Below are 72,089 nucleotides of genomic sequence, written 5' to 3' on the forward strand. Positions count from 1 at the left end.
TCGAATCCTACCAAGTACCTCGTGATGAGAATTCTGAAGTAGATCAGTTGGCTGCCACAACATCTTCTTCAGACGAAGATTTGGTCCGGATAGTACCAATTGACATCTTGGATGAACCTATCATAAGCCCTCAGCAGGAAATAATGGTGATCCTAGAGATTCCATAAGAACCATGCTAGATGGATCTGCCACAAGCTTACCTCAAGCATGGAACACTTCCGAACCAGAAAACCGAGGCGCGAAAACTCAGGCTCACCGCAACCAAGTACTCTATCATCAATAATCAAATGTATCGGAAGTCGTTCTCAGGTTCTTACCTGAAGTGTTTGAATCCCACTGAGGCCCTCGTGATTCTGAAGCAAATCTATGACGGGGATTGGGGCAACCATTCCGGTGGTAGACCCTTAACACAATAGTTGGTGGATCACACACTTGTTGTGATACCCCTCGGATCCGAGACACAGGTTGATCAGGCCCAAGCCCAAACCCGAGGGATATCAAACAATCAATATGTTATAACGAACACATATTACAAAAGAAATAAGAATTAAGTTTTAAAAGCTGGAAGAAACTAAAATATAAAATCCTTTAATAATTAAATACTTAAATCTGATAATCCAAAACTCCATAATTTAAACAACTCGGGAATCCACCTCCAGTGGACCCCTAATAAAATCCCAAACTAAAAGGAAAGTAAAACTGAAGATAAAACCCAAATCTATTATCTGGAAAGAAGTCCTACATCGCTGGTAGAGTGAAAAATCGTCTCTGCTTAGCACAAACAAGCTCAAGCCTAGAACTGATGTACACCTGAAAAATAGAAGTGGGTCAGGCCCACGAACAAGTTCTATCCTACTACAATCCAAGCAGAGACTTGATACGCATGTACATACTAAATAGTTCAACAATAACTAATACTCCATACATAAATATATCCACACTACTGGACTCTCGCTAGACTATGAAGAGGGTCTCAACCTGGATAGAAGGCATCACACAATACGCACCTGAGTGGGCATGAGTACCTAAACCTAAACAGGGTATACCTCAACCCTCACAGTCAGCTACACATCCAATTGCATATACGCACCCTAACCGTCAACACTGAGACTCAAGCTCATGACACGGTATCATAAAAATATATCTAAACTCCGTTCCAAACCATCCACAAGGAATCCAATAAATCATTCGGCGTATTCAACCGTACCGACTTATATATATAAGGAGGATTGTATTTAATAACCCGTGCCCTTATTCCAAAATAGGTTGGACTTAGCAATTTGAGCTAATCCAAACCTAGTATGACACCGTCCCATACCGGTGCATACAATTCCATCCATCCAACAGTTGATAAGGCATTGACAATTAAATAACAATATCAACAATTCCATACTAATCATTTTAGAATACATTATCAAATATGCTTTAATCAATCCAACAGTTGATGGAGCATTGACAAAATAAATATCAATTTCAGCCATTCCATGATAAGCATGAAAACATAATAAATATAATATTTACATGCTTATATAATACCGTTACACAGAAACCATCTCGTAGAACACATCACAGGAACTAATACTTGACCCCGTGAAGCTGTGCTTGTAAATACAAAATTTACTTCCCAGTATTCTTAATTAACAGAGCCTAAACAGATTTTGTCTCGTTCAATTCCATAACATGCAACAGAAATATCATTAAATTCTCATACGTATAAATTTCTGCTCAACAGATTAATGCACTGCATTCTAGGAATTTAACTACCACTTAAGCCTAAGATGACATAGATTCCTAGCATCTATTTCTATTCTTTGAATATGAAATTTGCAGTGAACCCCTCACAGAAAATCCTAAAATAATTACACTGTCCAAAACCAAACAAGTCTACAAGGCACACAAAAATTTTATACAGTTTTAATGATTAAACTAGGTGTTTAAATCTATATTATTCAATCCCTGAGAACTTTAACCCCACTCCAGAACATTGTTAAACCACCCATTACAGAATTTAGTTTCTATTAGAAAACTTAGAAATTCCATACACAAAAAGTTGTCTCACTGCAAACCAACAGAAAACGTAAAAACTGGAAAACAAAAGATGGAGCAGGCTCCAAAAAACACTTGGAGCCGCCTTCAAGTGACTTGGAGCCACCTCCAAGTCCAAAGGAGCCGGCTCCAATCCCAAAAGGAGCCGGCTTTCTCCCTCCTCTTCTCTGTGTTCTCTTTTCCGGCTTCATCTACACCTCCGGCACTTCACTGTGTAGGTTCCTAGAAACTGTACCTAGATTCCAGTATATTTCAATCCTTGTTTAGGTCCCTACAACACCTACTAACATGAATTTAAACCAAAAATAATGTATAGCAGTTCCAAGTTTTGATTATTAACCAATAATAAAAATTACGACACAAAGTATTAAAGCATGCAAACAGATTACGTTTTTTTTTTTTAAAACATACAATCATCCTGTAACTATTTAAGTATGCAAAGAACACGAAGCCTAAGGGAGAGAGTTAGGACAGAACTTGCCTTTGAGACTTTTGTTCAAAATCTCTACGCCGTCTTCGAAGGTTCCTGGCAATTCCTACTGACAACTTCCTCTGTTCCTCCTCTCTATTTCCACAGACGTGTTTTGGTTTTGTTTGTTTTTAAAACCCTAGGTACAACCTTATTACATCTATTTATAAGGTTACACAAAACCTAATACGAATTGAAACCCTAATGTGAAACCTAATCGGCCCATAATACCATCTAAGTGAAAAACATGTCAGCCGCTTACAACCAACCCTACTGTAACGTGAAGTTAGAAAACAATTAACTTCAACTAAATAATTTCATACATTAAATTACATAAAATAAACAACATGAAATAAATAAACAAATAAAAATAAGAAATTCATATAATACAAATAATTCAAGTAGGTCAAATAAGTCAAAGCAACAATTAAAACAAACAAGTTAACATTAACTCACAATTTAATAAATAAAACGCAACTTAAACAATTAAATAATTAAAAAACCAATTAAAAGAATAAATTAAATACCAGGACTATCCTTTTGAAATTAGGGGTATTACACTTGTGTCCCCAACCCATCCATATTCCCAATCCGGACTAATTAACAACAATGAAACGCGTAATCACAAAATGAATCACATAATAACAAAAAATGAAGCACGTAAATACACCCAATACAACAAACAATCAAAATATAATTTTACTTAAGACATCCTCCATTCCAGAGAAGAAAACCTCCTTTGAACTCAAGTTGTCAAATTTTCCCACATAAGTTCATTTTATAGTTTCGTTGGAAATCTTCCAACCTTGAAACCTATCCATTAAATATAGCTCAAAAGCAAATTTTATTTGCCTAAGCAAAAACCGAAAGGGCTTAACCCTCATCCTCCTTATATGCAGAATGCAGACTGCCTTTCGTGGCTTTACAAAGCAACTTAGAACATTGCAACCTAATCTCCATACGCTCCGGAATATGATATAAAATCACGTCTTCGTTCTGATAAGAACTTCACCACATTCCAACCCTCCAGAAGAATACCTCTCAAATAACTCCTGGAGAGATATTATGAAAAGTCATCCATATGTAGATTGGTTCATACCAACGCTACCAGTATCATTCACTATACTGCTAGTGAATGAGAGCACCCTCATTCGATCCTTCATCTTTAAGCTTCAATATCCCCTTTCTTAGAAACGCCGATATCTTCTCCCTTAGGATCCTTTTTAGAATCATACTCTTCGTTTGTCTCCTTTTTGAGAACATCTGAATTTGTGTTGGCCCCGTTATGTGGTGACGTAACACCTACACCTTAATCCGTTCTTGGCGTATACTTCCTAAGTGATGCCAACCTCGAAACTACCTTCGATCCCAAGTTCTGCTCCTAGCAAAGAACTCGACAACCTATTTCGTTACTCCTTTGGGTCTGTATTGCTTTTGCCTTGAGCCCTATCCTCCTCCTCGTGTCAACCACTCTGTACCTACAGAATTCAATTGACATCAACTCCTCATAACGAACCGTAACGAGAGTACAATGAATCCTAATATAGCTCTAAGTTTTTAAGAGACGCAACGAATAGTCTTCTAACGAAAACACTCCTAAGGACACTAGAACCTGGAGTGCTCTGATACCAATTGTGATACCCCCAGATTTCAGGATGCGGGTTGGCCAGGCCCACGCCCAATTACCCGAGGATATCAAACCAATTAGCAATAAATGAACATAGAATACAAATAAAGAAATAGGAATAAATAAAAAATTGCTGAAAAGAAGCTAGAATGATAATCCAAATACTGAAACCTCAGAATAAAAATTAAATTAATAAAGAATTATTCTGATACATCCAAATTCTCCATTTCTAATACAACTCGAGAATCCATCTGGTGGACCCCTAAAAACGCCAACACTGAAAACATCAACTGAAGAACTCCACTGCTAAATCATGAAAAAGCTCCTACATCGTCGGAAGAATGAGAAACCGTCTCTGCTCAGCATGAACAAGATCTAAGATCTAGAACCGTCCGTTACCTGAAAAATAATAGTGGGTCAGACTCACGAATAAGTTTTATCCTAACTACAATCCAAATAGAGACCCGATACGCAGATACATCCTAGATGGCTTAACCATATCTATATAGTCCATAGTAGATAAATATATATCCACACTACAGGACTCTCACTAAACTATGCTGAGGGTCTCAACCTGAATAGAAGGTAACATGCAATACGCACCTGAGTGGGCATGACTACCTAAGCCTAACAGGGTATACCTCAACCAACATAGCTAATTATGCATCTTACTGCATATACGCACTTTAACCATCGACTGTGAGACTCAAGCTCAGATCATAGTACCATAATTTATATATATAAATTCCAATCCAACTAATGTAGTACCGCTTAACTGTCGTTGCCATGACACGATATAAAATTAGGATTTAAATGTTTTAATTAAATCCCTATCCCAATTATATATATAAGTTCCCTCCAAGTACAATGTTGTGCCGGTCAACAGTTCATTGCTCAAGACACAACATGTAATCAGGATTTAAACGTTTTAGTTAAAACCTTATCCTTCTTAATACAGAAATATAAACAACCATCCAGTATGTTATTCAACTGTTTTAGTTGACAGGACATGAAACCATGTAGGATTTAACTATTTTAGTTAATCCATTCTGTATGTATGAATGGGTAGAGATTAGCGTTTTGATCTAATCCATCCCTCTGTATCCCACCGTCCCATACCGGTGTATACCATGCAAATGATCCGTAATGATGCAACATTTTGAGCAATTCATCAAATAAAATCCACATAATCCATATAGTTGATAATACAGAATTTAAGTAGTTCATCAACTAACAATCTAACATCCATCCATGTACTAACGAGACAAAGTTTAATAAATCATCAAGTTAAAATCCAGCATTCATCCAGTTAATTGGCAGAAAATATATACGTATAATTCTTCAATTAATTCCAGTCTGACATCCAGTTAGATTAACAGATCCCAAGTACTAGTTCCAAAATTTAAATCCACTAATCCAAATAATTGCAGTGTAATGCTTAATATTACAACAATTAAAACTCCAAGCTTAAGTCCGTGCATTGCAGTATAGAATTAATATTTTCAACAAATAACATCCAAAGTATGCATAGATCAAACATGATATATAGATGACTCTAGCATGCAACCAAAATAAGATTTATAAATACATATAATCCGTTAAATTGCTAAAATTAAATTAGGCAATTAAACCCCTTCCATCCGTTAACAGCTTGCACTGCTGTGAAACTTCCTATGATTAAATCCATGAGTACTAAGACACTAATATATTAAAAGTGGCTCTAATATAGCATGATATAATGTTTGGAATCCCTGTTCCAACTCTTTTTAATTTCTAGACACCGATTGCACTATTAAGTCATTCCGGTCCGCTAAGTCCGTAAACCGCCGCGACTTGCCCTAGATTTTTCCTACCGTTTAAAACCTTAGCTTGCAAATAAGTTTATACATCCTAGGGCTTTAATATTCCATGGTTTAGTGTTTAAAACTATCACAGTAGACCAAACAGTGCAGAAAAAACCATATTCGAACCAAACAACGCACAAAACTGCTTCTGTAAACAAATAGGATCATAGAGCCTTCTCCAAAATAAATGGAGAAGGCTCAATCTACCTAAAGCCGGCTCTCCAACAAGGGGGAGCCGGCTCTTCTTGCCTAGAGCCGGCTCTCTCTCCTTTGAGAGCCTCAGCTTTCTTCCTTCTTCGTTTTCGACAATCTGCTCCATCTCTAACCCTTTTCTACCCCTCTGTTGCTTCTTAAATCTGATCTTAAGAGTCCTAGAAACATCCAATAACATCCCAATGCCTTGTACATAATAGTTCAATTCAATTATAGTGTTTAAAACCTTAACCGATTAACCATCCTTTTAACGCAGACTAAAACACAGAAATACTAGAACTATAACAGAACAATTCCATGCATATAGATATCTGAATTGGCATATAACAAGCATGTAAACTTTAGTTAGTAATCCATTAAAACCTTAGAGACAGTCTAAGGATGCACAGAACACAGGCAACGGGAGAGAGAAAGGAAAGAACTTGCCTGTGATTTCAATTAAGAAACCTCGGCGTCGTGTCCACTGTTCCGGCAACACGAACCATTGTAAAGCTTTCTAGTGCTCTGGAATAATCCACCAAAATCCCACCTTGATCCCCTCTGTTCTTCTTTTTGCCACCCATACAGTGTTCTGTTCCTTCTATCCTCTGTTTTTACAGAATTATCTTCCCGTTTTTGTGCTATGAGTTATGAGCGTAAACCCTAGACTACAGCATAATGGTTATATATATAGACTTAAATTCTAAAATCCTAATCCTTCTAATAATAGATACAGAGCCCTAATGTTACCCCAAGTCGGCCCATAAAGCAACTAAAATTTATACATATCGGTTAAACAAACTGTTTTCCTAGAGACCATAGTTAACTAACGTAATAACCAAAAACTCATTTAACTTATTTATATCAAAATTAATAATTACTAAACTAAACCATTTAAACATATAAGCCAATTAAATAACAATTAATCAATTAAAAGTACAAGTAAAGAAAAACAATCTATGTATATCAACAAAATAAAACAAACAATTAATTAAAATAAAATCAACCACATAACCAATTTGACACATAAGCACCTAGCCACAAAATCAAATTAAAATTTCATACAAAAATAAATTTTAAATTCCAATATTTATTCTTTTGAAAACTAAGGGTATTACATTATTCCCCCCTACAAAAGGAATTCCATCCTCGGAATTCACGAAACTCTGAATTATATTTGTTAAAATTCATTTCCCATTTTATTATGGATGCTGCCTCCGTATAGGAGTTCCACTGCATTCCAAATCCTCCACAAACACTTATGAGTCCTATATCAAGAAAACATAAAAGTTATTCAACACATAAGTTGTATTGAGCAACTTCCTATCTTTACCCAAATTGTTTAAACAGGGTACAGATCCACATTCCTCCAAGTTACATAGCATAAATGTGTAAAACCTCTATGCATCGCATCCTAACGTTTTAAACACACTAATCGATAGGCGACCACCGAATTGGAAAACAACCTCTATGAAGGTCAATTTAAGACAAAATCTGACCTGCCTCAAAACGCCCCTTGTTTCCAATACAGAAAACATCCAAGCCACTGTTTTCGCCAAACCACACACTATCCATGACAAAGGAGAGTATTTTTCCCCGATGTATCCTTTAAGGAACTTCTGCCAGCCCCTTAAGCGCTAGGTGATTAAAGTAATACCTCCGTGAAGATCAACCCCAATATTTGTAGTTGACTTCCTTAATATCCATGATAACAGCCCGTGTCATTATTATGCAACTGAAACTTAAACTGCGATCTCAACATCGAAGCGAAAGATACGAATATCCGATCGGTTGTTGAGAGCGTTCACTTACCTATTCCCTTCCACCAGATAGAACTTAATGTAAAGTGTGAAACACCACTTTGATGCACTTAAGTCATCTTGTAATCCCCTCTATGCATATAAACTGATGTCCCACCAGTGTGAAATAACCCTGAATTGAGCTGATTTACTAAAGATATGAACCAACATCCCAACCAGAATCTTGACCCCTTTTTGGAAAGTCAGGAATCTCTTAACTACACCCGTGGGAATGCTTTATCATTTTCCTCTTTAGTATAGAAATTGCTTATAAGGATCTAGCAATCCCGAATGATCCAGCTCGACCATATCAGAAATGGCGTCAAAATCACTGCGTCCCTCTGCTTACCGATCCTCCAACCATCTGCTCATACCGTGAAGCATTTTGTTTTCACTAGGAGGAATAAAGAACTAAGAGTTGTGAACCTCAATTCCTACATCTGCCTTTCCATTTGTCTACAAGAGGTACCAACAGGTCTGGTACCACTAGCTTTTGTTTATACCCATTACTTACATCGGAGCATCCTCAAAAGCTAACCCTGCAACTGTAGTGATGCATCACCAGTTAGTGATAAACTCACTGATAATAAAATGAACCGGTAATTCCATTCATCGTAGGTCAACTCAGTATGACTTTTTCACCAACACCGTGCATCGCTTCCTTACATAGGCGGTCGATCTTCCCGTCCTGTCCTCGACACACCCTACTTCTTTAATATAGGGAAATGTCAATCCGACTCCTTGTCTCGCTTCAAATAAGTATGAAACTTTCCCATCCTCCATATGGTCATCAGCGTCAAAGCAACAGCTAATTGTTGGCAAAGATTACCCTAAAAAAAAAAAAAAAAATCCACATTTTGTACAGTGTAGAAACTTGAGTCCCTCCTCCGAGTGCAACACCAGCAAACCCTTCAAATGACACCCTTGTAAAATAATGTCTGGATTACGAATAGACTGATAAAGCTTAAATCAGTCCACTATCCCCACTCGGCGTCATTCCAATAAGTACCTACCAGCCCGAAATCCTCCATCCAAACCATAGTGGTATTACAGTGATCTTTACCTACCACAACCTCACGAATTCCCCAAGACATTCACAGCCACCATTCTTACAGCATTTTAAAAACAAATCCCTACCTAGCGTAGAGCACATCCAACTAATCATTTTAAATTATTGGACCCGTATTGATAGTTTAACTATCCCTTCCAAAGTAGCATACCATATTGATGCATATCCAGGTCTAATAGGTTAGCTAGAAGTTTGCATCTCTACCCAATCCTATGACCCAATATCCACAAATCCTAGCGTACATAACGCTATTACTCCATGTTATTAAAACAATAGTTGGTGGATCACATACTTGTGTCCCTAACCCATCCATATTCTCAATCCGGACTAATTAACAAAAATGAAACACGTAAGCACAAAATTAATCACACAATAACAAAAAATGAAGCACGTAAATACACCCAATACAACAAACAACCAAAATATAATTTTACTTAAGACATCCTCCATTCCAGAGAAGAAAACCTCTTTTGAACTCAAGTTGTCAAATTTTCTCACATAAGTTCATTTTATAGTTTCATTGGAAATTTTCCAACCTTTAAACCTATCCTTTTAACATAGCTCAAAAGCAAATTTTATTTGCCTAAGCAAAAACCAAAAGGGCTTAACCCTCATCCTCCTTATATGCAAAATGCAGACTGCCTTTCATGACTTTACAAAGCAACTTAGAACATTACAACCTAACCCTCATACGCTCCGGAATATGATATAAAATCATATCTTCGTTCTGATAAGAACTTCACCACATTCCGACCCTCCAGAAAAGTACCTCTCAAATAACTCCTAGAGAGATATTATAAAAAGTCATCCATATGTAGATTGGTTCACACCAACGCTACCAGTATCATTCACTATATTGCTAGTGAATAAGAGCACCCTCGTGCGATCCTTCATCTTCAAGCTTCAATATCCCCTTTTTTAGAAACGCTGATATCTCCTCTCTTAGGATCCTTTTTAGAATCATACTCTTCGCTTGTCTCCTTTTTGAGAACATCTGAAGTTCTGTTGGCCCCATTATGCGGTGACCTAACACCTACACCTTAATCCGTTCTTGGCGTATACTTTCTAAGTGATGCCAACCTCGAAACTACCTTTGATCCCAAGTTCTGCTCCTGGCAAAGAACTCGACAACCTATTCCGTTACTCCTTTGGGTCCGTATTGCTTTTGCTTTGAAGCCTATCCTCCTCCTTGTGTCAACCACTCTGTACCTACAGAATTCAATTGACATCAACTCCTCCTAACGAACCGTAGCGAGAGTACAACGAATCCTAATATAGCTCTAAGTTTTTAAGAGACGCAACGCGGAAGACTTCTAACGAAAACACTCCTAAGGACACTAGAACCTGGAATGCTCTGATACCAACTGTGATACCCTCAGATTTCCAGATACGGGTTGGCCAGGCCCACGCCCGATTACCCGAGGATATCAAATCAATTAGTAATAAACGAACACAGAATACAAATAAGGAAACAGGAATAAATAAAAATTTACCGAAAAGAAGCTAGAATGATAATCCAAATACTGAAACCTTAGAATAAAAATTAAATTAATAAAGAATTATTCCGATACATCCAAATTCTCCATTTCTAATACAACTCGGGAATCCATCTGTTGGACCCCTAAAAACTCCAACATTGAAAACATCAACTGAAGAACTCCACTGCTAAATCATGAAAAAGCTCCTACGTCCGAACGAGATCTAAGATCTGGAACCGTCCGTTACTTGAAAAATAATAGTAGGTCGGGCCAACGAACAAGTTCTATCCTAACTACAATCAAAACAGAGACCCAATACGTAGATACATCCTGGATGTCTTAACCATATCTATATAGTCCATAGTAGATAAATATATATCCACACTACATGACTCTCACTAAACAATACTGAGGGTCTCAACCTGAATAGAAGGCAACATGCAATATGCACCTGAGTGGGCATGACTACCTAAGCCTAACAGGGTATACCTCAACCAACATAGCTAGCTACGCGTCCTACTGCATATACGCACCCTAACCGTCGATTATGAGACTCAAGCTCAGATCACAGTACCATAATTTATATATTTAAATTCCTATCCAAACCAATGTAGTGTCACTCAACCATCGTTGCCATGACACGACATAAAATTAGGATTTAAATGTTTTAATTAAATCCCTATCCCAATTATATATATAAGTTCCCTCTAAGTACAATGTTGTGCCGGTTAACAGTTCATTGCTCAAGACACAACATGTAATCAGGATTTAAACGTTTTAGTTAAAACCCTATCCTTCCTAATACAGAAATATAAACAACCATCCATTATGTCGTTCAACTATTTTAGTTGACAGGACATGAAACCATGTAGGATTTAATTGTTTTAGTTAATCCATTTCGTATGTATGAATTAGGGATTAGCATTTTGATCTAATCCGTCCCTCCGTATCCCACCGTCCCATACCGGTGTATACCAAGCAAATGATACGTAATGATGCAACATTTTGAGCAGTTCATCAAATAAAATCCACATAATCCATATAATTGATAATACAGAATTTAAGCAGTTCATCAACTAACAATCCAGCATCCATCCATGTACTAATGAGACAAAGTTTAATAAATCATCAAGTTAAAATCCAGCATTCATCCAGTTAATTGACAGAAGATATATATGTATAATTCTTCAATTAATTCCAGTCCAACATCCAATTAGATTGACAGAACCCAAGTACTAGTTCCGCAATTTAAATCCACTAATCCAAATAATTGCAGTGTAATGCTTAATATTACAACAATTAAAACTCCAAGCTTAAGTCCATGCATTGCAGTATAGAATTAATATTTTCAAAAAATAACATCCTAAGTATGCATAGTTCAAACATGATATATAGATGACTCTAACATGCAATCAAAATAAGATTTACGAATACATATAATCCGTTAAATTGCTAAAATTAAATTAGGCAATTAAACCCCTGCCATCCGTTAACAGCCTGCACTACTGTGAAACTTCCTATGATTAAATCCATGAGTACTAAGACACTAATTTATTAAAAGTGGCTCTAATATAGCATGATATAATGTTTGGAATCCCTGTTCCAACTCTTTTTAATTTCTAGAGACCGATTGCACCATTAAGTCCTTCCGGTCCGCTAAGTCCGTAAACCGCCGTGACTTGCCCTAGATTTTTCCTACCATTTAAAACCTTAGCTTGCAAATAAGTTTATACATCCTAGGGCTTTAATATTCCATGGTTTAGTTTTTAAAACCATCACAGTAGACCAAACAGTGCAGAAAAAACCACATTCGAACCAAACAACGCACAAAACTGCTTCTGTAAACAAATAGGATCACAGAGCCTTCTCCAAAATAAGTGGAGAAGGCTCAATCTGCCTAGAGCTGGCTCTCTCCATGGGAAAGCCAGCTCTCTCCCCTTTGAGAGCCTCGGCTTTGTTCCTTCTTCATTTCCGACAATTTGCTCCATCTCCAACCCTTTTCTACCCCTCTATTGCTTCTTAAATCTGATCTTAAGAGTCCTAGAAACATCCAATAACATCCCAATGCCTTGTACATAATAACCATGCTTTTAACGCAGACTAAAACACAGAAATACTAGAACTATAACAAAACAATTCCATGCATATAGATATCTGAATTGGCATATAACAAGCATGTAAACTTTAGTTAGTAATCCATTAAAACCCTAAAGACAGTCTAAGGATGCACTAAACACAGGCAACGGGAGAGAGAAAGGAAAGAACTTGCCTGTGATTTCAATTATGAAACCTCGGCGTCGTGTCTGCTGTTCCGGCAACACGAACCACTGTAAATCCTTCTAGTGCTCTAGAATAATCCACCAAAATCCCACCATGGTCCCCTCTATTCTTCTCTTTGCCACCCATATAGTGTTCTATTCCTTCTACCCTCTGTTTTTACATAATTATCTTCCCGTTTTTATGCCATGAGTTATGAGCGTAGACCATAGACTACAGCATAATGGTTGTATTTATAGACTTAAATTCTAAAATCCTAATTCTTGTAATAATAGAGACAAAGCCCTAATGTTACCCCAAGTCGGCCCATAAAGCAACTAAGATTTATCCATGTCGGTTAAACAAACTGTCTTCCTAGAGACCCTAGTTAACTAACGTAATAACCAAAAACTCATTTAACTTATTTATATCAAAATTAATAATTACTAAATTAAACCATTTAAACATACAAGCTAATTAAATAACAATTTATCAATTAAATCAATTAAAAGTACAAGTAAAGAAAATAATCTATTTAAATCAACAAAATAAAACAAACAATTAATTAAAATAAAATCAAACACATAACCAATTTGACACATAAGCACCTAGCCACAAAATCAAATTAAAATTTCACACAAAAATAAATTTTAAATTTCAATTTTTATCCTTTTGAAAAGTAGGGGTATTACAGGGCGCGCTGGTAACAGTAACGGCCCAGCCCAAATTGTGTCCAAAGCCTTGGTACCAGAGGGCATTCTTTGCAATAATTCTTTTTCAAAAAACTATTTTTTTGGCCCATATTATAAATTCAATCCTTTATCCCAGATCGAATAGGAGTGCAAGAGGTGTATAGTTAATACAGAGTTGGCACACCACATCTGGTTGCCACGAAAAGAGTCTCTGTGGAAGATAGTCTCCCAAACAAATGTATGAGAGACTTCTCAGTCACAATTACTCTTTTTCTTGGCCTCATATCATTTCTGAATCTTCGGCCTGTCTTGTATACTTGGTAACTTTTCTAGCTAAGGCTTCGGACCTCAAGAGTCCGGCACAATATAGTTCCTCTCAGGCTCATAGCCGAGGAACACATCGCTTCGAACTTCAAGAGTTCGGCACAATACAATTCCTCTCAGGCTCATAGCCGAGGAACACATCGCTTCGGACCTCAAAAGTTCGACACAATACAATTCCTCTCTGGCTCATAACCAAGGAACACATCGCTTCGGACCTCAAGAGTCCGGCACAATACAGTTCATCTCAGGCTCATAACCGAGGAACACATCGCTTCGGACCTCAAGAGTCCGGCACAATGCAGTTCCTCTCAAGTTCATAGCCGAGGAACACATCACTTTGGACCTCAAGAGTCCGGCATAATATAGTTCCTCTCAGGCTCATAGCTGAGGAACACATCACTTCGGACCTCAAGAGTCCGGCACAATACAGTTCCTCTCAGGCTCATAGCCGAGGAACACATCACTTCGGACCTCAAGAGTTCGGCACAGTACAGTTCCTCTCAGGCTCATAGCCGAGGAACACATCGCTTCGGACCTCAAGAGTCCGGCACAATACAGTTCCTCTCAGGCTTATAGTCGAGGAACATATTGTTTTAGACCTCAAGAGTCTGGCACAATACAGTTCTTCTCAGGCTCATAGCCGAAAATTATACCACCTCGGACGATTTAAGTCCGAGGCTACATCAATAAGGTTTGAGCCCAACTAGGGGCAAGAATTCTCTATGGTAACACATCTACAAGCCCTTTTTATTTGGCCTAATGGTATATAACCCTTGAAAAGTTTTGTCTCACATTGAAAGCAGATAGAAGACATGAGTTTAATATATGGTGCAATCCTATACTCATTGATTGCCAATAAAGGTGCCCCTTGATAAATAGATCTTCAAGCAAAATTTAGAGATCAACATATCAAGGAACACTCTTTCTTGAGCCAATTCTTTTCAAAATCCTCGGATCACAATGGCATGAATGCTGCATTGAAAGGTTGATATTTTAAAGCCATTAACATATTCCTCCAAGACAAGGAACTCCGTGTCTCAGACATAAAGAATCTGAGTATAAGGAATTGGGAAAAAAAACCCAAATAAATTAGCAAAAGTCTAGTTGCTGTATTCTTTGACATTTTATCCCCAGACTCAATAAGTCTGACTAAGACAATTACTCAGTTAAGTAAATAACTTGTCCCATTTCGAAATAATACAAGGAAAACGAGTATTAATATATCTACTCCATACGAATCAATGGCAAGAAGGTTTCCCTTGACGATTAAATCGCTAGATAGGGAAACCATCCGCGGATACTAATCGAACTATCAAAGGGATTCCCTTTTTATCATCTGTCCTATTTTTGCTTCGGACCACAAGGAGTACGAAGCCCTCAGGCAACGAGTCTTCCTCAAAGATAGGAAAACAATACTACTTAGTGATAGTGTGAAACTCAAAAGCATTCACAGACATGCAAATCACCTCAAAGTAAATTTAATCATTACAGCCCCAGGAGCAAAAATATATTGTTTCAACATTCATCGGTTCAGATTAAGAAATTAAACAACCCTACTTCCTTTTTGGATTAAAAGGAGCTGAGTCGAAAGCATCAACCACATTCGGGTTGGAAGCAGTTTCTGAAAGGTGTAAAGACCTTGGAGCTGGTGGAATAGAAGAATTTGGAGTTAGATGGTCTTCTTGATGAGACTTCACCTTCTCGACAAATAACACATCGACTTTTTGGGCTGGTGGACCTTTAGCATAAGGAAAAGACAATTCCATGTCAGCATCAAAGGCGTCTGGATCCTTCGTTTTATCACCAAAGCCCTGGTTGAAGCCGAACCTGAAGGCCTTTGCACTGGATAAGCGCACCAAAGTGGTGTAACGTCCTTGCATCTGTTTTCCAACAATGACGCATGTGCTGATTGCGTCTGTCAAATGCTGAACCTCAACCTCCAATGCCTCCACCTTAGTTTCAGAGGCGGTCAAACAGTTCTTATAGACGTCCCTCGCCTCAAAAGCTATTTTTGAATTCAGAGCAGTATTTGAAGCCTTCTTTTCAGCGTTGGCAATGTCCATCTCCAGTTTCTTAAGTGAAAGAGACTGAGCCTTAGCAGTGGCGCACAGGGCCATGGTGTGGTACATACTCTACATAAATAACAGTGGTGAGATTAATGCTAAAGGAAAGTTAAATAAATATCAGAGATAAGGGAAAGTTCAAACCTTTACAGTATGAACTGGGGCAGATGGTAGTAGCTGGTCCAGCCCCATGTTCCTAATGATCTCTTCATCCTTGGGTAGCCACATCCCTCGGGCTATAGCCAAAGCAATAGAAGGGTCAGTGACTATTGAATCCCCAGAATGTAGAGCTGACTTGTCAGCCCTTGAGAAGACTGGTCTCCAAGGTTCTCCAGATTCGGCTTGGACATAAGCCCGAACTTTCTCCTCTGGGTTAGTTTCCCCAGCCTTCTTCCCCCTGCTATTAGGGACATTTTTGCCCTTGCTGGTGGAAGGAAGATTCTGTCTCGTCTTCTTTAGAGGAGGCTCATCAACCTCCTGTTCATGCTCAGTAGATCTGATGACTGCCAAAGGCTGCACTTCAGCAGTTTTCTTCTTCAGAGTTTCAACTCTCTATTTTTCTTCCTCAGTTAATGGGAAGCTGTCGAAAGATGGAAATGCCAAATCCATAAGGTCTACAGCCGTGGCACTGGAAGCGATTTCTTGGAGGTTAGATAAAGTGAGCAACTCCTTAACAGATGAGGGTTCGCTCTAGACTTATCCCTCTAGAAAGGAGAGCCTGTTCTTAGCTATAGAGGAAGGAAAGGTCACTGTAACAATGCCAAGAAATTCATAAGAATAACGAAAAGTTAAAACTTAACATGGAAGACAACCAGAGCACTTCTTGTGAAGAGAGGGAGAATACTCTATACCTAGCTTCCTGAATTTGCAAGGAATAAGGAGTTTACTCGACTGGGATACAAGCCTGTTCCCCTTAACAATTATCATTTTCTCCTTCTACTTCTTCTCGGAGGAAGGAAGGTCCGTACATATCCTCTGTTACAGAGAGGAGGTAAAGTAGAAATAACCAGGGTCGGTCCCATGCTTGAAGATGGTATAAGTGATCAGCAGGTCAACAAGAGTCAAATCAAGACTCTCTAGCCTCCGGCGAACCAAAAGTGCCAAGACTATTTGATAAAAGTTAGGGTTTACTTGAAGGGGGTAAGACCTAACTTTTAAAAACCAGATGGTAAAAGGGGTAAAGAGGAAACCGAAGAGCGTTAAGATGCCCAACAGAGAGAAGTAACTCATTCTCTCCGACGCCCTCTCCTAGACAGAAATCAGCCGTGTTCGAATACTCAACAATTTCTACCCCGTCAGGGATTTCAAATTCTTCCATTACCGAGTCAATGGAGAACTTAATGCGTCGAATAGACAAAATTACCTCTCTCTTCTTTAGTAAAGATAGTATTCGACCCAGAGGTGGAGGTATCAACCTGAATTAAGGAATCATCTAACTGATTGGCCGAGTCATTCATATGTTTAAGAGGATTAGAAACCCTAGGGGGAGGAACCCTAATGAGAGTAGGGGAAGACGAAAGCGTGGATTCAGAATCTACAATTTCTACTTGGCTGTGAGTAATTGAAGTGCTCATGATGCAAGATCAAAAAGAAGATGAAGAACTAACCTGGTGATACGACGAGGTGAAAAGCGTAGTGAACGAAATGAGCGCAGTGAAGGCAAAAACAAATCTTGAGGAAGCTCTTGAGTCAGAATAACAATAGACACTCCTTGAACCGTCTATTGCAAAAGTGGCAACTGTGCAAATTTAATTTCCTTTTAATTAGGAGCCGTAGTCCAATTAAAGTGGGAATTGGGGGCAAAGTGATAAGCGCTGAAAAGTGCGCATTTAAACCCCTTAAGCTTGAGTATCCTATGACCTTTATCTATCTTATTTTCTCATTTTAGATTAATTTCAATTTATTGCCTTTTTCAGTCGCTCATCCCTAAAATAAGTCAATTCAGCCAAATTAGAGCATAAAAGAAGCAATCTCAAGCTAAATGGAAGAATGGAGCAAAGTGGTGGAAAACAGCAAGCTTTGATCGATTAGACATATTTTCGATCGATCTCACAGTGATCGATCCAGCCTTACCAAGATGGATCAAACCCCTTGTCCTTATCCTCAAGAATTTCCATTTTCGATCGATCCAACTTTCTTCAGATCGATCAAACTTCCTTGATCTTATCCTCACCTACCACTTTTGTCTTTTTCCCAAAATATCCCAAAAATATCTCAGATTTGTCTCTTTCCAAAAAGGCGCAGCCAAGGTATGATCGATCTGGCCTTACTTCGATTGAACTGACCATAGTTCGATCGATCTCATTTGAATGCGATTGATTGAACCTCCTCAAGTCCAAAATAAAATAGAGTCTAGTTCATTAAAAGATGGCTCGTGGTGCAATCATTGAAGGAACCCTAATACACGAGACCTGACCATTGGGTGTGACACTTGAGCCACCTATATAAGGATTTTGAGCCATTTTTACATATATCATCATATACAATCTTGGAGAGGAGGCTAAAGATTAGAGAGACATACACTATTTGGGAGTTCTTCCATTCATCTAGAGTTTCCATCTAGGAGAAGATACTTCCTACCATGGAGATGGCCCTTGAGGGTTGGATGACTATATCAATGAGTGCTTAAGCATCTTTTTGGGGCTAGAGTCAGCCCTAAGCATGCCTTCTAGACCTTGATGATTTGTATTTTGAGGGGATTTGTGTTGTAATCTTGTCTTGACATTTGATTTATATATGAATCTTGTTTTTACAATGATTTGTGTTGTTTAATACTTCCAATTGATTATTTCATTCTATTATATGTCCATGTGTGCTAGAATAGATGTTCATGTGTTTATCTCTTAGTTTTGTGATATTGATGCATGTCTATGTGTGTTGATGCTATGAATCTAAAGATTGTCAAGGCATAGTGCTTAAATAAAATACTCTTGTGATTTGTTTGATGGTTCATACTCATTTTTTTGATGGATTGTGCCTTTACCTAGTTTAATTAGTTTAATTTTCATGTCCTTAGCTTAAATGTAGTGTAGTTACTTTACTTTTTTAGATGTGAGGACAATCCATGCTTGTTGTTTGATGTTCCATACTTATGAATGCAAGTAGTATAATTCTCTAGCTTGTTAATGTGTTTGATTGTGAGCTTAAAGGAAGGAATAATGGCTTAGTTTGATATATTGTGCTATTCATTAGGTTGTCTAGACAATGTATACTTAATTAGTCATCCATGCTTATTGATTCGATCAATCACACTTTTTAGTATTACAACACATATTTCCCCTCATTCATTACACATTGAGTGTCTAGAAAGGTGATGTTTAGTGGTGACCTCTAGATCCCAAGACCTCTCACTCTTGCTCTCTACCCTTTATTTATTTTAATTTCCTTGTATTGAATTTATTTACATTGTAGTTTAATTAACCAATTAAAACACCTTTTGATCACTCGACCTACTAATCCGACCTTGTTTCCATTCCAAACACGCATCCAATCCCTTGGGACGATCCCTACTTACCCTAGCTATATTAGTAGTTAGAGGTAGTAGTGGCACTTTATAAATTTAAACTTGGCCACACTTCATTGCAATTTGGTTGCTTCGGCAAGCGACACACCACAAAGTGTGGAGGGAAAAATCCCCCTCCAATGAAGGTCATCCACGTGGCTACAATTGAAGCTTTGTTTTTATTTCCTTAATGGGTTGCAATAATCCAGCCCTGTTCAAGCCCGGATAAAGACATCAACAGCCCAGTGTTGCTAATGTTGAACTTCCGGCCCATTGGCTGAGTTGTCTAAACTAAGCTACATTCAGCCCAACTTCATTTAAAGACAGACCAATCATGCAAAACGAAGGATTCAATAAAGAAGGCAAGTTCTGTGCGAAGAAAGTTTGGAGGAAAGAATTCTAATTGTAAAGAATATTGTATATGGAATGAATTGGAGGACAAGCAAGGCGAGTCCTACCATAATTCCACCACCTTGTTTCATATAAATAGAGCCCTAGACCTCCAATAAAAGGATCGAGCAATATACGCTTCTCTCTGAGTATTATAATTGCTTGCTTTGAGTGAGTTGTATTTTTTTTTTTTTAATTTCTCTTAATAGAGAGAAATTTTCTACTTACACTTTAGCGCCGTTTGTGGGAATCATATAGAAATATACTCCCACTATTGTTTTAAATCGTTTCTGTTACCATGATCTGGAATGTCGAACAGAGAATCTGCAACAGCGGCTGATCAACAGATGGAATTGATGCAAAAGATGCGAGAAGAATTGAGTTTTTCGATTTCACTTCGGTAAGATCTTGAGGATTTCCAATGCTCGGTTTTTTCTGGTCCAATAAATCGGACAGAGAACGAGACAGGCACTTCTTGTAAGATAGTGATCAGAAGTTATTTCGTTTCGATGATGAAAACGAGGAAGAACACGATGAAGAAGATGAAGATATAGATAAATTTCTTTTTTCCTATTTGATGTTGGCCTCCAACGATTTTGGGTTCTCTAAATCGCCAGTGTTTGATTGAAACGTGAGTCGATGAACTTTTTTATTACGAACACTCTTTTTCTGAGAAAAGTAAGGGTTATATTAGGATTTGCAAAAAAGGTCTTGAAGAAAAATGAAAAGCACAGAGTTTGAATGGTGAAGAACTAACCAGTGAGATCATAAACAGAACTACCTGAAGAAATCGGCGTGAATTGCTCATTCCTTCTGAATTTCTTGAGTTTTTATGGTACAGAGATGGTGATTTGAACTTTGATCTCTTCAAATCATTATGATTCGCGACAGAGATATATGTAGAAGAAACTCGACCATGGGAGCAATCATCACTATCCGATTCGATCTCCATTTCGGGGACGATGGGTCGAAAACAGAGCATGAACTTGGTCTTCATTGTTTTTGTCGATGTGGTTGGTCTTCTGGGAACTAGAATTTAAGGTTTAGAGAGAGAAATAAAGTACTTAGAGAAACGACGCGACGATACAAAAGAATACCTCTGTTTTGTCCGGTGGCGTTTCAACTGTAGAGAGCCGGCGGTGCCGGTGATTTGTCATTTTTTCAATAGAATGGGTCCCATGAGTCTAGTGCATGGAAAAAGTATTCGGATCCGAGTCGGACGCTACAGATGTGTTGTGTACGTACCGTTCGAATGAGCCAATATACCGCGCACTTTGCACCCGACACAGTGAATATTTATTTCTAATGCATCATAAGTAGACCTAACAATGGATTGGATTATGATTCGAACCCGATCGGATTAACCGAATATGAATTGAGAAAAAAAAATTCATAATCAGAATTCGACAATTCATTACTTTAACAAATGGGATATGAATTATAATTAATCTAATCCAATATATTATATTACAATATACTATATATTATTAGTTATTTACTGATATTAAATTTCAATACATTCATTTTATTAAATAATTATACTATGCACCATCTTATATATTAATAATTTTTCAATCCTAACTTTATACCTATACATGTCATTTTAATATTCGTAAAAATAAAATTAAAAAGTAAAAAATAAATAAAAATAATCCGAATCCAAATTAAATAAAATATGAATTTAAACATTCAATTCGATAAGAACGATACTTATGTCCTCACTAATGAGCGTCTACACCATCCTTACTAGTGATGTGGACCAATAATAAATAAACATGCCATCTTTAATTACTAAATTTAATATAGTGGATAAATACTCATTTATCAAATCATAGAGATGATAATTTATTATTAGTTCACATTACTAACAAGGATAGTTTAGATCCTCACTTACGTGGACCTAAATATTACACATTCTATAATCCACTAAGTATTCAAATTTGAACTTAACAAATTAAATATAAATTTGATTCGAATTCAATTTGTTGACGGCCATAATAATAGGGCTTTGGCTCCGTGTCTCGATTTTGTTGCTTCCGCAACCAACAAATTATTTTCTAGTTAGTGGTGCAATGTAATGTGATCCAAATTCCAATTAGCCGAATTACTTGGCTGAAGGTGTGCAGGCCCCATCATTTATCATGTACCATTTGGCACTGGGAAATGACAAACTTTGTCATTCCTTCTTGCTGGGGGATGTACAAATATATGAGTAATGATATTAAAGTTGCCTACTTTTCAACGTACAATTAAAGTTTAAAATAAAGTTTTAATTTAAATTATTAATCACCTTAATTGTTTTATTTTTTAAAAATAAGTATAATAAGAATTTATTTATTTAATTATTTTTTTTTAGCACCAGGAACTCCCCTAAACACTCCTAAACAGGGCCCCTTCAGGACCCACTCTAGACTACAAACCTGGGGTGCAGAGCCTCACCCCAAAAATATACTGGGTAAGTCGGGGGTAATAATGGGATTGGCAGGAATCAAATACTGGCCTAGTGTGAGCCAGGGCCAAGCACCTACCACCTGAGCCAAGCCCCCAGGACAAAAATAAGTATAATAAGTTGTTTAAATATTATTTTTTAAAAAAAAAAATTGATTATAATACTTTTAAGATTGTAAGAGAGTGTATTTAATTTATTGTTGATAAATAGTTCTTATTAAACACTATCCATTAGAGTCAGCAAAAAATAAAATTTGGTCATTGTGGTACTATATTTAGCATTGAATAATTCTTTAGCGACTCTTTAACTACTTAAATAGGTATGCGTGGATTGAATTGTAAATCGACCAACTCAAATCGTGCAATTTCTTTTCACGTGCCTATTTAATTGTTATTTATTTATTTTTTATAAATAATTTTGTATAAAAAAAAAATTATTCTAAACTCGAGAAGCCAAAAAGGGAGTTGAGGGCTTTAAACCCTTAGATGCATTCAAATGGAACATATATATTTTGCTAATTTCAATTTTAAGTGTCAATTTAGTGCTCTAAACACAACAAATTATTGATATTATTATTTTTCATGACAAGAATAGAAATATATATATTATTAGAATATGATATAGAAAACTCACCTCATCAAACAGAAATTCTCTACTAGACCTCAACTTTCAACTTGATGGGTCAAGCCCCTTTGGCTGTTGAGGGACAACATAAATGCATAACAGGAGTAGTAGTTGTCTATGGATGTGTAACACGATTCTATGTAACATGCGGAGTTATAACTCCATTTTTGTGCGGATGGGCAGTAAAGGAGATGTAACAGAGTAATATATTCGGGTGAGGTTGTGATTTTTTTTTTTGTGATATCCATAAAAGTAAATTAAGTGCATTTAGGATTAAAGATTTTTGTTTCATTTTGTTTTCTTTAATTCTTTATCAAATCAAACCAACCACAACAACTGAAGTATAAAGAGGATCCAAAGATCTACGGTTTCTTATAATTTTCGTTTGATTTCAAAGCATGAAATATTCCAATAGTTTTCGATTTCGAGTCTTCACATCCTCTTCTCAGTAACTCATAACATTATTGTCATGAAAATAAAAAAAATAAAAAATATATATTTTATAATCGTAATAATAAAATAAAGAATAAGTATAGAAAACACTCCTAAAATATGCTTAGATTACATATCACAACTTTCACACAAATAAGTCATTCGGACAAATTTAACCCTTAAGTTGACTAAACTATCTTTAATGAACTATTTTATAAAATATATAAAAATAAATAATTTTGTAAAATGATCGAAAATGACATTATTGGAGGACGCCGGCAATTGACAAGTAAAAATAAAAATAAAAGTATAAAAGAAAAGTAAAAATAATAAACAAAAATAAAGTGTAAACTTTTTTTTAACCATGTTGGTACGTGTAGGTGCAAAAATCCGTCAATTATAATAAATTGAAAAATAAAAACAAAACACTCAATAAAATAATAAAAACAATAAATAATAGATATTCAGATAATCTGTGATCTTTATTAAAAACTCATGCCTCTATTTATATAAGTTTTAATGATAAATTATGGCAAGACCCGTCTTACTTGTCCGTCACATTTTATTCATCATTATTTTTCGTCATGATGTTCCATGTAAGGCTTTTTCTTCTGTATAAGATTCTTTCTTCGTATAGATTCTTCCTTGTAAAGCTTTTCTTCTATGCAGGGTACTTGCTTTATATAGATTCTTCCTTGTGAAGCTCCCTTGATAACATAATTGACTTGATCCGAATCATGGATAATCTTTATCCTAGCTATATATTTGACTGAAAATAGATAGAGTTGATCTAGTGTTGGGCTAATGATAGTTCTTTTGAGCTTCGTTCTGGGCTTAAAAATCATATGGCCCAGGAGAAATGGATTATGACTTATTTAATGACGTGACTGATATTTATTAGTAGGGGGATTTTTCTACGAAATCATATGGCCCAGGAGAAATGGATTATGACTTATTTAATGACGTGACTGATATTTATTAGTAGGGGGATTTTTCTACGAAATAAATAAATAAATAAATTAGTAGAAAACAGTAAAATGAAATCTTAAAATATTCAAATTCTTATTTTACAAATTCTCAAAGTTAAAAAAAAATAATAATAAAAAAAATAAAAAAATAAATCTATACTATGACATTAGTAGCATATTTATCTCATTGAGCATTTTCGAAAGAGTAAAAGAACAAAACGAATATTACAACACTAATTTATATTATATTTATAATTGAGAGGTATTTTTGCACAATGTGAAAAGATTAAAGATATTTTTACATACTTTTTATATAAAAATAAAAATATATTATGCGAAATATAATTTATGAGTATTTTTTACACTTGTCCCTCTAAATATAAGACAATTTATATATATATATATATATATATATATATATTCTCCTAATTTGGTGAGTAGAAGTCAACTATACACACACTTCAAAGAGTATATTGATTGAATGGAAATGAAGGATGTTAAACAAATTAATTCCAACTATGATATTCAAAACTAAGTGTAAGTGATGTAATTATCATCTTTTGAAGTAACTAAAATATAGCAGGCCAGAAAACTATTGACGCCAGGACTGGAGACCCTTCAAGTGTAGTTTACTAGTTTTGCATTTTTCTCGATCCTCGAAAGCTTCAAACAATCAAACCTAATGATTTCTTCTTTGATGAAGTAAAGAACGGTGTGTGGCAGCACAAAATAAACGAATTATATACTGAATGATATAAAATTTAAATATTGTTTTCTGATTCAATTTATCAAACCCCAAAACGAATTATTTGACACCCAACAAACAATTTATACTAAAATAACACGATTTTCAAGCTAACACCTTATTTTGAGCATTACCCAGTATAAAAAATAATAATATAGTTAAAAATAAGAAAGGAAATTTATTTAACTATATCTAACAAAAATAAACTTTACATATAAGTAAATACTTTTTTTTTTACTAGGCGTGCAACTTTAGAATCACAAACAAACTATTATGGTCTGAAAATTATTTTTGGACAAGCAATAGTATCATTTGATATTAACTTTTTTCTTCCATCGATCAGGACCATGTAAAGTCAAGAAGTTTGAAAATAATGTATATATTATGTTTCTTTTTCTACCCTTTAAAAGAATCAAACCTTGTAACAATTCGTTTTATTTGTGATTCATATTGTTTTGTCAGGGTTTAAAACATATATATATATATATATATATATATATATGTATGTATGTTAGAGAAAGTAAAAAGGTGTTAAAAAAAAAAACTAAATTTAAAGTAAAATGAGTAAATATGATATTATAAAATAAGAAATAATACATTAATGAGTGTTATAATATTTTTGTCATTTTTTTTTTTATGAAAAAAAAAACACAGAAAGAGTAAAGTACAATGAAGTGTGAATATCATCTTTCTATTATTAACAAGAGTAATGATAAGACAACCCAAGCCACATCATTCATTCATTCATTGTGATGGAAAATCTTATCATTTTAAAAGGACCATTTTACCCTCAAAAAATCATCCAAATCCTTTCATATTTTATTTCAAATAAAATATTCAGTTTTTGTGTTCAAAATTCCTCCATCTATGTCACTGTCCTACTCGCTTCTCCACCGCCGCCATCTTTTTGTTCACTGTCCTACTCGCCTCTCCACCACCACCACCACCACCTTTGTGTTGCCCCCACTCCTCCACTACCGTAATCCCTTAGCTTTAAATTTGTTCCTTCTCAATGACATAAACCAATAGACCCATCAAACTTTCAAATTATCTAATGATTTCTATTGTCTTCTTTATTCAAAGAACACACAAATCAACATTACACCGTGACTGACTCTCTCTCTCTCTCTTCAATTTCGCATCTCTCATATATGAGAAAATATGAAAGGGTTTGAATGATTTTCAAAATGGTAAAATTTTACACCACAATGAATAAGTGAATAATGTGACAAAGCTAAATTTCGAATCTTATTCGGTGATTAAATTTGATTATCTTATCATTAGTCTTAAAGTTTTTTTTTCCATCACACTCTTGTAAGATGGTTAAAGTCAATAAGTTTGAAAATGTATATATTATGTTGCTTTTGAATCCTTTCAAACGTTGTAATGATTCACTCATATTGTTTTGTCGGGCTTAATATATATATATATATATATATATATATATATATTGGTACTATTCTTGTTCCAAAACACTTACTTATCTTTCTATTTTGAAATGTCACAAAAAAATATATCACATTTTTAAATTAAATATACTATCTTTTATAACATTCACAAATTATCATTTTAACTAAATAAGTGCACTAATTAGGAATACTAATTTTCTTTTTATCAGAGCAAAAACTTCACTCTTATCAATATAATAAAAACCTATTAAAACTTTATTATTATATTTTGGGACAGAGGGAGTATTATAAAATAAGAGACGATGCATTAATGAGTGTAAAAACCTTCTTATCATTTCTTTTTCTTTTTCTTTTTTATAAAAAAAAGTGAAGTACAATTAAAAAAAAAAAATAGAATGCCAATATAGCATCCTTAATAGTAATGATAATAATAAAAAAGTTGGACTAGTTATGTTCATAAAAGAATTAAGATAGGGGTGTGAAAACTTTCAAAGATGTTATTTGACATTATTTTCTCTTGAAACTTTAGAAAAGTGTGATTAAAGACGGACGTAGGGTGAGCTATGGTGGACTTGAGCACTTAAAAAAATATTAGTCCACTCCATTAATAATTTTTGATTTCACGCTTAAATGTGGCTAATGAAATGAAATGCTAAGGTCTAACTATTGAGTGGGTTCCTCCTGTGACCTAGGGCTGAAAGAGAAAAGTAAAGGGGTTCACACTTCACAGTACATAATATATGAACCTCTAGCTAATAAAACAAGAAGATTGAAAGACGTAGGACGTTTTGCGGGAAGGAGACGAAGACTTGGTGTGGATATTGATTTAATTATGGGTGGCAACAAATAATGTGCATAAAATTATGAGGTCAACTTGTAAGTCAAGTTTTTGAATGCTACATTTATTTGACTGGACCAGCAGAACTCGTGGGTCACACTTCACATGGTAGATAAAATTTTAAATATTTGATTTGATATGAAGATTGCAGAGGACGTTACATTTCTATCAAGTTTTTGGACAAAACAAATACTTTAACAAAAATGTGTTTTAAATTTTTATTTGGACTGTTGTTATATATGGACAGATATACCATTTGTTTCAACCTTTTATACTGTGCAAACTCTTCATTTGTTTCTATGTTAGTGAAGAAATAATGCAACATTGTTCCAAATATTCAAATTACAAAGTTACAAAAACATGCTACGTACTCTGTGTTTATTTTTGTGAAATTGATATGGGCATTTTTTTAATAAAAAATAAAGGGTTAATATCATTGACACCCTTTTAAATTTGGTAAAATATCACCTTTATTATTAACTCAAAAATAAAAAGAACAAAAAAATCAATTTCCTTCTCCATTCATGGTCAACGTCTCCCTCTCCTACATTAGCCATTTTTGCACAAAATCCACTACAAACCTAATGATTCACGGGTAATAATAAAAAGACAAGAAAGAGAAGCAACAAAGTAGTTTTAAACATTACAAAGAGTATTTAGCTCACATAAGGATGTGAATATATAATCTTTCAGACAAAATTTGTCTACTCACCAGTGAGTAGGTCATTCAAAATTAATGATAGATGTGATTCAATCACAATGCACAAATAATTCGTAATTACAAAATCAGGAAAGTGATAAAGAGAGGACGACTGAATTTATTTCAAAAAAAATTATTTTCTTTATTTATCACTTTTTCGATTTACGAATCATTCGTGTATGTGTAATTATATTAACGTTAGTAGTAAGTATGAATGACGTACTCACCAGTGAATAGACAAATGTTATTCTTTTCTTTATATATTATTGGAAATAGTAATTGTAAGTGACCCGAAGTTGTTAGTTGTAATGTTACAAAGATCTTTTAAAATTATCAATTTATCTTTTAATATTATTCATTTTGTGCTCGTGTACTGGAAATTTTGTGCTCGTGTACTGGAAAGTAAGCAATTAAAAATTGTGCACATATCATTTTTTTCATATCATTCATGTTTTTATTTAAGTCTAATATTTCTTCAATACTTTGATATAAATTCTACAACCACGCATGTTCTCGTTGTAAGAAAAAAGAAAAGTATTTGCTTATATAACGTCCTTTGTCTCCCCTTTCAAAATCAGCCACAATCAATTCCAAATTATGGACAAATACAGTATGAAACTAAAATATAAAAAATAAAAAATAAGTGTTTTGTAGTATATGGACTCTTTTGTAATTTACTTTTGAAAAAAAAAAAAAAAAAACTTGTCAACGTACGAATAGTCTCCATGGACCAATTCACTGCTAAATGATAAGTACAGAGTTAATAATTTAGATTAGTCAATGGTAAATTTTCAATGCTTAGAGTTGAAGTACAAGGGATTGAAAAAGAGAGTAAGAAAGTGTTGAATACACACCTAGGTGTGGTGTGAACCTTGGAAACCTGTGGCTATGAGTACCATCGATCTTGTCACCTCAACACCAATAAACAATAAAACAAAACTTGACTTTTTTTCTGGGTCAACTAGGAGAAGTACATGAATATATTAACTGATTTTTGATAGTTATTCTAAATTCTAATGACTAGATTTTTGTTTTTATTTTGTAGTGATTTATTGAGACATTGGCCACTTGCTTAGCTCTGTGGTTTCATTTTCTCATTATTTATACATTAATCAATAATATTTTATGTTATTTATTTTGAATATAGTTTAGCAATTTATTCGCTGAATTTTGAAATTTAGCAAGTTCAAAATTTAGGATTCGACTCTCGCTAGATGTTCTTTGTGGTTAGTCTCTGTTATCCTTACAGTGACTTACCCAATTTAGGTGGGAAGTCGCCCTTCCGAATTTTTGAGAATAATCGGATTGTTGAAGGACCCTATGGGTTCGTGTTATTCCAGACACTCCGAATTAATATATATATATATATATATATATATATATATATATTCCACATTTTCTTTCCAACTAATTATGTCACAATTGTTTTAACGAATTTTCAATAATGGCTAATATCAGAATAATCCGGGTCTTTGTCCTCTGCATGTGGTACCACCCATGAAACTAGTCTAAGAAAGCACAATATTGGATTATTAAATATATATATATTTAATAATCCCATAAATTGTTAATATTCAGTACTCACTGCTCATGAGTCCATCTATGTTTGTCCCTGCATGAATAAGAGAGCCACAGTTTGAAATCAAAACCGACAAAATTCAAACACATACCCATGACTTATAACTGCGACGATTGCAACAAAAGATATGCATATAATCCTACAACTATTAGGAACCACGAAAAAAAAAAATTTGGTACCATATCAACATCCTCTGCATATGGTACCAATCTGCAATACTTTGTCTATTCAACTTGCGCTATCCTTGTTCAGAGGTTGCGAAGATTCGAATCCCATAATAAGTATTTGTGAGTATGTATGTGAATTGATTGCTTATCTAATTAAAAATGACAATACACAAACAATCGTTTGATCTCATTAAGTATTATTAGCAGGAAAACTGAATTTTTTATTTAGCTTTCAAACATCACAATTACACTATACTTATTTTAGACAAATCTAATGCACGAGAATTCCATCATTACAGAATTTCGAGAGAGTTAAACGTATGAAGTTTTACTTTTGCATGCGAATAATATTTTCTAGTTTTGAATTTGTAATCTCCAAATCACAATAGAATGATCTTTTAGCTCCGAAGACTTGCACTCTACTAATTGACATTACCTAATTAAAAAAGAAAAAGAAAATAGAAGAAGTTATTGATCAGCAGAGGACTAATAGCTTTATTTTTTAATTGGAGTAGCAATTATTTAAGAGTAAAGAAAATATTGAACCGTGTGGAATTATGAAGAAACATGTGTTAATCGTAAATAAAATATATGAACATTTTTATATATGTTTATTTGTAATATATTAGTAATCAATCTTTAGCGCATGTACTTGAACCAAACTAATTTAATCCCTAGGGACATGTTCACGGCATCTTCTAAATAGGGACCCCACTTTTTTAGTACAGATCTGTCTATGAAACACGTTTTTACTTTGAAAGGTCAGCAGTATAAATATATAAGAGGAGTGATCTTTGTAAAAGGTACAGCCTTAAAGCTAATTGAGATCTTGTGCTTTAGAGAGAGAAAGTACTGAGATAGAGAGAGAGAGAGAGAGAGAGAGAGCTCAAAGATGGTGAGAACTCCCCGCTATGATAAAAATGGAATGAAGAAAGGTGCATGGAGTGTTGAAGAAGACAACAAATTGAGAGCTTACATTCAGAGATATGGTCACTGGAACTGGCGTCACCTACCCAAGTTTGCTGGTATATATGATCGAACACTTCTTGCTTCTTCTTCTTATTTCTCCTCTGTGGATGAAAAAAAGGTAGATATTTGATGAATGAAACACATTATATAAAATTCAAGTTTTTCCTAATTCATTTGTCTATGGTTTCTTTAAACACTTTCAAAATGACACAATTAACAATTCACTCACCACCATCAATGGCAGCTTTACAATTCAAGTTATTTGTTTAGTGGGAAAATCCAATAATTAAGTATTTGAAAAGCGAGAGATGCATAGGGCAAATTAAGGTAACTTAATTAATGTAATTATATGTGCTAACGGACTATAATTTCAGGCCTATCGAGATGTGGGAAGAGTTGCAGATTGCGGTGGATGAATTACCTGCGACCGAATCTGAAACAAGGGGATTACAGCAAAGAAGAAGAGTATATGATCATTAAATTACACGACCAGCTTGGAAATAAGTATGTAGCTACTACTGTTAACAACTAACCTTTGCAAACACTTAGATTGTACAACTTCATTTATATCTGTACTACTCTTCCTCACATCTAGCATGCGGGTGATCCCTATCAATATCTTATGTATTATATGATCAGGAAGGTGTTGTAGATCCATCGAACTAAGGATTTTTTGGCATCATAAGTTTGTTATTATCATCATATCATCATATGCTATCCTCATGTATATGTATATATATTGTGTTTTAATTCAAATGTATTGCTATAGTCCTAGTGTAAACTATATAGTTCAGATCAAGCTTCAGAAATCAATACATCAAAGATTAATATATATATATATATATATATATATATATATATATACCAATACATTATCCTCATGTATGTGTATATATATTCTGTTTTAATTCAAATGTATTGCTATAGTCCTAGTGTAAACTATATAGTTCAGATCAAGTTTCAGAAATCAATACACCAAAGATTAATATATATATATATATATATATATATATATATATATATATATATATATATATCTGATGATCGAAAAGATTTAAATGAATGAAATTGTGATAAAAATTTAGAGGAACAATACTAATAAATTACTCTCATCCATATGCAGATGGTCAGTCATTTCTGCAAAACTACCTGGAAGGACTGACAATGGAATAAAGAACCATTGGCACACCAACCTGAAGAAACGTGCGAAGAAAAATCAAGTGTCGTCTGAAGGGGAAGATCAATCCGGTGTAACCCAATCCGAAGGGTACTTGAAAGATCAATCCACTGAATCTTCAGAATGTGAGACCAACAAATGGAGATCTAGAGAATCGACACCTGAAAATGTTTTCGTTGATGCTCCATTATCGCAGCAAACTACTTCAGCCAGCTCCCAACTGTCTCCACAACAATCTTGCAGTGAGTACTCCTTGAGCTCTGATTATGCATTTCTAAGTGGCATGAGCTGGGCAAAAGAAGAAACCAACACTCCGCCCCAATCATTTGCAGAACCTATTGGAAATTTCTGGACGGAACCTTTTTTGGCTGACACATCCTACAACCAGATTAATGATCTTTCATCACTATTTGTTGAAGGAGATCAACTTTTGCATCCATATTTTTTGTGTCAACATGATGCAATTGATTTGGCCTACCAATGGATGCCAGAACTTCCAGAAAAGTAGATAATACATGAAGATATTTCGTCTTTTTAAGAAACTCACACGCTATGTGTGTGTTGTTCTTCAGGAGTAGAATATTGCAGTATCTGCATAATGCACAAATTAGTTGCTTGAGTTTTAGTGTGTGGAAAATTAAAAAACAGAAATAAAAGAAGCAATAGAAGCGAGTTGATCGAATGTATGTTTTAGGTTGCCATATATCTTAAGCTTGTATGCTGTTGTTGAAGATGCTTTCGTTCGAGCTAGTTGGGCTTGCCCTTGTTTGTACAGTTTCCATTTTCAATTTATATACTTGCTTGCCTGGCTAGAAGAAAAAAAAAGTTCAATATTGTATGTTCTGATCATGAAAAAATGTATCAATTTATGTGTTGATTATGAGCATAAGCTTCTTCCCATTATTTCTACTTAAACCAGATCAACTTAGATCATTAGATTCTAGTCTTGTATGATTGAGATTCATGGATTGCCTTGTTTAAAATTTATTTTAAACATTGGATTTTAGAATTTAGGAATTGAGTTCATTTAACGGAATTAGTATACTCATTATCTTAATTTTAAAATTTATGATTGAGATTCATATATTGCCTGGTTTAAAATTTATTGCAAACATCAGAATTTAAAACTTCTAGGAATTGGTTTCATTTAACCAAATTAGTACAGACTTTGTCTTAATTTTGTTTTTATGTATATAAAATCCCATTAATTTGAAGTTTCTAGTTAATTTGTTCTCTCTCTCAAACATTCTGTCTCCTCATACCTTGATTTCACCAAGATATAAATTAGGAAATTACTTTTAATTACAACTTATCGAAAGAAATCTCTCTTTTGAAGACAATCTCCAGTTTGAATGTGTTGTTTCTCTTGTTGAGTTTGGGTTTCAAATTAATCATGCAATTAAATTCCTTACCAATGACCTAAAGTATCTTCATAAATTTTTCTTAAGTTCAGTTCCTCAAGGAAATTTTTCTTTTTCATTTTTTTTTTTCACCACAACCCAATATAGATTGATTGTTTTCATAAACATCTTCAATCAAAATCTTTAGGTAAGGTACATCTACATGTAAATAATCTTTAGAGAATATAGCTCTAGAAACAAGGCTGTGCAAAACAAATATACATGTAAATATATAAGGAGTCTACGCAAGGTACCTATAGTTACATAGAACTCACATGGGTTGACTTAATGTACATGTAATAGATATATTTTGATTTTTTTTTTTTTTTTTTTTTTTGTTAGTTATTTTAATGTTCTGCGTGTTGGCTTCTTAATTTGATACATGGATAACAATGATTATTAAATTTTAGTAACATGTACTAAAACTATAAGCATCATCAGAAGTTTTGATGCAGGTGCAAAATAATAGTGAGTACGTCCACTGCTTTGTGCTTGCAAGGAGATAAAATATGCCAAATACGAGATACATATGGTTAATAAAAAAAAGGGTTTAAATCTCTCTCTCTCACTCTTGTAGGTAGTCTTTGACTATGTCATACGAAATGAGATACACATAGTTAATGAAAAATGTTGAAATATATATATATATATATATATATATATATATATATATATATATATATAATTGTGGATTCTTTAATTTGTACTTGCCTTTTTCTACATTCTGAGTAAGAAATATTGAATTCCAAAAAGAAAAATAAGCATCAAAATAATTTAGCTTGACTTTCTGGTTTTCTAGATTCATTTCAACATTATCCATAGCAAATAATACAGTTTTAAAACATGGAATAATCTTTAATAATTGTATGAAAACTGCCTTTCGTTTTTTATTTTCAAAATTATTTTCAGAGAATTGGAGCAAGCAGATACAAAATTTGTCTTATTCTTTTCCTGCAGGTTTCATGGAGGAACTCAAATAATCATGAAAAAATCGACCTTTATAGGATTTTCTAAAAACTGAATGAAATTGGATGAAGATATTTTTTTTCGGTAAGTAATTGGATGAAGATATTGTTCAAATGAGTGAATATAAATTGGAGGATAAGATTCTTAATTAGTTGTGTTTATATATTATCCAAACTTGAATTGATCTCAACTATATATATATATATATATATAAGAGAGAGAGAGAGAAAAGAAATAAGTTTCACTTGTATATATATATATATATAAGAGAGAGAGAGAAAAGAAATAAGTTTCACTTGTATATATATATATATATAAGAGAGAGAGAGAAAAGAAATAAGTTTCACTTGGCCGGGAACAGTGAGCATCAGTCAGCGTTATAATTAAATGAAGATGAAGACTGAAACGCGCAAGCCTATTTCTTCTATGTGCCTTTCTGTCATTTTCATTTGTATGTTCATTTTCATGATTAATGAATTTAATGGACTTTGGCTGGAGGATTTGACTATATCTTCATCCAACCACCATGTTATTAATAATAAAATTATTTTATAGTACTAGTTTTTATTTTCTAGTGTAAACACTGAGGATACCAGAAGGAATATGGGCCGGATATGATCTGCAGACATGGCATCGAGTCAAACAATTGAATTCAGCCCATACAGGAGCACCGCAGAATGGGCCGAGCCCGGAGAATCCATCGAAGAAGGCCAAGCCCATTGGAAAGAAGGCTCAAAACTGATAGTCCAGCAGCACTTGTAATTACCTATAAAAAGGCAGTGAAGAGAGTGAAAGAGAGGAGAGGATTTTTTTTAGTTGAAAATGTAATGAGATTCTGTCCAAATAGAGAGAAAAAATTCTTTGCATCTTCAATTGGCGCCGTCTGTGGGAAACGATGAAGAACATTCATTCATGCTTAATCGATGTCATGTTAATTCAAACTGATCCGTGAAGACGAAGCAAGATTTCTAGAAATTGAGTCCAGATCGGAGAGATTGCAGTTTTTTTTGAAGGAATTCTTGATTACTGTTGGTTTAGACGTGTTTGCGTTGGAATTACGCAGCTAAGATTTGCTTGATTGCAGTTAGATCCGGTGAGTTAGAAGCTAGAAAGCTCAGATCTAGCGAACTGTGATCGCGATTCGGTGAATTTGAGTCCAGATCCAACGAGATTTGCATCAGTAAAGTTCAGATTTGATTAAAATCTTGTGATTCATGCCTTTGCTTCGCTCCGGAATCATGATAGGAGGCGAGAGCTCCAATCCGGTGGAGAATGTCCAGCAGATGAAGCTTGATGAGTTAATGAACATGATCGAAGTTCTCAGGAAAGAGAATGCAGAGCTAAAAGCTGGAATGCAGCGCCAAGAAGCTCCGGCGATTCTGCAACCACTTCCGGCAGGTGAGGAGGTTATGCATCCTGTTGTCGCGCGTCAAGGTGAAGAGGAAGAGAACAATCTGACAAATCCTCGTCACGAGGAGGTTACGCTAGATGATTTGCCACTAAATCCTCGTTGTTTTGATGATCGAGAAGGCTCAATTCACTTAGATCCACGGCATGAGCAGATCAGGCGGAACGAGGCAATGACTTTTAGTATCAAGAGAGGTTTAACCGAGAAGAAGCTGTGGAGTTCGGACACCAGAAAACTACACCGATCTGGCAGAAGGAATACATGGAGGAAAGATCATCCGATTCGCTTTATCGACCTTCAACGGTTACATTAGATTATCGAAGCTCAAAAAGGAGATCTACGGATCAGAGAGCTGCTGCAAGGTTCCACAGAAAGAACGAGGCCCTTCGTTCAACAACTCGGACGATTGACTAGCCGTTTACCGATGAAATTCTGAATGCTCCAAGTCCGAATAAATTCTCCATGCCAGTTTTCATCCTGTTTGACGGAACGACTGATCCAATCGATCATGTATATCATATCCAATTGAAAATGGCACTGAACACGGAGAACGACTCCTTAATGTGCAAATGTTTCCCAACAAGCTTGGCTGGACCAGCGCTTAATTGGTTCAAAAACTTACCGAGGGGATCAATTGATAGTTTCCGAAGCCTTTGCGATCGGTTCATCAGCCAGTACTATGGGAATAAGTGCCCGGCAAAAGATGTCTCCAGTCTGTTCACGATGCAGCAGCATGAAAATGAACGCCTCCAAGCTTTTCATACTAGATTCAATTTAACCAAGAGCATGGTGATCGAGTGTCATCCGTCCACGGCGGTTCAAGCATTCAAACTGGCCATGATTCGTGGGACTCCGTTTCACACAAGTCTAGTGGTGAACATGCCGCAGACCATGGATGAGCTGAACGAAAGAGCTGATGGATTTGTCCATTTGGAAGAGGAAGAGGCAGCTAATGCAAGGAAAACGTCAATTATTTCAACGAAGGAAAAGTCCAAAGCCAAGATCAGGTAAAAACCAGCTTCATCGCAATGGCAGATCCCTTGGATAGTAGAAAAAAGGCACAGGGAAGAGGAATTGGTCACTCCATTGAAAGTAACCCTAGCAAGACTGTACCAAGAAAACAAAGATAAGTTCCGACCTCCTTTACCTATCAGACAACCCCTGGAGCAGAGAGATAAGTCTAAGCATTGCGCTTTCTATTCTGATTTTGGCCATCAGACTAACAAATACAGGAACTTAAGGAGGCAGGTGGAGATGTTGATAACCAGAGGGGAGTTCGCAAGTTATATTCAAGGCTCGGCGGTAGAGCAAAGCCGACCGGCGAAGCAAGTGAAGAGAAATCAGAAGTCGAACTCCCACAACTCGCAACCAGTTCGAATAATCAATACAATTCATGGCCGGCCTGAACGTGAAGAGTCAGATGAACTGCTTCGAACACAGCTCCGCCAGGCGCAGATGAAGAGGAGGATAGGCAGTGTAAACACTCTGCACCAACAGAGCGTATCAACACAGATAAAGTTTGATAGAACAGATCTATTGCGTGTTCAGATCCCTCATGAGAACCCGTTAGTTGTCAGTTTGACAGTGGCCGAATATTTGGTATGCAGAGTTCTGATTGATCCTGGAAGTAGTGCGAACGTTATGCCGAGGGACACATTTGATCGGCTCGAGATCAAGCCAGACCATCTCAAGGCCACTGGGAATCCTTTGCTAGGGTTTGATGGAGAACGACTGGAGCCCATTGGTACGATGGAAGTAGCAGTGCATGCTGCAGAGAGGGTTCTAATAGAGAGCTTTGTAGTTGTCGAGATTCATCCCTCTTACAACCTTCTGATGGGCAGAGGGTGGATCCATAGAGTTCAAGGTGTTCCTTCCATTCTGCACTAAGTAATGAGATTCAGAGAGGTCCAAGGTGATTGACATTCATGGGGACCAAGTTGCAGCTAAGGAATGTTATTCAGTAACGCTGAAGTATGCTGGAAAAGGGAAAGCACCCATCCGTTTGGCAAGCCCTAGATAGCAATTACAGGAGCCTCCCCCCAAGCAGAATGAGGAGGAGGAGCTAGTGGACTTGACCGAAGAACCCCTAGTTGATGTACAGATTGATCAGTTCCGACCAGAATGAACAATCAGAGTGGGGGTACGACTTGCTGAGGGGAAGGAACAGGAGTTAGTTGATTTCTTGTCTCAGAACGCCGATGTATTTGCATAGAGCCACCTAGACATGCCTGAAATCAATCCTTCCGTATCATGTCACTCCTTGAACGTTAATCCCAATGCAAGACCTGTAAAGCAGAAGCAGCGAAGGTTTGCTCCAGAGCGTAACCGGATCATAGCCGAGGAGGTTGATAGGCTGCTTGATGCGGGATTTATAAGAGAAGTGTACGATCCTGACTGGTTGTTAAACGTTGTTGTTGTGCAGAAGAAGAACGGGAAATGGCGAATGTGCATTGATTTCACCAATTTGAACAAAGCCTATCCGAATGATAGCTTTCCGTTGCCAAAAATTGATCAAATGGTGGATGCTGCTCTTAGGTATGAGCGTTTAACCTTTTTAGATGCTTTTTCAGGTTATAATCAGATCCCCATGGACTCTGCTGATGAAGAGAAAACTTCTTTCGTTACCGAGCGCGGGACCTATTGCTACAAAGTTATGCCGTTCAGACTGAAGAACGCCATAGCAACTTACCAAAGGCTTATTAGCAAAATTTTCAAGGGTCAAATAGGGAAGACCGTGGAAGCTTACATTGATGACATGGTAGTAAAAAGTAAGAAGAAAGTTGACCATCTCAAACATCTACAAGACGTATTTGATGTGTTGAGACATTATGGAATGAAGCTCAATCCAACTAAGTGCTCATTCGGCGTGAGTTCTAGTCAATTCTTGGGACACGTGGTTAATCATAGAGGCATAGAAGCTAACCCTCCCAAGCAGAAGCTCTGACTAAGAATGCCGAGCCGAAGACAATCAAAGAAGTGCAAGCACTTACAGGACGGATCGCTGCATTGAGCCGGTTCATTTCCAAATTGTCAGATTGCTGCAAACCATTTTTTGACACAATACGAAGCCATGGGAGACAAGTTTGGGGGGATGAACAGCGCTGAGCATTAACTGGTTTGAAAGAATATATGCAGAACCTTCCGGTCCTGTCAGCTCCAGAACCAGGAGATAAGCTATTTTTATACCTCGGGGTATCCAACATCGCGACAAGTGGTGTTCTGATCCGTTGTAAAGAGGGGAAGCAATATCCAGTGTTCTATGTTAGCAAAGAGGCCGAACGACGTTATTCAAAGGCCGAGCAGGTGATACTCTCGCTAGTATATGCGAAAAAAAAAGCTCAGGCATTATTTTGAATCCCATCTTATCATCGTTCTAACCACTTTCCCTATCAGAATAATCCTGCACAAACCAGACCTCTCAAGGAGGATGACGAAGTGGGCCATAGAGTTAAGCTCATTTGACATAACATATGAACCCAGAACGGCAGTCAAAGGGCAAGCAGTGGCAGATTTTTTACTGGAATGTGATTCAGAAGACATGGAGGAAGACCTTCATGGTTGCTTGTGGAAACTCTTTGCCGATGGATCCTTAAATCAGATGGGGGCAGGCATTGGAGTCAAACTGTAGACATCAGAAGGCACGTCCCTAAGTCAAGCGCTCCGGTTTGAATTTAGAGCCACCAATAATGAAACGAAGTATGAGGCACTACTGGCAGAACTTAAGCTCGCCAAAGAGCTGAAGGTCAGGAATTTGACTGTCTTTAGTGACTCGCAGTTAATTATTCGGCAGGTGAATGGTGAATATGAAACCAAGGATGAAACGATGGAAGCAAATCATTCTGCTGTTATGCGGGAAGCCAAAAACTTTAAAAAAAATTGAATTCATTCAAATACCGAGATAGCATAACGAAGATGCCGATCGGCTAGCATGTAATGCCTCAGGTCTGGAGAAATATTGGTAAGGGTGATTCCAATAGGAATACTGAACCAGCCATCCATTTTTGAAGAACCTTCGGGCCCAGATCCTTGGCAAGTGAATGTTATTCCATATGAACCAAGTTGGATTAATCCGATCATAACTTACATTCGGAATGGTACTCTGCCTGAGCAAAGAGATGAGGCTAGGAAAATTAAATCGAACGCTACAAAGTACGCCATAGTGCATAACCAGTTATACAGGAGGTCTTTTTCTGGACCGTACTTAAAGTGCGTCACCCCCACAGAAGCTTGGCATATACTGCGAGCTATTCATGAAGGTGTGTGTGGAAATCATTTAGAGGCAAGATCTTTAGCGCACAAAGTATGACGCAAGGGTACTTCTGGCCGAACATGTCACGAGATGCGGAAGAATTCTCCAGAAGGTGTGATAAGTGCCAAAGGTTCGGACCATTGATCCACTAACCACCTGAGGACTTGCACGTAATGGCCACACCATGACCTTTCGCACAATGGGGGATGGATGTGGTTGGTCCTCTGCCAACTGCAAAAGCTCAGAACAAGTATGTATTACTGGCAACAGATTACTTTACCGAATGGGTAGAAACAGAGCCATATCCGAGCGTAACGCAAACTCATGTAAGACATTTCATCTAGAGTAATATTATTTGCCGTTTTGGTGTCTCGAGGTCAATCGTTATGGATAATAGGACTAATCTTGACAGCAAGCAAGTCAGAGAATTGTTGGAAGAATATGGAATCAACAAAAAATTGGCAGCAGTAAGTCATCCCCAGGCTAATGGACAAGCAGAAATTACGAATAGAACAATTTTTGCTTGTATCAAGAAGAAGCTAGAAGACCATAAAGGGAAGTGGCTGGACGAAATCCCGAACATCCTATGGGCTTACAAAACGACCCCTAGACGGCCGACCGGGGAAAGCTCATTCGCCATGGCATATGGAACCGAGGCAGTCATACCGGTTAAATATTTGGTTCAGACTGTCCGAAGCTTAGCATGGAATCAGGAACAGAATGACAAAATGCTGAGATTTAACCTTGATATGTTAGAAGAAAAGAGAGATGCTGCGGCAATAAGGCTTGCATCCTATCAGTAGACACTGGCTAGCAGCCACAACAAAAGGGTGAAGCACAGAGATTTCACACTTGGCGATCTGGTTCTGAAGAAGAATGTAGGAATACTTAAAAAGATGATGTCACCTTAGGAAGGATCATACAGAATTACAGAGGTCATAGGGAAGGGGGCATATGTACTAGAGACCATGGCTGGAAGGTTGGTTAACAAGCCATGGAATGCTACATCTTTAAAAAGGTATTATATGTAGAAAGTTTAAAGTTCTAATTCTGGCATTACTCATTTTCAGTTGTACAGAATTCCGAAATTTATAAAAAGCTATCTTCTTCTAAAAAGTTGAGTTTATAGAAACAGCAAAGTAAGTGGCCACTGGCACAATGAGCTGAACGCTAAAAACTTGCACACAAAAAAAAATAATAATAAATAAAATATAAATAAAATAAAAATAAATAAATAAAATTGTTGTGTGGTAAAGTGGCACACTAGCCGAACGCCAGCCACTGACATACAGAGAAGAACCAGATCAGATAGCATTAAATCATTAAGTCAATGGATTTATGGTAAGAGTTCAATCAAAAGTCAGCCATCTCATTAATAATGAAGTTTCAGAGTTACAAAAAATGAGGTATACAGATGACAAAAATGCAAAAGGAATGAGGTCAGTACATCAGAAAGGTTCTAACTAGAAGCATTTGCCCCGTCAGCTTCTTGATGGTGCTGAACAGCCCCCTCATCACTTTTGGCGTTACCGTTCTCACGGGGAGGAGAATCGAGCTGAATGACAGAATCGTTCTACTGAGTTCTATCCTCAATAGCATTGGAAGAATCATTCTGCCGAGAGTCATCCTCAGCAACAGTGACGGATGGAGTCACAGTGGACAGAGAAAGAACGTCCAGAGGTTGAGCAGTAGAAGGAGTAGGATTGATCCTGGAAGAGGCGATCTCTTGGCATTCATCAAATATGCCCTCAGCAGGGGTGGAGTCTAGGTCGGCATAAACACCCGGAGGATCAAGCTTCAGGTCTCTGTCAACCTCATCAGGGGTACAACCAGTCTGACTTTCATCTGGAACACGATCGGTATAACCCTCTCGGAACCCCTGAGCATATCTGAGGACCCCAACCCTGGAAAACCGAGCGTGCAGAGCTAGCATACCACCATTTACCTTACTGATGGTGTTGAGTAAAGCATTATGCTCGTCTAGAGCTTTTTTCTCAAAGGCCATTCGAGTGGATTGCTCATCACTCAGAAGGCGTAGAAGTTCTTCCTTCTCAGCTTTAAGAGATTCTCGCTCGGTATGCCAAACCCTCTTCTCAAGTTGTAGAGTGTTCTTTTCATCCTGAAGAGAGTCCGTCTCCTTTTTCAGAGCGTCCCTCTCCTTCTCAACTTTGTTGAGCAGAACCATCAGCCCGGTATTCTGAGCACCTAAAGCATCGTTCTCCTTGTTAGCTACACCAAGGTTGTCAGAGAGCATACGAGCCTTGGCATTTACCAGCTCAACCTATTTCTGCATGGCCATCATCCCGTACAGGATCTGTAGAGATATATATGATAACTGATTAAGCCGATCAGATGGTCAGAAGAAAACAAATGTAAAGACTATGTAAAGATTCATTAACTGAGCGACAGAAGTTACCTCTATGGCAGATAAGGGGAATCGGCTGGACACTTCTTTCTGAGACAGACCCTTGGCTACCTCAATATCCTTAGGAGTCCACATTGTAATGTCTGTAAATTAAAAAGAAAAAGAAAAAGAAAAAGAGAAAAGAAAAAAAAAATGTGTGGGACCCACGAAGTTTAAGTGGTCATAAAACCACGTTTTTTTTTCCTTTTTTTTTTTGTTCTCTGTTGTTTCTTCTCTCTCGCAGCTCTCTGCCTCTTTGTATTTCTTTTTTTTCTTTTTCTTTTGCAAGCTTTCACTCTTGATTTCTCCCTCATCTTTTATCGAATTAAGGTTTCAGGTTTTGGAAATGAACCGGTGGACGACAATCTACCTCAAGCTTGAAAGTTGTTAGAAGGTTGTTTGCTATTTTGTATTTTGACAGTTTTATGTATATTCATAGTTGTGGGGATGTAACTAAGTTAATATTCATGGCCTTGTAACTTAAGAACGAACTTATCTTTTGTTTGATGTAAATGAAACTAATGGAATTATGGTATATGTTTCCATGCAATTGTATCATGTAACGTTGTAAGACAGGGACTTTAAATTTTAACCATGTATTTTGGGACTGTTATTATGACAATTTAGATTAATTGGTGTGTGGATGTTCCACATGAGAGGAACTATGTTGAGGTATAATGAACGGATGAATGGGATGCTGGATGATATTATGTGTTTTGTGTATTGGGACAGGTTGTTGAAGGCTCATTTTTAGGGGAGGTTATGCCGAATTTTTTTTAAAATTTTGGCATCAGCTAAGGTCGTTACACACATGCTCTTGTAGTATGCCATAGCGGTCTGACCGTCCTTGAACATGGTCTCGTCCGATTTTATAGACGATCCGTCCGTTCAAATAAAGCGAGGGTTCCATGGTGCCGTTACAGAGGCAGAGGCATTGACAGAAATAGGCCCAGAGAAGGTAGGAGGCCTAGTCAGATGAGGCCTAGTTAGAGGGTGCACAGACATACTCAGCCCAGAAGGCCTAACCCTCTGTGACATTGGAACGTCATCAAGGCTAAGAGCACTATCAGGCTGAGGCCTTTTACCTCTTGCCTTTTCCCGAGCGGTAACAGTAGCAGAGCTAGGAAGGTTGCTGACAGAAGGAGTCACGTTCGGATTGACAGTCGTAGTGTTGGAGATCGGGTCGGTAGCCGTCACGTTCGGATCGGTGGAAGGAGTGGTATCAGAAATAGTAGCAGAGGAAGATACTGAAACTGGAGAAAAAGTTGCTACAGGGGCAACAACAGTCCTGGGGGCAGCTTTCTTCCTGCCGAAGGAAGGGATCTGGAGCTGACTCATTGTCTTGCCAAAGGCTGAGAGAGCAAAAAGGTTATCTGAGGTAAGGAAATCCGAGCAAAAGGGAATGTTGGTCAGAACGTACTTCTTCAAATAGTTATCCTTATCCCTGCAAACACCGTAGCCCAAATCATCACAAGGAATGCCTAAGGAATGGCATAAGAAAGTACAAAAGCGAGGAACGCAAATCTTGCAAGGACAGTCACTCTTATGGGTTTTGTATTTTTTATATAAAGAGACAGAGCACTCTCCAAAAGCGCTCGGGATAGGGAAGTCCTCTGCGGCTAGAGAAAACCAGGCTCCCCTAATCCCAATTATATTTTTCCTCCAACCCTTCTCAGATTTGAATTTATCTTTGCAGATGGACCTCTTCTCAATTGGGTAGAAGTGGTAAAACGGTTCATCAGTTCGGATTTTGCTAACCTTGTAACAAAGGAGAAGATCTACGAGGTCCAAATCTAGACCTCTGTCACGGTTCAGAAGCAACATAACAGATAAAACCCTAAGGAAATTTGGGTTTACTTGCAAAGGGGAAAGTTTCAGTTTATTAAAAACATAATTAAAGAAAGGATGCAGAGGGAACCTAATGAGGTTAAAATGAAGGTGGGAAAATAGAACCTCGCCGGGAAGAAGGCCAGCACCAGTTCTAATATCCCCCTCTTTAGGGCAATTTCTAATTTGTATATCGTCAGGAAGATGAAGTCTCATGCGAAGAACATCTAGATCTATAGTCATGGTGAGAATGAATGAAGATTTTAAGGGAGAAAAAAAGGTCTTCTGAAAAAGAAAGGCAAACAAAACTAACCTCAGAGAGTGAAAACGTCAAAGAGTACTGCAAGGTCACTGGAAAAAGCAGCTTTTGCAAGAAATCGTCGGAGAAGATTTGATTCAGAAGAGACAATAAAAAAGATTGACGTAGCATCCCTAAGGCTTATAAAGACAAGGTGGGCCCGAAAACTAAGGATTTGGGAAACCGAGGAGTTTTTTTTTAATCTCAGAGCATTGATTCCCGAATCTAACCGTCCATTTTCCAAAGAGATCATCTCGAGCCGGTAAGTTATGATTAGCAGCCTCTAATAATTACCCCCTAATTAATTAGGGAGTAATTATGGGGACAGTTGAGGATACCAGAAGGAATATGGGCCGGATATGATCCGCAGACATGGCATCGGGTCAAACAATTGAATTCAGCCCATACAGGAGCACCGCATGATGGGCAGAGCCCAAAGGATCCACCGAAGAAGGCCAAGCCCATTGGAAAGAAAGCCCAAAACTGATAGTCTAGCAGCACTTGTAATTGCCTAGAAAAAAGCAGTGAAGAGAGTGAAAGAGATGAAAGGATTTTTTTTTAATTAAAAATGTAATGAGATTCTGTCCAAATAGAGAGAGAAAATTCTTTGCATCTTCAAACATGTATCTGCATACATGTGATTCACGTTTAATATATTTTCTACGTATTTAAGATTATTCTTCTGGGATGTCTACAAAAATATTCTACTCAAAACAATTTGTCCTTTCTCTTCTGTTCTTCTCATCCAAGATTCAAGGATCTGGATGAATATTATACACATGCAGAAACTTCAAAACAAAATAAATAATATACATACATACATGTTTATATATATATATATATATATATATATATATATATATATATATTACTTGCGTATTTTAGAATATTATCGATCTATTCACAAAATTATCAATGGAGGAGATTGGTACATATTTTAAAATAAGTTTACGAACTCACTGTCTAAAATTTTTGTTACTAAAAAGAAAATTTCTAAACTAATTGTTATGTTAAACTAATATTTGAGGTACTCAAGTTATATAAATTTTAGTTGGGATTTTTGATTAATAAGCATGAAAACATTAATAAATTACTACATGTGAGTTTGTAACTTTATTATATATTTGCTTCACTGATTATGTTAGATTGATTTCATTGAGTTATCAGATGTCGTCAGTGCACATGTTATATAAATTGACATGGTCATTTGGTCCCCTTCCCCCTCAGGGAAGTTCTCAATTGCCCACACAATGAAACATCTATACCGGCATTTGCCAACCCTCCATTGGCCACATTTAGTCTGGACTAAATCATTGATACCTAAATATTCCTTTAGACTTTGGGTTGCCATACAACATTGCCTTCCAACACACGATGGAAGATGCACTGCTCATATAAATGCCACAATTTGCATTCTCTGCCAGGGGTGGAGCCAATGTATGTCCAAAGGGGGCACATGCCCCTCGTGGCTTGACCCGCTCACTATAAAATATAATAATTTTTATTTTTATTTATATATTTATAAGAAAATTTCTATATAATGTCTCCCTTAAAATTTTAAATTTCTAAAATTGTCTTTTAAATTTCTCTTTCCCTTTTCTTTTGCTCTTAATATTCCTTTTATTTCCTTAAAAACAAATTTAAATTTTCCTTCTTTACTTAAATTCTATTTTTTTTTGTTTCCTTTCAAATTTCTCATTTTTCTTCTTCTTCTCTTTTTTTGGCCTCCTACTTCTTAACATTCTTCTTTTTGCACTTAAGAATGATGTATATAGTATGTATTTTTTTTTTTTTTTTTTTTTTAACCGTTCTTATTTAAATTATAAATTTTTTTTTTTAAACTGTGGAATTAAAATCCTAACTCTGCCCTTGTTCTCTGCAACACTGATTCAGAGTCCCACGACCACCTCTTCTTCGAATGCAGCTTCGTCAAGCTCATGCGGAACTTTTTACAAGCATGTTGTGGGTTTCATATCATGCCATCCTCTTGGTCTGAGCTAATCACATGGACATCTTACCATTGGCGAGGGAAGTCTAACTCCTGGTTCTACAGCAATTCAGTCTCTAGAATGGCGTTGGCTGCATATTTCAAGAAAAAATTCTCCTCTGCAAATGCGGTGCTACACCAAACTCTACAACCAATTAGATGGAAGCTGATATCCTCTCCTATTTCAGATTCCCTTGATGTTAACAGAATATATGCAGAATGGGAGATTCATCCTCCACCTGAACGGCCACCGGCAGAGTCACCTGATTGCAGGAATTGAGGAGTTCATCTCCATGGTTCACGCAGCAGACTGTTGTTGGAGTCTTTTGTCCTAGGCTTCCTATGATTCTATGTTCCTCCTTGGGTTGTTGGGCTCTTGGGCCTAATTATCATTTGTAATTTGTAAAGTTATGATGGTGCACTGGTCTAATCTCTAGGCCTGTAACTTTATCTATTTCTAACTGTTATCAAAATTCAATTCTTCTTCTTCATCTTTTTTTTCTTAATTAATACTCACACACATGTCTCTACTAAAATTCCTTGACCTTTCTTTGAAAAGTAGGAAACTAATATCGCTAGGCCACTGGCCTGTTTGTAAATTCAATTCTTCACAAGAGGTGAAAGAGAGTTTGGATAATTATAACTATATAATTGTTTTGTTTTGAAATTAATAGAGTCAGAGAACGTCAATTATCGAAGGTAAAGGATTGACGAGCGATTTCGAAAACACTAATATCAATGACTCGAGGGAGAAAATACTCAAATTCATTTTATGCACGATTGAACTTATTAAGGTTTCGTTGTGAGTAGGAAGAATATTGAGAAATAAATAGATTTAACTTTTCCAAAAAGAAAAAAGAAAAAAGATTTATTTATTTAATCTTAAAAAAAAAATAGAAATAGAAAATGCTTCAGAGTGATGGCTGGATTGTGCAGAGTTAGGAACCTGTTTGGGCTCTGGTACAGGGTGTCCATCACCCGAAATCAGTAATCAGGTTAAACCCTCAATATTGGGCCAGGTTATACAATCCGACCCAAAGAAAATATCTATATTATGCTCTGCCAACCTACTCAAACTCATAAAATGGATTGGGTGGGTTGGCCTTGAAATTGAATCACTATCCCAGTCCATTCATTTATTATTAATGGCTCTACAATTGGGAGTAACAATTTCCATTATCATTGTATTTTATTTTATTATTACTTTTTATTTTCCGTAAAACACATTTACATACCTAATTATTTACAGAGATTTGAACTCTAACCTCTTATTTGAGTATGTGAAAAATTATGGCTAGATTATACCTTTTATGCTTTATTTGGTAGAAAGGAAAGAAGTGGTGTTGAAGGAAAATAGGAAGGAAGAATGAAACTTCCTTTGTTTTGTTAGGTAGGTATGATGCAAAAAAAATAAAGGATAATAGGAAAGATGTGGCATCCTTTTTTCTTTATAAATTTTTATGGAAGTGAGAAAAAAAGTGAAATATTATAGAAGTTTTAAATTAAATATTATTCTAAATTACACAAGTTTTAAATTATTGTACTATCCTATATAAATTAGAATATTATAGATATTATTGCACATAATGGCAAAAACAATTTAAAACTTTATTTTTCATCCTCTCCTAATTAACATGATAAATTGTAAGTTTATTTTGTTTTCTTCTATTTAACCAAAAAAAAAAAAAATTATCTCATCCATCCCTTCTTCTCTCCCTCCCATCTAATTTTTTACTTCCCTACCGAACCAAGTATTTGTATTTTGTATTGAGGTATTTAATATGATAATCTAAACACTGATTACATAGATCGAATTAACTAGCACCCTGGGCCTCAATCCACGGTTAATTAATTTTCAACTTACCATGTCTCTATAGAGGGATCAGATCCTTTTAGACTATGCAGTGACGACACGATGTTTTCAAGTGGCCAAGGTTAAAATTTCCAAGCACTGGTTACAAAAATAATAAACAAGTTCCTATTTTAGTGGGAAAAGAAAAATAATCTTGCTATGAAGTAATAAAAATAAATTCTTTTTAAAAAAGAAAGAAAGTAAGACACAAATATTCAATTAAATTTACCTAAAATTTGGAATCAGAACATTCAATTTAAAAGATAAAAAGAAACATCATCCAAGTTAATAATTTTTTTCCTTCTTAAATTAATAGTAGTATTACATAGCTAGAAGAGGTGAATAAATGAACAGATAGAATGTGATACAGCTGCGGCTGACACTGTACCTTTACCATTCCACAGACAGTGAGGCGTACAGAGAGCCATCCGTACACATTGATTAGTTTTTGGATGCTTCTCATTCTTCTCTCTCTCTCGGAGATCATGTGAACTCTGTACAGAAATGGAAGAAGGTAGGGGATCCACAAGCTTAACTACACTCATCCGACAACACATGCATCTAACAATCTTCCAACCCTCGAAGCTTCACTCTTTTTTCCTCTGTCTTCCTTATCTATCATCATCATATGTGCCTTTCTTTTTTATTTGGCTTTTCAGATATGGTGTTTAATTCATAGGTCCCACAACACACAAAATGCTTCTTCTCACCTCTCCCCTTCCTTAGACTACCCTACTTCTATTGCTTTCTTGCAAGTGTAGTGTCCGAGTAAGTGGGTTGTTCCTCATATATGAGATGCTGTACTTATTATACATTGTTGTCGACTTTGTTTTGTAAATCGAGTCTAATCCAACTAAGCTGAACCTAGCATTGTGACAGGGAGCACCAAATATAAGGCGACGATTGAACAAAAGAAAAACAAGTCTACATCTGGACTCTATCTTGGGTAAAAACACTATATATCAAAAAGTCGAACTTCCAAATTTATGGCATAAAACCCATCAAAATTGGAGGGTATTTTGGTCAGTTTATCATTTTTATGTACTATAGTCACCTACACAACTGTGTTATTGTGTTGTTGACTTGTGAAGGACATGCAGTAGTAATTAGCAGACCCTATCTGCCTTTGTTATGGTTTGGCAACTCGATACACAGACAGTCCTTGTATCGAAGGGAGCTACATGTCAGTTTCCAAGTTCAGTAAGCAGCTTTTTTATTCACTGCTGACATTTTGATTTTTCTTTTTTCCGCAATCATAAAATATGTAAATACTATAGACGATTATTTGTATCCATTGTAACAAGTAATCGTACATAATATCACCTTTTTCATTTTTACACATGTTTCACTGATTATTGAATTCCTAATCTCTTTTTAAAAAATATGGACATGTTACGCTTTTAAAAAATATGGATATGTTACGCTTTGGTTACCAACAGTTGATCAATCACTATATATCACTATATATCTACCAAAAGGGTATAATTTTAATATATTTTTATGCATGAACCCTTTCAACCTTTTTTCTTCTTTTTTTTTCAATATATTAGCAATATCCACACATAATTATTTGATTTTTAAATATCTTAAGTGTGCGGTTGAATGAAATTGGACCCTTGTAATTGAAATCGGTGAAATTTGAAAAAAACAACTAAGAATATTGAATCAAAAATTTTTCAAATTCTACAAATTTTAAATCCACGCAGCCGAACACAACTAGGGATGACAACTGGGCGGAGTAGCAGCCGAGTTTGGCTAAACCCTACTACACCCCAGTTAAAAAATCCATCATACCAACTTCGCTCCTATTCCGGAACGGGTTTGTAATTGGTAAACCATTCCCGCCCTTACTTCGACTGACAAAGTACTGACTCTGCCCCTTGTATTCCGTTTAATTGCAAGACATGTGCGAGGGCAATGAGGCTTATGCAATTTTTATTATAGACAATACTTGGGTGCTCTCCCCTAATGATAAAGTTCATCATCATATGGCCCAATATAATTTAGACATATATTTAAAATTTCTAAAAATAATCATTACCCATTTTATTACTAGTTAAATCGAATCCTAAATTATTTATTTATTTATTTATTTTCTTTCCAAAAGAATCACGATTGTTTCTACACCCAACCTCCATTTGATCAAAATGGAAAAATTACTAAACTTATTTAAAGAATCTGCTATATATATCAAGTGTTGAATATGGAAGGAATAAGAGCTTAAAATATTATATGAAAATTTGATTTTAACCTATATATTTGAATAGATGTGTATATATTTTTGTATAAATCTAATGTGTCAGAATAGATTTACACAAAAAATTTGTACTACCTATTTTTAGCTCCAATGATTGTTTTATACCTTTTGTGTAAAAAAAAATCTCCCAATAACAACCAACCACGTGGTCTTACATAACTTTTATAAACTTACTTGATTCATTTACTTTTTCGCGATTAAACCTCACATCACAATCCTTCTCAATTAGGAAAAATAATAATAATTTCCCCTTATATTTCACTTTCTATATAAACAAAAAAATATGCAATTGCGATTGAATTATTTGACTAATTACAAAAAAGAAAAAAAAAATAATAACTTGTATGTATCAAACAACAATTATATAAAATTGTGATTAAAATATATATCTAACATTTGGTTAGTACATATTTATTTCATTAGAATAGAATGTAAAATGATAAAAAATCTAAAAAAACCCTAGAATCTACAACGATGATTACAAAAGATAAGATGAAACGAAAATGATAAATCAAATTATTTTTATTAAAAAAGAAAAAAGAAAAATAAAAGATGGTCGAACAGTTCTTACGTTGCCGCCAGTTGCAGATTCTTCTCTATGACGCTCTAAAAGTGGGAGACAAAGAGGGGTAAAGGAATGAGAGAGAAAAAGAGATCCGAGAGTGGGAAAGGGGAGGAGAGAGAAAATATACTTACATGGCTGTGTAAAAGGGTTGTGTAAAATACACAACCCTTTTACACATTGGTGATATAGCAGTGTATCTTAACAGACTGTTAGAGATGAAAAAAATTTATAAATCATATGTGGCAGTGTATATTTTACAAAAAAAAAAAGAAAAAAAAAAAAAAAGATTTTTTAACAAACCGCTGGAGATACTCTTAACTTTTCTTCATAAATCTATTTTTTTTGTCAAAGTTAGATATATCTTTTGGATATTTCCCAAGTACCCAACACCTTCAATTGATAGGGCTAGCTAACGGTTATGATTTTTTTTTTTTCCTTTCTCTCATTGGTGGAAAATATGAAAATAAAAGATTAAAAGTTTGTGAATTCTGCAAATTCTAATTGGTGCAGTATTGTGTCACTTGTGAGCTTTTGTTGATTTGTATGTTATTTTACATATTGAATAAAATTTGAATATTTGATTGATGTAGATAGACTAGGGTTTCAAATGGAGGTTGTGTATGGAGATTGGGGGGGTGGGTTAATCGATAAGAAGTTGGATAATAACCATTATTAAAAATTTTAAAAGTTTGGCCATGTGTCTAAATTATATTTGCCCAAGCTGAGAGGATGAAGTTCATCATCCCAAGGGAAGACCCAACTATTGTCCTTTTATTATTTATAGTAAAAAAAATATAACTTAGTGTGTTCAAATTGGGCATAAATAAGTTGGCCCATCTTTTTAAATTACTAAGTAATGAATATTATATATTAATTGATAATTTCAACAAAGTAACATAGGTAGTAAAAATATATATATTTATAATTTTTAAAAGTATATATATAATCGGAGCAGGGTCGGGATGAGTTCATCACTAAATCCACTCCCGCCCCAAACCCATTTGGAATTTTCAATTATTTACTATACCTGTCCCAAATTTATTTAGGGACTACTAAAATGTTAAGAATAGTCTAATAACAAACACTCTTAGAATTAGCATAAAATATGAATATAACAACTTATATTATGTAATATTAGTTGTGTCATTATCCAATATTAATGTGGATTGAAGAGTTGAAGACCAAAACAAACCTAATATTCAAAATTATTTTTTATAGAAAGTGATTCTTAAATTTGATTCCATGTCTACACTAATTAACCCAAACTTAATTAATATATTGGTTTATCTATATAAAGTTGGGACGATTTTGTTTGCGACAGTAATACCAACTTGAACCAAAAAAAAAAAACGTGATTGCACAAATCAAATATCAAATATATATATATATAGTTAAAAGAATTGAAAGGTCCCACCGGGAGTCGAACCCAGGTCGCTTGATTCAAAGTCCAGAGTGCTAACCACTACACCATAGAACCACTGTGCACAAATCAAATTCTGATCAGTAAAGCTGGTTTCATATTACAACTGTTATATACTTTAGGTAATCTAATTCTAAAATAAAAAAATTGACATGTTTTTGGATCAGTAAAGCTTGATTAGTTTTTGGATGCTTCTCATTCTTCTCTCTCTCGGAGATCATGTGAACTCTGTACAGAAGTGGAAGAAGGTAGGGGATCCACAAACTTAACTACACTCATCCGACAACACATGCATCTAAGAATCTTCCAACCCTCGAAGTTTCACTCTTTTTTCCTATGTCTTCCTTTTATATTATCATCATCATCATATGTGGCTTTCCTTCTTAGTTGGCTTTTCAGATATGGTGTTTAATTCATTGGTCCCACAACACACAAAATGCTTCTTCTCACCTCTCTCCTTCCTTAGACTACCCTACTTCTATTGCTTCCCTGCAGTGTCATGTCCGAGTAAGTGGGTTGCTCATAATATTTGGGAGTCCGTCTAACTTGCTACACTCTCAAACAAGTTTTTTTTCATTTGCTTGTACGTTGTCCTCAAGGAGGAGCCAAAAATTTGTTTCAGGGGGAGGAGCGTCTTATTAAAGATGATAAATTATATTTTTTTCAAGTAAATAGTGATACAAGACAATAAGTCAAAAAATAGAACTGTAATAATGGTAGAATAATAACATTTAATAATTTAAAAAATAATTATTTAAAAAAATAAAAACATAAAATACACCTTAAGAATCCTGTTAGTAACAAATTTAATTACTAAACTTTGAAGAGAAAAAAAAAATAGTTTGAATAAAGGAATGCAACTTTTTTTTTAAGAGAATATAAAGAAGAAGAAGAAGAAGAAGAGAAAGAATGAAAAGAAAGGACAAATTAAAGATATTTAAAAATAATAATTATTTTAGTGGGCAATTTTGTAAAATTTTATAAATTATAGGCCTATTTGCAATAAAAATTAATTGGCCCAAGGGTAAAATATTATTTCTGTGGGACATTTTTCACTTTTTTATAAATTATTCGCCTGTGTGTAATAAAAATTAATGGCCATTTTTTAGAAAAAAATTATTTCAGGGGGGGCATTTTGAAAACTTTTATAAATTAGAGGCTATTTTGTAATTAAAACTAATGGGCCAGCATGGGCCCAGGGGGGGCATGGGCCCCCCCGGGCCTATGCTGGCTCCGCCCTTGGTTGTCATCATTCTTAGTAATTCTACTCAACTAAGTTGAACCTACTATTGCGATTGGGATCACCAAATCTATTCTATACTCCCAAACATAACACAAGAAAAACAAGTTTACATCAAGTTGACAGTAACGTTAGACTCTATCTTGGGTAAAAAATTATACATCAAAAAGTTGAACTTACAAATTTATATCATAAAACCCATCAAAATTGGAGGGTATTTTGGTCAGTTTATCATTTTGCTGAACTATAGTCACCTACTCAACTGTGTTATTATGTTGTTGACTAGTGAAGCACATGCAGTAGTAATTACTAGACCCTATCTGTGTTATTATGTTGTTGACTTGCGAAGGACATGGACTCGTAGTAATAAGCAGACCATATCTGCCTTTGTTTTCGTTTGGCAACTCGATACACAGACTCATGTTTACAGAATGGCAATGAGATGACTAATGTTCTTGCAGCGCTGTTTAGAGGTCATTGCAACGCTGTTTAGAGGTTATCTTGTCGATGTTGCTCTTGCCTAAATTCCTTTTCATATTAGATGCTTAGCAGCCAAGGATTGTTCATGTTAATTTTGTGCTGCTTATTGTGGTGTGTTTGCTAGGTTAAATAATAATAATAAATAAATAAAATAAAATAAATCTCGATACACAGACACAGTCCTTGTATCGAAGGGAGCAAGTCATATGAGCAACTACATGTCAGTTTCCAAGTTCAGTAAGCAGCTTTTTTATTGACTGCTGACATTTTGATTTCTCTTTTTTCCACAATCATAAAATATGTAAAGACTATAGACGATTATTTGTATCCATTATAACAAGTAATGGCACATAATATTACCTTCCTCATTTTTACACAAATGCTTTTACTGAGACTGGAACTCTTGATCTTTCTTTAAAAAGTAAAGGTCTGGTATTGCTAAGTTACTACCCATTGATCACTCACAATGACTTTGATTTAATATATATGGTTTTATGTTACCAAAAGGGGATACTTTTAATATATTTTTATGCATGAACCTTTTCACTCCCCTCCCCCCCCCAAATATATTAGCAATATCCATACATAATTAGTTGATTTTTAAATATCGTAAGGGTGCGGTTGAAAGAAATTGGAGTCTATAATTGGAATCGGTGGATTTGAAGAAAATAACTAAGAAAATTGAATTAAAATTTTCTCAAATTCCACAAATTTTAAATCCATGCAGCCGAACACATCTAAGGATGGCAAAGGGGCAGAGTTGCGGCGGATTTGGCGAAACTCTATTATGCCCTGTTAAAAAATCCGTCATACCAACTCTATTCCTATTTCGAAACGGATTTTTAATTGGTATACCATCCCTGCCCCTACTTCGGCAAACAAAGTATTGACTCTGCCCCGTGTATTCCATTTAATTGCAAGGCGGGTGTGGGGGCAAGGCGGCTTATGCCATTTTTATTATAGACAATACTTAGGTCCTCCCCCGAACGATAAAGTTCATCATCCTGGTTGATATGGCCAATACAATTTAGACATATATTTAAAATTTCTAAAAATAATCATTACCCATTTTCTTACTGGTTAAACCGAATCTTAAAGTTTTTTTTTTTTTTTTTTCCCAAAAGAATCATGATTGTTTCTATACCCAACCTCCATTTGATCAAAATGGAAAAATTACTAAACTTATTTAAAGAATGTGGAAAGGAATAAGAGCTTAAAATACTATATGAAAATTTGATGTTAACCTATATATTGAATAGAGTTTTTCTCGAATATTTATTTCTTGGTAAGAGTTAGCTTTTCTCGTAGATCTATTTTTTTTTTTTCTTCCAAAGTTAGATCTATCTTTTGTATCTTTCCCAAGTTCCTAACACCTTCAATTGATAGGGCCACCGGTTGGGATTATTTTTTCCTTTCTTTCCTTGGTGGAAAATATGAAAATGAAAGATTACAAGTTTATAAATACTACCAATCAGAGGTGCAATTTTGTGTCACTTGTGAGCTTCTGTTGGTTTGTCTATTGTTTTACATATTGAATAAAAGTTGAATATTCGATTGATGTATATAGACTAGGGTTTCAGATAGAGGTTGTGTATGGAGATTTGTGGGGAAAGGGAGGAGGGGAAGGGAGAGAAGGGAGTCTAAATATTTTAAGTAGGGAAAGAAAAAAAAATGGGTTTGGGTTTAACCAGTAAGAAGTTGGATAATAATCATTATTAAAAGTTTTTAAAGTTTGGACATGTGTCTAAATTATATTGGCCCAAGCTAAGAGGAAGAGGGCCCAAATATTGTCCTTTTATTATTTAGTAAACAAAAAAATTAGCTCAATGTGTTCAAATTAGGCTGATACACAAGCTGGCTCAGCTTTTTAAATTACTAAGTAGTGAATATTATATATTAATGGACAATTTCAGCAAAGTAACATGGGTTGTAAAAATATTAAATATCTATTATTATATATTTATAATTTTTAAAGGTACATTGTGACATTCCGAATTTTCACAAACTCGGATAGTCAATGCAACCCAAAATTTGACCCGATAACAGATCCGGAATGCGAAAGCGAAAACAAGAACAAATGCGAAAGCAAGAGGTGAAAATATACCAAATATGCCCTAAGGAAAAAATGGTCATTTCACGTGCAAACAAAGTCTCAAGAGATGTACGTCATTCCTAAGACTCAAACATAGTTTCCCATGCGGAACTTAAAATAAAACAAAAATGCGGAAGCGAAGTTTTTAAAAAGGGACAAGTTTAACCCTAAGGGCAAAATCGTAATTTTCAAAAAGTTATGGGTGCTACCGAAGACACCATTGGATAGGTAACAAAAAATTAACGAATATAGATTAAAGAATCACTTGATTTGGAGTCCGGACGGAGGAGAAAAGTCGAAACAAAGTTTTGACGTCGTTACGGCCGTGAACAGTGTTTTGATAGCAATGAACAGTACCTGGGCAGAAAATACTGAAAATCATGTGCCATTTTGAGGCACTAAACGACATTTTTTTAGAAAAATACGAAGAAGAAACCCCCCTTAAAATAAATTTTCCAAGCTGACCATGTGGAAAGAAAATTTTATTTTTTGACGTGAAATTCCCAAAATACCCTTGAGATCAGACTTTTTTTTTTTAAAAAGAATGCACGCACCAGGAAATCAGATTTGATGCAAAATTTTCGAGACTAAGACGACATTTTTTGAAAAAATATTGTGTGAAGAAACACCCCCTAAAATCACATTTTCTAAGTGACCATGTCAAGATCGGAATTTATTTTCGAAGAAAAATTTTCAAAATGCCCCTAAACCAGATTTTGAGAAAAATGTAAAAATGAGAGCAATGAAGTATTCAAATGACTAAATATGAAGTTGTGGGCTAAAACGATTATACACGCAAACATAATATATATTATAAAATGCGTCCTAATAGCCCATGGCCTCAAAATACACCATATGCAAAATACTACATGTCCAAGCCCTAAAATCATAAAAAATGGCCCTTTTAAGCGAAATTTGAAATCAACCATCATTGATGCATTCAAAGAATTATTTGGCTCATGGCCACACGTCATATATGATATAAGAACACTATGAAAAATGATAAAACACAATTCTCACCATCCGAGCTGAAATTGTCATGCTAAACTTTCACATTTTTCAATTTTTCACATTTTTAAACATAATATCAAATAGCATAAAGGTAAGGTATAAGCTCATTGGCCCTTGGCCTCATCACATGCATGTCAAATAGGTCTCAAATGGTGCATTTAAGCGCTTAATACAAATCCCAAATAAAAATTATAAGTTTTGACATATTTAACCCAAAATAAGGCAAAATCATGCTAGCAAGTGCAAGTAACAGAGAACGCCAACTCATCAAGCCACAAACAAGTTCAAGGATGTTGTACATCCCTAAAACATGGTTCTTTACCTAAAAAATGTCCCAATAACGAGGGTGAGTAAACAAGTTACTCGTAGGAAATGAACATGCGTATAACCTAAAGTTTTGCAAGTCTTTATAAGTTGATATAAATCAATCCATGTGGTTCATGCCACCTCATAAATCATAAATCATAATAAATAAGCAATTAAACAACATTGAAATATCAAATGCTAAATAACAAAATATAAATTCACAAAATAAGCAACTTGGAATTTAAAATGCGAAATCAAACAAATGGAAACTTGGACGTCACGTCGGCACAAAACCGAACACATAAGGCCACTTTTGGGTTACTAGCCCGTGGGTACCTTCCCCTAAGTGTGCACTATAAATAAAGGGTTCATTCTGTTCCCCGTACTAGAGTTGAGCTCTAACCATAATCATACTTACAACATCCCCAAGCTTCCAAAATCAACAAATTGTGCACAATAAGCATATACTGTGATACCCCCGGATTTCCGGATGCGGGTTGGCCAGGCCCACGCCCGATTACTCGAGGATATCAAACAAATTAGCAATAATCGAACACAGAATATAATTAAGATAAACATGAGCAAATAAAATTCGCTGGAAAGAAACTAAATGCAAATCCTTTATTGAAAACTTCAGAATAAATCTTATAAATAAGAACTAGTCTGTTACATCCAACTTCCCCAATTTACAACTCGGGAATCCATCTGGTGGACCCCTAATCAAAAGCCAATACTGGAAAGCGAACAACTAAAAAGAAGTCCACTGCTAAATCATAAAGGAACCCCCTACATCGCCGGTAGAATGAGTAGTCATCTCTGCTCGGCACGAACAAGCTCTAAGACCTGGAACCGTCCGTTACCAGAAAAATAATAGTGGGTCAAGCCCACGAACAAGTTCTATTCTAACTACAATCCAAACAGAGACCCGATACGCAGATACATCCTAGACGTCTCAAACATATCTATATAGTCCGTAATAGATAAATACATATCCACACTACAGGACTCTCACCAACTATGCTGAGGGTCTCAACCTGAATAGAAGGTAACATGCAATACGCACCTGAGTGGGCATGACTACCTAAGCCTAACAGGGTATACCTTAACCAACATAGCTAGCTACGCATCCTACTACATATACGCACCCTAACCGTCGACTATGAGACTCAAGCTCAAATCGCGGTACCATAATTTATATATATAAATTCCCATCCAAACCAATGTAGTGCCGCTCAACTGATTCGTTGCCATGACACGACATAAAATTAGGATTTATTGTTTTAATTAAACCCATATCCATTTTAGGTGATACATGCACCCTAACCGTTGACTTTAAGACTAATGCTTTTGTCACGGTAACATAATGATATATTTAAAATCCATTCACATTCATCCATAAGAAATTCAGTAAGTCGTTCAGCTTATTCAACTGCACAGACTTAAGTATTTAAGGTGGATTCTGTTTTAATCATCCGAACCCTTATTCCAGTATAGGTAGGACTTTAGCAACTGGTGCTGTCCAAACCTAGTATGACACCGTCTCATACCGGTTCATACAATCCTCCATATCCATGTAAATTACCACATATATATAATAAGCAAGTAATTTAAATCCAAAACCAAAGCCAAGTAATTGCAGCATCGTTTATACAATATTATAGCAATTTCAATTCAAAACCCTAATCCAGTTGATTGCAGAATAATATATAAGATTTCATAATTGGCATCCAAACCAAGTAAATTACAACACCTAAATTAAAGTTTAGCAATTTACAGTCCAAACCAATATCCAAACCATTGTAAGAAACTGTTTAAAGTTTCAGTAATCTAAATCCAAACAGTTAACCATATAGTTGCAGGAGATGATTTAATAAATCAACAACTAACATTCAGAGCATGCATAGATCACATCTAACACACCAATGACCCTATACTATATTTAAACCCATTTTATAAATATATTAAATCCCACTGGAATGCCTAAAAAAATAAGCTTAAGCATTTAAAACTTCATCTATCCACTAACCCTATATAATTGTACATAAGTGTTATACAGTTTGATCCGTTAATTTAGAATTAACCTTAAATCAATTTAGGGTCTTAATAACACCCAAAATTAACTATTTAATCCCCCCGTGAAGTCTCATTAAATTTCTAAAATTTAATCAAGCCATTTAGTTCCTTTCTCTGTTAGTAGCATACACCGTTGTATATTTTTACACTGCTTCATCCTTTGTCTTAGAGACTTAAACCATACAACAATAAGTTTAATAACACTTAAAATTAACTACTTAGATCCTCTGTTAAGTCCCTACAGTTCATTAGCATCACTCAAAAGCTCAAACAGTGCTCAAAACACCAAACAGAGCCCTAGAAAACACTTTCTGGACGTAAAACAAATTGGAGCCGGCTCTTGGAATGGAAGAGCCGGCTCTTCCCCTATTGGAGCCGGCTCCAATTCCCTAGGAGCCGGCTCTTGACTTTCTAGAGCCGGCTCTCTCCCTCTTGAGAGCCTCCAGTTCATCTCTACTCCGTTTCCGTCAATCTGCTCCTTCTCTGGTCAGTCCCTACCCTTCTGTTTATTTCTTAAACTGATCTTAAGGGTTTATTATCACTCTATTAACATCTCCAAGGTTTGATTACAGTAATTTAAATCAATTACAAAGCTTAAGGTTGCTATTGAACTTACCAAGCTTTTAGTATCAAAACTGAAACTATATGCAGAAATAGAAACGGAACAGATTGCACACGTATTTAAAACAGAATAATAACATCCCTATGAGTTTTGTATAACCCCAGTAGAGTTCCTATATTGTGTCTACAAGAGTTGCAATCAAATACAGAAACTAAGGCTACGATAGAAAACATATGTTTAAAGTACAAAAAACTGAAACAACACTTACATACACTGTAACAGATATTGATTTAAACACATACAGACCAACAATATAACACATAATAAACATATCAATTCCAGTTTCTGCTTGATTAAACCCTAGAGATTATCTAGGTGCACAGAACACGGCCCAAAGGGAAAGAGGAAGATAGAACTTGCCTGAATAGGTTTGCAAACAAACCCTTGTTGCCGTTGGTCTCAGTTTTTCTGACATCCACTGAAACTTGTCTAACCTCCTAGAACCTCTGCTCCTTCCTTCTCCTTGGTTAAACCTTGGAACCCCAGTCGAAATTCTCACAAACTGCTCTGTTCTCACCAAAACTCCCTCTGTAACTCTCTCTATTTGGCAGACTTTTCCGTGTAAAAGCTACGACAATATGTAACCCTAGGTTTAACATATACTGAGGTATTTATAATTGCAAGATTAAAACCCTAATCCACAGAGCCCTAACTTCGTCGGCCCACAAAGTAACCCAGTTTAGTTACATATCAGATGCTTATGAGACAGCTCCAAAAACTCTAACTAAAACGTATCTAAAACCCCAGTTAATGGGAATTACATAATTACCCTGTTCAAAAATTAAATACTTAATAAATAATTAATTTAATAAAACCCATTAATTAAATCAAATAAGCAAGCAACGAATCACTTAAAACACACAAAATAAATAAAACAATTAATTAAAATAAACAAACAAATAAAGAATTACACCCTTAATTAAAATAAACAAACAATTAAAAAAAATAACATAATGAATTAAAATAAACAAACAATTGGACACATAAGCATATAGATACAAAATCAATTTAAAATGCACAAAAATAAAATTTAAATTCCATTTTTATCCCTTTTGAAATTAGGGGTATTACATATACGTATATACTAAATGCATAAAATCAACTATCATATACAATCAAATTGTGAAAACACATAAGACATGCCCTAGGTCTTCAACTATCATAACATGTTACATATTAGGCCTTGAAAACTAGGGCTGTTCAAAAAATCCGAAAAATCGAAAAAACGAACCAGACCAAATAGAATTAGGCGGTTTGGGCTAGTTGTATAGCGGTTTGGTCCGGTCTTGGACCCAAAATTATGGAACCGTAATTTTTTGGTCCGGCCCTGGTTTAGGGTCCTACTGGACCAGATCAGCCCGGACCGAACCGTTGCTATGTTATAATATATATATGTATATATATATCATACCCTAAACTTAAATCAAGTAAAGTTGTCACGTACCCCCCCTAAAATTTTAAATTCTAAAATTATCTTAACTTTTTCTTTCTTTTGTTTTTTAAATTCTTTAAATTTTTTTTTTAAAAAAGTCAAATTTGCCTTTTAAAATATAACTCAATTTTCTTTTATTTCCTTTAAAATATATCTCAATTTTCTTTCTTTTTTTCTTCTTAAAATTCTTCTTTTTGCGTTTTATATCAATGTTAGTTGAATTTATTATTATTATTATTATTATTTTTTAACTTTGTCCCCTCTGAATTTAAATAAAATAAAAAGGAAATCAACTGAAACCGACAAATCGAACCGAACCAAACTGATTTTTTGTGGTTTGGTTTGGTTTGGTTCCATGGGCATTATGGTTTGATCTGGTTTCAAAAATAGTGAAACCGTTATAAATGGTTTGGTCCCAAAAAACTCCTAATCCGGTCCAAACCGGACCGTGTGCACCCTTATTGAAAACATCAATGATGCAAATAAATCATAATTTCATTAAATGTAAGCTAATAAAATAAAATTTAATAAATTACTCTAGATTGCAAAATATCACCAAATGATATGAATTTAACACATAATAAGTAACATATCATGAAGAACTCAAATATCAAATCAAAAGTCTAATTAAGCCACTAAAACACTTAATTAATTAAAAATATCTAGATTTCAAAAGTCATCCAAAAATTCTAAAAATAATATATGATGAACTACAAGTCATGGGCTCTCCAAATATCATATTATTAATTAAATTTAAGCATCCTTCAATTATGAAATTAAATCATCATTTAATTAAAAGAAAAACTATTTCTAGATCTAAACTTTAAACATGCATATAAGTTATATAAACCTCAAAAACATGTAAAACACTAAGATTATAAACATGAAACACCCCCTACCTCACTTGAGATGAAAATCTTAAATCCCACAAAAATCAAACCCCACAAAATGCGAAGGAACTTCGGGGTTTTGATGGGGACAACAAGGAGAGCAAGAATCCTCAAGTGAGAAGACCCAAATTCAAGCTTGACCACTCAGCCCCAAAATCAAAGTGTTGCAAATCGGAAACCGATCGGATAGAAATGACTGCGTCGTCAAGGAGATTAAAAAAAGTATAAACCGCGAAAATGAAAATCAAAGACGAAATAGATGAAAAGAGGAGAGAGAAGGGGCAACTCTAAGGTTCTTCAATGGAGGCTAGTGGCTGTTATTTTAGGAAATAAAGAGTTAGAGATACTTTCTCTCTTATCCATTAACCCTAAATAGGTCAAAAAGTGTCTCGAACGGTCCGAATGGGCCCTGTCCGGGTCCAAAAAGTGAAATCAGTGAAGACGTGCTCAAATGCTGATGGTCCGTGAACGAAAAAGTTTCAAAATAGAATTCTAAGGTCAACGGAAGAAACAGGGTCAAAAAATGAGTCTCGATCGAAGAGATATGCTCCTGATAAGATTGACGACTAATGGGGTTCGAAAATTCAAAATAAATGAAATAAAAATCCGAAAAATATTCCGGAAGTACCAGAATTTTTAGAAAGCCCAAAATGAGGTGTCATTCAAAAGATACATTTAAAAGAACCTTAGATATAAAATTTCATCAGAAAATAATTACGAAAAACACCCCGAGTAAAGAAAATAATTTTTAAGAATCTTTGCATTTATACCCCTATGGGCAAAAGTAAACATCTAGTATGCTTTTCTACCAAAGCAAAAATGTGAATTGTATAGAAATTAAGTAAAATGAATGCATGTAAGGTTGGAATCAAATCCGAGCACAACCCGATAGGTTACGCAAAATGAAAAGATAGTGAAAAATGACCGAAAAAAAAAAAAAAAAAAACTCGAAAAAAGAAATCAACGAAAAAAATTTATCCGTAAAATTTAAAGGAATGAAAATGATGGGGTCATTACATACATAAATAATTGGAGCGTAGGGCTGCAACTCGGGTGGGTAGCCCCGCACTAAGCTCACCTCAGAAGAATTTGTATGTAAAAAATAAATAGTTAATGCTGCATCCATGACTTGAATCTGAAACTTTAAGCATTAATCCCAAGCACATTACCAACTTAGGTAATACACCCTTGGGACTTAAGTATAATTATAAATATATATAATATTTTCGAGCTCGGGTTGGGTTTTGGGCTTCATCCATATCAACCTAAGCCCAGCCCGAATTAAATTCGGGCTCAAAATATATAGCCCAGGTCTAAATCGAAATTAAAAAAACATTGCCCAAGCTCACAATATTTCGAGTTGGACTCAGGTTATTTTGGGTTGGGCCCGCCCGAATTGCAGCCCTACCAACACCGCCTCATTAAGGATAAGGCTTGACTCTAATATGCTGACCTATCAACTAAAATGTTAAGAACGGTTTAATGGCAAATGCTCTTCCAATTCGTATAAAATATGAATACAACTTAAATAATATTTTTAGTTGTGTCATTATCTAATATTAATTGGATTGTGGAGTTGACGACCAAAACAAACCTAATATTCAAAATTATTTTATAGAAAGTGATTCTTAAATTTAATTCGATGTCTACACTAATTAACCTAAACTTAATTAACATATTGATAAACCAACTTGAACCAAAGAAAAATGATTGAAAGTGGCAAAGGCCCCACCCGAAGTCGAACCCAGGTCGCTGGATTCAAAGTCCAGAGTGCTAACCACACCATGGAACCACTGTGCACAAATCAAAATCTGATCAGTAAAGCTGTTATTTTTATTATAAGTGTTATATACTTTAGGTAATCTAATTCTAAAATAAAGAATTGACATGTTTGATAAGAGATTGTGTTTTTTTTAGGGTAAAAAAAATTAAACTGAGTATAATAAGTTTTATTATAAATAGTAAAAATTTAAAAATAAATTAGTTATTTTAGATATCAATTGAAAAGCTTTATAATTTAGTTTTAATCAATCATAGCTATATATCATAGAACACATGAAATTAATCAGGCTTTATTGGAGTATCACCGTCACCTTACACCTTCATTTATGTTCATCTTCACATTTATATATTACTAGTGGACATTCTGAAATTTCCTTCTGGTGGTCCAATTCAATGTTTGTATTTATTTTCATATGCTACAAAGATCTCAAAAAATGGGCCAGATTTCTGGGATAGCCATATCTCTTTGAGGGGACCATCCGACGGTTCAAAATTTGAGATCACACCACTTGGAATCGTTACTCACTCCTTAAAACCTTAACCATATGGTTCAAAATGATAAAAGAACTCAAGAAACAAGGCCAAGTTTACCCAAAAACAAGAGAATGATCATAATGAATTTAACCCATTTGATCCAACATGAACATACCAAATAGCTCTGACAGAGAAACTCCTTTTTGGAGTAGGACTGATTACGGATAGGATCGGTTCGATTTGGGAATAAAGTTTAATCTAATTTGATCCCCACGGATTGGTGAAATTTGAAACCGAACTGATCTGTGAGAACCTTCAATTTGAACCAAATCGATTCGTGAAATAACGGATTGGATCGGTTCGGTTTTCACGGATTGGGCTTTTTAAACAGCCCAATATGATTACACTTTAAAGCCCATTAAAATTTCAAATTTGTAATTAAAAATCTATAATGACTAATGACTTTGTTGGCCTAGGGTTAACTTAAAGTTTTGAATAATGAATTAAAAAATATATATAGTTATATATATTAATTTATAATTAAGATAACGAATCGAATCGATTTTTCTAGGGCCCAATCCGTTAATCGAATCGCGAAAAGCAAATTTCTATTTTTTTAAACCATCACTGAACCATAAAATCTGAAAATTGAATCAAATCACAAGGCGAATTTGCTCGGACCGGATTGACAAATTATTTGCTTACCCCTAATTTGAAGTAGGGTTGAATGTGCAAGTTTACTAAAGTGGACAAAGTAAACCAATTAAACAATGCAAATGATAAAGAATAAAAATAAAAAAATTAAATATATATAAAAGAAATCAAAGTGACCTATAAAATATCGGAGTATATATTTTTGGTTATAGGTGGTGTAATTAAAGCTTGTTTATTTTTGAAAAGAAATTTTTGCAAGAGGCATAAACACCAATGAAGGATAATATGGTCATTTGAAGCAGCATTTTCCTTCCCGCACTGACCACAAAATAAAGCCAAAAGTACAAGAAACAAAGAAAAATCCTTGTATTTTCCTAAAGAATTATTCTCTTTAATCATTTTCGTTACTTATTCCCCTGCCAGATACAAAGAGACACCAAAACACCGGAATTTAACGCTACATATCAAAGTTGAGTTTTGTTTTTCTTGTTTGACAACTAAGAAAACGAAAGAAACCATTTTCCTTTTTCAATTTATGTCTCTCTCTCTGTGAGTCTTTTTGGTAGACCCATCTAGCTACCAAGCCCTGTCTCATCCTCGAATGGACCAGTGGTGCATTAGCTGGTTTGTTGATGAGTCAGTCCCAATCTCTTTCTCTCTATCTCACTCCTCGTCGTCTGTGTCCAGTAGTAAAGTTAAACCTGATAAAGCTGAAACACACCGTCGTTTCCAAAACCGCCAATCTTTCGACGCTTTGTGTCTCTCTCTAGCATAATTCTTTTTGTGGGTCCACTCGAATTGGTCTTCTCGCTGTCTGAGCTCCAGCTTGAGCACGGCCCGTCAAGCACATTGACCGGTGTGCTCGAGCTCAATGCCATTTCTAACACCGACTCGTACCCATCCCTTGTTATGTATTGCATCACATTGTTGCAGCTAAATAACTTACACTGTAACAAAATTAACAAAAATAAAATTATATATATATATATATATATATATATCGTTCAAATTAGAATAACTAATGTGAGTTACCTTATTAACATATGCACAGTTTGAAATTGCTTGTCTAAAGCTTGGAAATTGTAATGGAAATAGTTCGTGAGAAGCATAGAGAAGTGTCGTTGCTGCAATTATCGACGGTTTGAACTCTAATAGCTTCACATCTGTAATAAAAATAAATAAATAAAGATTTACCCATCTTTCAAGTAATAAATTGCTGTAATTTGTGTATACCATGTTGAGCTTTGAAGATGATTTCAGTGGCTCGAGCTTTGAGAGCTTTCGTGGATGGTGGGTCTATGAATTTGAACAATGAGATAAAGAAATTGATGAAAGAGAGAGGAGTAATAGAGCGCATTCGCCATTTGAGAGCTCCGAGGATTAGAAACTCCATTCTTCGAATTGTTTGCTTATCGAACATGAATCCACCGTCCTCGTGCTGTTCCAGAAGATTTACAAAAGTTCTCTCAGAACATTCCACAAAAATTTCTATATAAGTTGTTGTATTTAGTTGATGTAGATCAGAGAAATGCAGAGTACCTGAACAGCAGAGAATTCTGTTTCTTTCATCTTCAAAGCTAAAGAAACGCAAGAAACTGCAAGAAGCCGCAAGACCCATGACTTCCCTTCCTACAAAATGCAAATTTTATTAGATCTCTCTCTCTATATATATATATGCATATGTATATATAGAGATAGATATAGAGAAGTGTGTACTTACTGGTATGCGTTGGGTGGAAAGGAATCGATCGAGGTAATTAACGGCTAGGTAGGACAGAAAGGGATCAAAGTTGTGAGAGAAGATTGAGATTAGAGAGATGGTTTGGCGGCGAACAGAAATATCGAAATCTGTGGCTTGGAGGCTTCGAGGCATGTGATCGGACTCGGTGTGGAAAAGAGAAGGGAATGAGTCGGAGTAGAGGTCTTGGAATGCGGGTAATGGGTTTTCGAGATCGAACTCCATTGATGGGGTTTGTGAAGGTCACTCAGTGGTAAAGAAGATGACAGAGTACAAGAAACACATTAATGAGAGAGAGAGAGAGGGGGGGAGGGAAAAGAAAAAGGAGAGGAAGTGAGTTTGGTGTCTCTTGTGTAATAAAGCTGTCCGAGACCTCAACTTCACCCTTATAGTCCTCTCTCTCACTCTCTCTCTCTACATCATCTGGTCTTGCTTTCTCTCTCATCGCGAAGGGAAATGGTTAAGTGTGGGATAGTGGTGATGAGATGGGCTTCATATGCGTATGATTGAAGCGTTGAAGTTGCATCATCATAACTAAAAAGGAAAAAAGTCTGATCATTTTCTGCTGCTGTTTTGACTAGTAAAAATGTCTAGCAATTAATTATGGTGAAAAATTAGCAAATTGAACCTTGGGACTATCTGATTCATATCCAATTTACAAATTTCATTCCTTTTCCTATGTGCAATCTAAAATGGTAGCATTAGGATATTAGGCATCCTTAATTCTTTCTATTTTGTTTACTTAAAATGTCATTACTAATAATCAGTTTTGTTTGTGTGGAATGCTGGAGTGGAAAAACTGAAACTATATATATATATATATATATTATGTTACAAAACTGGAATGAGGGAATGCTGTCAAGGTAATTACTTCTCCAGGCAAAAGCTAGGTTATCAACTCCAGAGTTTAAAACTCCCTGAAACAGAATTATTGGTTAGGAGTACTTTTTTTCATGCAAGTTGATTTATTTTTTTGGGTTCGAGTACATACAACCGTCCTAACATAAATAATTTTTTTTTTTTGCCCTTTTTCTTTTTATCGGTAAATATTCAAATATATCAATAAATTAATGCTTACTATGAAATTCAAACTTATTGTCTCCACTTAGTGAAGGACTCGCTAATGGACCAGTATAGTTGTTGATTTCTTAAATTCTTTGATTGACTCAAAACCAACTCATAATTACAAAGAGATTTATCCTGTGACAAAAATCCTAGATTGTATGACAGGTGGGTCAATCAAAGAAAGAAGGAAAAAGCGGGAAAAAAATCATAAAAAGAGGACTAGATCCACATTCGATCCATTGTCTTTCAAAATTGCAGTTTAGTATTCTAGTAAAATCAAATACCTTGTACACTAGATTTATTTGCCCAAAAAACGAAACCTCTTAATTTAATTATACTATCCTGTGCCGCATAAAGAGGTTTTAGTTCAACTTATATGTATTTGAAAAAAAAAAAAAAAAAAGGATAAAATTTGGAATCATGGGGATAAAATGCCTCTACTTAAGAGATTTCTTACCAGTCACATGGTTTATTTTTGGCAATTAGCTTTTTAACCTTTAGGGGTTGAAATATGAATCCCAAAAGTCAACTTGGAATCTTGGAGGCATCCTATGGAGGCAGAGAGGGGAAGACACTTAACCTCCCATATACTTATACATTAGGATTCCAAATAAGCCAAAGGGGAATTGATTTTCACTCTGTTAGGCTCGTTTCGTTCGTTTTCAAGTATAAGTCAGGCTTTGCTAAGGATCGTGAAAAGTTTAGAAAAGTTAAACTCGGACTTAATTCGTCATTATTTTAAAAACTTTAATTCACTTTAGTTTGACTTAATTAATAAAACGAGTAGGTTGATATTATATTAGCATATTTGTATTTGGGTTATGTTTAATCTTGTGGTCAAAATTGTTTTAACTCATTCATGAATTTTTAAGAACCTACACAGGTTTATATTCGTGAACCTACACAAACTTATATATGTTCATGAATGTGTTGTTCATAAATACACATCTGAATTTAGTGTTTACAAACTACACAAAGCCTAATACGTAGTAATATATAGGAAGCTTAACAATTGAGCTCAAATTCGAGTCATTTATTTAATTAAGGAGCTTGAGCAAACTCTAAACAAGTCGTTCAATTCCCAGACCGTCTAGATCTACTTGATTCTTTTGCAACCCAACTAAACACACAGGACAATTCACAATCAGTACCTACTGCACCTATATATATTATGCGCGCGCGCGCGCGCACACACACACACATTATTGGAAATACACAAAGACAAAGATTGGGTTGAAATCTTGGTGCTTCACTTCAAACCAAGTAACTACCCCAAGTGAAAGAAGTCCTGAAAATATCCACTGCCCCCATTCTTACAAATGAAAAGATACAAAAGGTCCAATATATAGTATTCTCAAGTCATAGCAGTGTGACAGCTTGGGTTCATATCATTGAATCAGTAGCTCTCTGCTTACAAGTAGAAGAGATTATTAAAGAAGACAAAACATTAAGGATTTTTATGCATACAATATTATACTACTTCAACTGCCAGTTTAAGTAGGTTTTTTTTTATTGGGTTCAGTACAAAAAAAAGATCAAAAAGGTCAAAGCAAGAAAAACATTGTGTTTGAATTAAACCAAAGTTGGTTTATGTACTCCACTAGTTTTTAATTAGGTGTTGAGGTTCTAAACATAAATTTTCCGATAAATCAACTTTCAAGCATCAAAACCAAAAGATGCACAAATTAAAGGTTCCTAGAGGACTCACAATAAATAAAAGCTGGCATCCATGTGTAAACCGTCGTGCTTGCATAAGTACTGGTTATTCAAAATTGAAAAATGATAAAAGTTCGGAATTATTATTATTACTTACTGATATGTCCATTATTGGCTGAAATAGCAAATAAATAAATAAATATATAATCAAGCGTAGGCCGTACTTGTAAAAGTAATGCATGATGGTCATTCATGATGAAATGACTACTCAAGCACATCCTTTTAGGACACCATTTGAAATACTTCATCTCTATGTTTTAAAAAAATGGGTACTCAATTAGGGTGGCAAAAAAGTCTCATTTTGATCAGAGAACAGACTTAATGACCGTGTGGAGTCGTATGTATAAAACCTGGCTGTGTCTCCTAACTGAAAACCCATGCCAACATTGCTCCCTTGCAATGTAGAGAAAAAAAAAAGTTAAAGCTAATGGGAATGCAAAGCAAGAAGTCTCACTTTCAAACCAAACAAACAATCATTTGTTTGGTCATTTTTGGTTCCGGTGAAAAAAGAGTCCCACATTATTCCTCTCAATTGCACCTACTTTTGACATACTTCACCAATCCATTTAATATATTCATATATACATATATATATATATATCTTTGGTGACTGAAACCCATATGGAGTCCTTGACCCTCTTCTTGATTTTCAAAGGCAGAAAAGAGAGAAAAGAAGAAGAAAAAGCACACACACACACACACAGAAAACTCAGTTGTATGTATACTTTTTCAGCAGTGCTTTGAGTAGCACATGGCAAGACAGGTGCATTACTATAAATAAATAACATCGGTTAGGAGTTGTTATTGAGAGGTTGACTTAATTTGTTGTTGACCTGGTCAAAATAATGATAGAATAATATATAATACTTAAACCATGGTATGGATGAACTTCCACGTCATTTTGGTTTACAAAAGTCATTAACTTGATGACTTTCTAATGGTGGTTAAAGAACTTAAATTGAGTCATAAACAATGAACAATAACTCGTTAGAAATTAAATAAAGGCTTTGAAGAACGTTCGTTTCTTTTTTTGGTTGCTTGAAGATTGCTCCATCTCGTAACACTCTCTTTTATCTATATACTCTTATACATGTGTCTATATATATATATATATATTTCTTTGCTTTTGTTGTTGGGTGTCTTCTTCTTTTTAGCAATACAAATAGATTCTCTTTCCATGCGTTGGTGCAAGAGAAAGCCTAAAGAAACAAAAGAAATACGCAGTATATTTTTCATTTTATTTTCTCTTTCTCTCTCTTTAGATTTGTTGTTGATTATTGTTTGTAAGGTGAAGATGATGAAGAAATTAAAGGGTGCTGAAATTGGCAGAGAGTGGTTACAAAAAAAAAAAAAGGTTGTTCAGAAGGATAGTGTGCACGCTTCAAGCTAGCTATATAGCGATTGTATGTGTGTATATATATATATATATATATATATATATATATATATATAAATGATTGAGTGAGACACACATGCGATCGTAAAATGATTGCATGCTCACACCAACCTCTCAAATACAGATGACACAATCATTATGTTTGCAATACACAATACTCTGTACGTCGTTTACAACAAACGTGGGCCTTCTCCTACTCTGGATGAAATCAAAAACCTACATCCATTATTTTGTTTTGTGACTTACAAAAAAATGATACTCCCTAAATAAACACCAAATCACGAGATTAGAGGACCTATCAAAATTTTAAAAAAATTGAGTCCAACTTGAGTCTAAACAAAATCAAGTATAAATTATAGTAAAAAAAAATAAAAAAATAAAAATAAAAATCTACAATAAGCTCCAGACTCATAATGAGTCTTGTATCTCTCTGGAGATAAAAAGTTAGGGTTAATAACCAAATATCACATTAAAATATTAGATTCAATTTTACTTTTTGTCACTCACACCTTAAGTATAGCACGTTATTTGAAATTTGGGCAAAAAAAAAAAACCATGTAATTTAATTTGTTTGTGTCGCCATCCATCAATCGGCAGATTGGGCTTTTTATTACCCAAAAAACATATCCCAAACACTGTGCCCGTTCAGGAACACAGGAATATTCCTGTTTGGGCCC

The 72,089-nt window shown here is 35.2% G+C and overlaps 3 protein-coding genes, 1 non-coding gene and 1 pseudogene across 4 annotated transcripts; 3 read left to right on the plus strand and 2 right to left on the minus strand.

Annotated features, from left to right (window-relative positions):
• Positions 1-30,478: 30,478 nt before the first annotated feature.
• LOC132308043 (transcription factor MYB10-like) lies at positions 30,479-32,513 on the plus strand. Its single transcript, XM_059805997.1, has 3 exons — positions 30,479-30,687; positions 31,006-31,135; positions 31,755-32,513. Exons 1-3 carry the CDS (start codon positions 30,555-30,557, stop codon positions 32,314-32,316), a joined length of 825 nt encoding a protein of 274 aa, XP_059661980.1. The 5' UTR covers positions 30,479-30,554; the 3' UTR covers positions 32,317-32,513.
• Positions 32,514-36,113: 3,600 nt separating this feature from the next.
• On the plus strand, positions 36,114-37,469 carry LOC132309868 (uncharacterized). The gene is made up of 2 exons (XM_059808129.1): positions 36,114-36,589; positions 36,815-37,469. The coding sequence occupies exons 1-2, from the start codon at positions 36,114-36,116 to the stop codon at positions 37,467-37,469; spliced, it is 1,131 nt and encodes a 376-aa protein (XP_059664112.1).
• Positions 37,470-52,426: 14,957 nt separating this feature from the next.
• TRNAQ-UUG (transfer RNA glutamine (anticodon UUG)) lies at positions 52,427-52,498 on the minus strand. The gene has a single exon. It is a non-coding gene; the product is annotated as a tRNA-Gln (tRNA).
• Positions 52,499-65,699: 13,201 nt separating this feature from the next.
• LOC132308044 (putative cyclin-D6-1) lies at positions 65,700-67,674 on the minus strand. Its single transcript, XM_059805998.1, has 5 exons — positions 67,218-67,674; positions 67,037-67,126; positions 66,731-66,935; positions 66,530-66,660; positions 65,700-66,444 (listed from the first exon to the last, which is right to left on the minus strand). The coding sequence occupies exons 1-5, from the start codon at positions 67,458-67,460 to the stop codon at positions 66,193-66,195; spliced, it is 921 nt and encodes a 306-aa protein (XP_059661981.1). The 5' UTR covers positions 67,461-67,674; the 3' UTR covers positions 65,700-66,192.
• Positions 67,675-68,079: 405 nt separating this feature from the next.
• LOC132309869 (cytochrome b6-f complex iron-sulfur subunit, chloroplastic-like) overlaps positions 68,080-72,089 on the plus strand; it is an 8,095-nt pseudogene continuing 4,085 nt past the window's right edge.

Source organism: Cornus florida, unplaced genomic scaffold, assembly GCF_030987335.1.
Source record: "Cornus florida cultivar Cherokee Brave unplaced genomic scaffold, ASM3098733v1 CherokeeBrave_3.0.0_Hap2_Chr05, whole genome shotgun sequence".
In the NCBI taxonomy this organism is placed as follows: Eukaryota; Viridiplantae; Streptophyta; class Magnoliopsida; order Cornales; family Cornaceae; genus Cornus; species Cornus florida.

Bases quoted from the DNA above. Each gene is read 5' to 3' on its own strand.
- LOC132308043 (XM_059805997.1), top strand. From the start codon at position 30,555: ATGGTGAGAACTCCCCGCTATGATAAAAATGGAATGAAGAAAGGTGCA. The intron at 30,688-31,005 runs GTATATATGATC...CTATAATTTCAG, and splicing joins TCACCTACCCAAGTTTGCTG to GCCTATCGAGATGTGGGAAG. The intron at 31,136-31,754 runs GTATGTAGCTAC...ATCCATATGCAG, and splicing joins CACGACCAGCTTGGAAATAA to ATGGTCAGTCATTTCTGCAA.
- LOC132309868 (XM_059808129.1), top strand. From the start codon at position 36,114: ATGGCACTGAACACGGAGAACGACTCCTTAATGTGCAAATGTTTCCCA. The intron at 36,590-36,814 runs GTAAAAACCAGC...TAACAAATACAG, and splicing joins AAGTCCAAAGCCAAGATCAG to GAACTTAAGGAGGCAGGTGG.
- LOC132308044 (XM_059805998.1), bottom strand. From the start codon at position 67,460: ATGGAGTTCGATCTCGAAAACCCATTACCCGCATTCCAAGACCTCTAC. The intron at 66,936-67,036 runs GTACTCTGCATT...CTTCTGGAACAG, and splicing joins CAGAATTCTCTGCTGTTCAG to CACGAGGACGGTGGATTCAT. The intron at 66,445-66,529 runs GTAACTCACATT...ATTTTGTTACAG, and splicing joins ACTGTGCATATGTTAATAAG to TGTAAGTTATTTAGCTGCAA.